The following is a 70,451-nucleotide window of genomic DNA, read 5'->3' as shown; positions in this document are numbered from 1 at the left end:
AATGGTGTGTTAGTTTCTGCTGTATAACAAAGTGAATCAGTTATACATATACTTATGTTCCCATATCTCTTCCCTCTTGCGTCTCCCTCCCTCCCACCCTCCCTATCCCACCCCTCTAGGTGGTCACAAAGCACCGAGCTGATCTCCCTGTGCTATGCAGCTGCTTCCCACTAGCTATCTATTTCACGTTTGGTAGTGTATATATGTCCATGCCACTCTCTCACTTTGTCACAGCTTACCCTTCCCCCTCCCCATATCCTCAAGTCCATTCTCTAGTAGGTCTGCATCTTTATTCCCATCTTGCCCCTACGTTCTTCATGACCTTTTTTTTTCTTCTTAGATTCCATATACATGTGTTAGCATACAGTATTTCTGTCCATCAACAGATGAATGGATAAAGAAGATGTGGCACATATATACAATGGAATATTACTCAGCCATAAAAAGGAACGAAACTGAGTTATTTGTAGTGAGGTGGATGGACCTAGAGACTGTCATAGAGAGTGAAGTAAGTCAGAAAGAGAAAAACAAATACCGTGTGGAGTGGTTTTTTGTGGCTCCAACTATCACTTAAGAGCTGCAGGCAGAAGAAAAGAGGACAAGATGCAAAAGAAAGGATAACCCTTATGCTAAGAAAATAAAACATTCCTGGGAATTCCATAGCCAAGGGATTGAAATCCATAGATATATCTACTTGAGATGCATTGGCTGGAGCTCAGGGCTACCCATAGAGAGGCTGGGACACAAAGTTTCGAGCTGGGCTTATTGCTGCCACACACACACACACACACACACACACACGCACGCACACCTATTAGTTTTCTGTAAGTAAGGAAGAGGGGAATCAATATTGAGCAGCGATAGAGAAAATTTTTGCTGGGCCTTGGGCGTGTGCATATGGATGTGTCCTTGTGAGACCTGGAGTCTAGAGAGTGTGAGAAATCACTAGACAGATAGATAACAAGGGGTCAGGCCACAGAAAAAGAAATCAGAGCAACTGCTTCTCAGAAAACTGATCAGAATCAGCAGAGAAACAGCCTTGATGGTGAATCTGTGATTGTTTTCTGTCTGTGTGGGACCCAGATGTCTGATTTATGTCCAACCTAATGAACTGATGAGTTAGCCCAGTTCCTAAAATGCTAAAAATGGACTTACAGGTTTAATAATTGGCCTGGGCTGAGCTCCACTACTGGTCGGTCCTGAACTGACAAGACTGTGAATTGCTTAAATCAGACAATCTTCTTTCCTGTGAACTTTGTGACTTTTGCCTTTACGCATCTTGCTGCTGCCTTTGGTTGGCAAGACTGTCTTCACGAGGTTCCTATATCCCAAGCATATCCAGGACTCTCTACGTGATTTGTGGGGCCCAGGCAAGATGAAAATGCGGGGCCTCTTGTTTTTGGGTTTCAAGATGATGACCGTGGAATTTTAAACCAAGCATGGGGTGCTCTGAGCACGGGGTCCTGTCTTATCAGTGCAGAATGTGGTAGCACGTGCTCATGAAGCTGGTTTGCTGGATACTTACATATGATGAAACCCTCAAGGCTTAGGCCAGTCGTCTCTGAGTTATTTTTGACGGTGAATCAGAAGACTCCATCCCACAGGGTCGAATGCCTCTGGGTTGGATCAGATTTTCCCTGCTTTGCCTGGCAGTGAGCTCAGACTCACGCACACTCACAATAAATCAGAAATTGTTATTTTTTATTTTATCAGCAGTAGTTTTGGAGTGGTTGCCACAAAGGAATTATTCTAATTAAAAATGGGGGATTGAGAATACAATTTTATGTATGTTTCCTTCCATGACTCCATTAAAATGTCAGCAAAAGAAAAATAAACGGTATGAATCCATAAGGATAAAGAGAGCACGGGAGGTGAGCAGAGCAGTTGAGAGATAAAGAAAGCTAATTCTTTTTTTTGTTTGTTTTTTTCTGGTACGCGGGCCTCTCACTGTTGTGGCCTCTCCCGTTGTGGAGCACAGGCTCCGGACGCGCAGGCTCAGCGGCCGTGGCTCACGGGCCCAGCTGCTCGGCGGCATGCGGGATCTTCCTGGACCGGGGCAGGAACCCGTGTCCCCTGCATCGGCAGGCGGACTCTCAACCACCGCGCCACCAGGGAAGCCCAAAGAAGCTAATTCTTAAGCCCCTACAAAGGGTCAGGGAGAAGCTAACAAGACATTAGTTGAGTCTCACTGCAGAAGTCCTTAAAGACCCAGGAGCTGGGGGCCTAGGTATTTCTAGAGGCAGGGGTAGGCTGGGACTAAAAACTGGAAGACAATGGAAAGTCTGAAAGAAGAGGGGTTGCACCCCAGATTCCTTACCTTGCCGCCAAAAGATTGGGAGCAAGTTTTTTCTCTGTAGATGTTGAACCCCAGAGCTTTTGGATTGGGGGGAAACTATGTAGAATTGAGGGCAGTAGTCGAGTACCAGATTGCAAACGGGGATTAATGAAAGTCTACAAGAGGGTTTCCTAGCTTGCTCATACCCATTTGGCTCCCAGAATGCTGGAGGCCAGGCTCAGCAGGGACATAGGGAAGTCCTCTCTGGGGAGACCACCAACTAGGGGAAGAGGGCTACCTCGATCCCCCAACCCCAAAGGCCAGCACCCCTCTAAACTGCCCTTTGCCTATAAGCCAGGAAGCCCAAGGATGCCGAGCTGTGCCTCACTGTCAAATGTGAGTGGACAGCCAAAGACTTTGGGAAAAAGACACTAGAGTAAAAGACAAAAGTCAACAAACAGAAAAGGAACCTGGGGGAAACAGAATACAGAGGTTAGACGTCAGTTTCAAAACATTATAATTAATATCATATGAGAGATGCAAGAGGATGCTACTCGCCACCACTTTCTATTTCCATTTCTTGTTTAAATCTCTTTAAAAAATAGCTCCAGTACCTCCTGATATCATATATCTGTTAGTCATTTACTCTCTGTTACTCCTAGTTGAATAGTCAGCTCTATGAGAGCAGGAACTCTGTCTTGTTCTATCATCAGTGCTCATGACCGGCACAAGGTTGGTGCTCAACCAATACCGTTGATCGAATGGATAAAAACTGTATTCATAAACAAGAACAGGATACTGTAAGAAAAGGAGCAGTGAAGAGCGAAAAAGATACTGGAATATTAATAGCATGATAAGAAAATTTAAAAGTTCAATAGGAGATTTGAAAAATAAAATGGAGAACATATTCTCCAATATAGAATAAACCAATGAAAAATAATTAAAAAACCAGAGTAAAATTGGAAGATGAGGCAAAGAGTTTTAACATCTGACTGATAGACATTCCAAAAAGAAAGAACAGAAAGATTGGAAGGGTAAAGGTTGGCACAAAAATGATATAGAAAAATTTGCCAGAACCAGAAGATGTTTTTAGAAGTCAAGTTCACTGAGTCCAGGAAAGTAAATGCAGCAGGGTAGTCTCAAGGCACACAATCATGAAATTTCATATTGCAGGGATAATAATAAGATCTTAGAAAGTTTCCAGAGAGTAAAAGAAGCCACAAATAAAAAACGAGTATCAGAATGGCACTGGACTTCTCAACAGCAAAACTGGAAACCAGAAGACAGTGGGGTAACACGTTCAAAGACTAAGAGAAGGTGATCTCCAACCTCCACTTCTACACTTAGACAAGTATTAAACTAAAGTGGTGGTAAAGTAAAGAATTGCTCAGATATGCCAGGTCATAAAAATATACCTCTCATGCAACCTGTCTCAGGAAGCTACAGAGAAAGTGGGACAATTAAGAAATAAACCAAGAGAGAAGAAGATCCCAGATATAGCAAACAGAGCATCCAGAGGGAGGGGGAGAAACGGCCATGCCGAAGGTAATCTTAGGATGACAGCTATTCATCAGATCGAAAGGACAACCAGTCCAGAGAGGAGCAGGAGTGTGCAGGGCCCCAACCGATGTGTCTCTGAGAAATACACTGAACTCATGGTTTGCCTTATGTATTTGCATGGAGATAGATTTTTAGTTTGGTTTGGAAATAGTTTGGGGATAGTTTGTGTCAACTGTAGGTATATAAAAAACTAAACAAATGAAAAATTAAGGCAATATGAGCTCAGGAAAAACAAAAAGTCATATAAGAAAGGGTATGTGATCATAACACGTCAAATGACTCAGCTAAGAGTTACATTTTTATAATCAACAATGTAAGCCTTCAATGTTAATTTAACAAAAAATCTTGACATAACTTTATTGAGAGAATAATGTAGAAGGGATATAGGGATATGGGTGCGGTGTGTGCTTTAAAAGAACGAAATCCTTGTATTCCATCTTATGAAGTCAAAAGTTAAGTCTTGAAATGAAAATATTAAAAAAAACCCCATAGGCATGTGATCTAGAAATATGACAGTAAACAGGATAAGAAACAAAGGGAGTTGAAAGCGATTGCTTTGGGGTGTGGAGACTGGTCATAGGGAGGATTTAGAGCAGGGAAGCTTTTTCTGTTATAAGCGTCATGGTACTGATTGACGCTTTAAACTGCACAATGAAGTCCTTTGATAACAAAAAATAATTGAAAGCAGTATGCTAACGGGGTGATGTGCTGCACACCACCTCGTCTGTAATCTATTGGTCTCTTGGTGTGGTGTTCATAGTGAGGGCTGGGAGGCAGCGGCATCCTTGCAGCTTAGTCATGTGGAGTGGTATCTTCTTTGAAGCCATCATGAACTTATCATGTTCTTTTCCTCTCTGAGGGAATAGAAGGTCTGGGAACCAAGGGTTGGAAATGGACATCGAGGTTTTCACTATAGATTTAAGGATAAACAAACATGCAAATAGCATACAAATATTTGGTTATTCCTTCTAACTGAAAAAAACCCCAACCCTCTTTTTTTCAAGAGTTCTGCATTATGTTGCTCACTTTATTAGTAGCGTTGGAAAATTTTAAATCCCATTTTGATGGGAACTTATGAGTTACTTATAAACTGAGTCTTTTTTTTTTTTTTTTTTTTTTGCGGTACGCGGGCCTCTCACTGCTGTGGCCTCTCGTGTTGCGGAGCACAGGCTCCGGACGCGCAGGCTCAGTGACCATGGCTCACGGGCCCAGCCGCTCCACGGCATGTGGGATCTTCCCGCACCGGGGCACGAACCTGCGTCCCCTGCATCGGCAGGCGGACTCTCAACCAGTGCGCCACCAGGGAAGCCCTAAACCAACTCGTTTAAGGGGTGGAAGGAATCATGTTCACTGCCTTTGTTTCTCTTTTGAACATGTTCTCTGCTTAGTGTCCTATTTTTAATTAATTAATTAATTTATTTTTACATCTTTATTGGAGTATAATTGCTTTACAATGCTTTGTTAATTTCTGCTGTATAACAAAGTGAATCAGCTATATGTATACATATATCCCCATATCCCCTACCTCTTGAGCCTCCCTCCCACCCTCCCTATCCCACCCCTCTGGGTCGTCACAAAGCACCGAGCTGATCTCCCTGTTCTATGCGGCTGCTTCCCACTAGCTATCTATTTTACATTTGGTAGTGTATATACGTCAGCGCCACTCTCTCACTTCGTCCCAGCCTCCCCTTCCCCCACTGTGTCCTCAAGTCCATTCTCTAGGTCTGTGTCTTTATTCCCGCCTTGCCACTAGGTTCATCAGTATCATTTTTCTAGATTCCATATATATGCATTAGGTGACGCCCAATTCTCTTTTGACCTTACTTCCCCCTCCAGCTATTTCCCTGTTTTTTATATCAGTTTACAGTCACATTTCTCTAGATAGTTATCCTTACTCATTGTCTTTAATTTTTCTCCCATTCTCCCTTGAACCCATTCCAGTCAGCGTTCACTAAAAACAGCTCATTTCAGGCTCTTTAATGGCCCCCATGTTACTAAATCCAATGGTGAATTCAGTTTTTATCTTACTGTTGGCAGTGTTTGACACAGTTGACAGTATTGGGTTCCCCGAGACACTTTTTCACTCAGAAGGAGGGCTGAGGCTAATTGATGTTTCTGGTTCCGTGGCAGAAGAGGAGAAAAGCTGGAGGGTCGCTTAAGGGCTTTGCACTGTTTCAGCCTGGGAGTGACAGACGTCTCTTTTCCTCACATATTATTGGCCAGAACTAATCTTCCATGTGCCCGAGGAAGGAGGAAAACAGATGGGATTTGGTGAACAAAAAGCATGACCCTGACTCAGTCACTTTTCAGGATGCATGTGTGTGAGGGTCAAAGGGAGTATATGTACCATCATGGAATTGTATTTATAAGTGGTTACGACATACGCTTTATTATTAAAAGGTTTTAAAATGTAGTTCCCAAAGTGAGGTCTCTTCTTGTGTCCTGCTTCTGATTTAGGGTGTGTGTGGTCTCCACTTTGGCCCTGAGACAACTCTACTGTAGAATTCAGCAACTCTTCCAATTCTTTTAATCTTGACAACAGCCTGAACCCTTAATTATCCTCATTTTAGAGACTGGGAAGTGAAGACTGGAGAGGTTATGTGCCTTGTCTAAGGTCACACAGCAGGTAAGTGGCTGAACCAGGATGCCAGCGCGAGGGTCCTGATTCCTGGCTTTGTTTCGGACCTCATCCTGTGTTCCTGGGGGGTAGACCTTATCAGAGATGAAGGGTCATCTTCCCATGATGTGTGGGTTCCTTCTAGTTCTATAGCTCTTTGCTGCCCTCTCCTGACTTCCACAGTCATGTTGAAGTGAGAAGTTGCTGCTGCGGAGAGGGCCCATGATCTGGCAGTCTCTAAGGTTACAACCTGTATCCCCTCTTCTTCATATTTCACACCCCCGTCCCCCCTGATTCCCAGACGCTGAGTATATAGTAGGCACTAGGAAATATTCTTCTTCTTTTTTTTTTTTTGGTGGTATGCGGGCCTTTCACTGTTGTGGCCTCTCCTGTTGTGGAGCACAGGCTCTGGACATGCAGGCTCAGCGGCCATGGCTCATGGGCCCAGCCGCTCCGCAGCACATGGGATCTTCCTGGACCGGGGCACGAACCTGCGTCCCCTGCATCGGCAGGTGGACTCTCAACCACTGGGCCACCAGGGAAGCCCGGAAATATTCTTCTTGATTAATGTCTTAGAGCAGCAACTCTGATGGAGGTGTTAGTGTACCTTAATGAGTTTCCACTATATGCTGATCACTGTACATACATAATCCCATGGACTCCACATAACAACTCTATAAGGAAGTGCTATTAAGTCTCTTACACATAAGAAAACTGAAGAGCGGAAAAGGTGTAGTAATATGCTCAGGATTATCCACTTACTAATATTTATTCTACATACAGTTAATGAGCATTAAAGTCCTGCAAGTCTCTCGGGTTATAAAAGCTCAGCTGGTGTCCTGTCTTCCGGTCCTGGGAATGAAGGTCTGGATGGCCTCTTCTAGGGATGGCAAATGTATGTTACTTGTGAATCACTGCCTGGGCTTGAGCTCTTTAGCGGGCATTGCTATTCAATTACAACAACTTTTCTAAGACGCAGCCTGGGAATTCTCTCTGCTTCCCCTCTGATCTATCACAGATTTCTGTTAGAAGCTTTTGAACCCCAGGGCTTTGCTCTAACACATAATGCCATGTGGGATTATGGGTGGGACAGTTTGGTAGCATCTTGGTGGGGAGAGCTGGGGTGAGCAGGCATGTTCAGATGAGGGCAATAAGAATATCACATCTCTCTGGCCACGGTGGTGACCTGAACCCTTTGGAGTCAGTGAGGTGCTATTTCATGACTTCCACTTAGATTGTGGGAGAGGTGAGCTCTCTTTTCCACTGGACTTGTACGTGAGGTGAGAAATCTGGAGCTGCTGGCAATCCCTCTGCCACCAAGTGGGGAGGGCTTGTTGAGAGTGAAGCCAGCGCAGAAGTGGATAGAACACGGAGACGGAGAAAGTTGACCCTGGGGACTCTTCAGTTATACAAGCCCATAAATTGTTATTCTTTTTTCTAAATTGAAGTGTAGTTGCTGTACAATATTATATAAGTTATAGGTGTACAATATAGTAATTCACAATTTTTAAAAGTTATACTCCATTTATATAGTTATTATAAAATATTGACTGTAGTTCCTGTGTTGTACAATGTATCCTTGTACTTATTTTATACACGATAGTTTGTACCTCTTAATCCCTCACTCCCATATTGCCCCTCCCCCCTTCCCTCTCCCCACTGGTAATCACTAGTTTGTTCTCTATATCCGTGAGTCTGCTTCTTTTTTTTGGGTATATTCACTAGTTTGTTGTATTTTTTAGATTCCATATATAAGTGATATCATACAGTATTTGTCTTTCTCTGTCTGATTTATAAATTGGAATTCTTGATTAAGAGAGTTTGAGTTGGTTTTTTTGTTATTTGCAACCAACATATTCCTGATAGACAAGGTCTCATTTTATAGATGAAGAAACTGAGGACCAGAGAAGGGGAAGTGATGTCACCAATGACACATGTGTGGTAAGTGGCATTCATCCTCTCAGCCACTCACCTCTAAAGAACCTTGGAACTGGGACACCAGCTATATCCTGAGTACATGGGGATTATACAAATAACCCTGTAATCTATGCAATTTATTTTTGAATCCCTTCATAATTGTTATTAAAGGCTATTCCGGGTCATATTCTCCTTTCCTAGGACTTCTAGGAATACCTGAAATTCAGGTCAAACATTCTTCCCATACAACTGAGTTTATATGTTTATTTGACAGAGACTATTATATCACACACACACCTACACACACACGAACACCCCAAATACTTAATCAGTGATACTTTATTCACGTGTGAATTCCTGTGGGGTGGGCTACTTTGTGACTGAGACTTCACCATTTTCCTGCTGGGAAGGGATGTCTTTGAATGCTCCTACTCTGATCCTCTCCATGGCCAATGTTGGACACACATTTATCTGGTTTGATTCTCCATTTGCACTCAAGTTGCACTGAATCTTGGAGGCTGAGAGAATTATACCCTGGACTGATCTGCTCCCTCTCTGTCTCCATAATATAAATTCGTTCTCACACATACTTGCATTGGGACCTGTTACAGCACACCATTTCTGAGCACCTTTCATCTGTTCATTCATTCCACAATTATTAAACACTCACTATGTCCTAGGTGGAAAGCTATGAACAACAGATAAATTCCAGCCCTCACAGAATGTACTAGTACATTCCAGAGGTCCTAGGAGCTACGTTGTCTTCCTGTGGTTCCTCTGGATTGATAAAACCTGTGTATTTATGTTAATAATTTCTTATTTATTGTGTACAGGGTAAGGGTTACTAGAAGGGAGGAAAACTTCATTTCATGGGTGATAATCATCTTTTTCTGTTTTTAATCCTTTCCCCTGTTGGCTGGAGAGTTATTTCCTGTTCCCTTTTGTTTCTCTCTTCCTGTTGATACTGTAAAGACCTCTATACCCACTGGATCCTCTGGTGCCTTTGCAGTGCATTCTAACACCAGGTGTATCCTAGTGGACTTAAGACATGCTAGACGGTGTACTAAGTGCCCTACACAGACCACTCATTTCATCCTCCCTACAACCCTGTGGGGCTCTATAGTTGTGTATCATAGGAATAGATTTTTAAAAAATGAGTGACTCCAAATCTTTACTTCAATTTCATTTAACTTTATAACTGTTTGAATTCTGAACATTCAGAATAGATTCAGTTCATATTTAGTCTTGACAGCCTCTTACATGTCTGGTGCCTCAGTAAATGCCACAGATGGAGACAAAATTAAACCTGGCTAAGGTGTCATTCAGTACCACAACTGACCTGGTCTGGCCATGTTGGGCATCAGAAGTTTGACCACACTAAAGATTTATACAATCCAAATATCTAACTTTTTTTTTTTAATGGTTTCTCTCCTTTTTTTCTTTTAAATTAATTAATTTATGTATTATTCACTTTTGGTTGCATTGGGTCTTCGTTGCTGTGCGTGGGCTTTCTCTAGTTGCGGCGAGTGGGGGCTACTTTTCGCTGCGTTGCACGGGCTTCTCACTGCAGTGGCCTCTCCCATTGTGGAGCATTGGCTCTAGGTGCGTGGGCCTCCGTAGCCATGGCACACAGGCCCAGCAGCCGTGGCTCGCAGACTGTAGAGCGCAGGCTCAGCAGCTGTGGTGCACAGGCTTAGTTGCTCCGTGGCATGTGGGATCTTCCCCGACCAGGGCTCGAACCCTTGTCCCCTGCACTGGCAGGCGGGTTCCCAACCACTGCGCCACCAGGGAAGCCCCAGATATCTAACTTTAAGCATATCTACTGACAGCTAGATCAAGATGGAGTTCAGGCTTTAAGAATCCCCTCTGCTCCACAAACATAGCAAGTGCTGGATAAAACAAACAAACAAAAAAGGAAAACTGAAGAAGGCCTTAAATAGCAGACAAGCATTTTTGAAGATCCAAGCTGTCACAGAAGCACAAACTGTGATCAGGACTGAAGGGGTGGGTGGACTTGCGGGTTTTGAATGCAGAGGCAGTTAGGGTGGTAAATGAGTCAAGAGCATTCCCCGTGAGAAGGGGAAGCAGAGGCAGGCTCACTGACTAATGCCCAGGGCTAGGGTGGCATTCATTTCTCATCCTCCACCCTCATGGGAGGAAGCCAGAAATAAACCTGCAGCCAAATACTGAAGGAGCAGTGGCTCGTTTCCAGCTCCAGGCTGGAAGAGGAGAAGGATGAGACATAGCCTTGTGACCAGGAGCTGAATCAGGCTTCCCCCTGACCTAGGCTGGATCAGCCACGGCCCAGGGGCTCTGCAGGACAGTCCCCTCTGACTGTCCGTACTGGATTGAAGACCCCTGAAGCTGCTAAACAGGACAATTGAATATTCAGGTAAAGGAGAAGGGAAGAGAGAGAGGGAGAGAAAGAGAGAGGGAGAGAGAGCAAGAGAGAGCATGCGAGAGAGAATTGAAGCAAACATACCACCTCATATTCCAAATGAGACTATAAACCAAATAAAAAAAATTGATGAATAAACACGAATACTAAGAAAAGCAGCCAACAAGCCAACAGTCAGAACGTGGGTTCACTTCTGATGAAGTTGATTTTACAGAATGATCAGACAAGGCTTTAAAGTAAATATATTGATTATTTCAAAGAAATAAATGAAATAAAAACTTCCATTAAAATAATAAAAAAATAGAGGCTGAAAAAAAGAATGGGGAGATATGGAAAAGAACCAGTTAGAATATTTGAACGTGAAAAAATAGTCATGTGGGGCTTTGAGTTATGATGGCTGTTTGGTTATATGTATCTAATTTCACTACCTTTCTAAAGCACACTAAAATTACAGTAAAGCGATTAAGGAAAGAAAAATGAAACAAACCAACAGGAATAGGGAGAATAGGTGAAGAGACAATGGCAAAAGTATTTTGGAACCTGGAGGGGAGATGAATTAGTGGTGACTGGTTAGTAAGCCAGCCAGACCTGTAAGTCATTATGGTCTCAGAAAGTTGACAAAATCCCCAATTCACCCTGAGAACCCTCTAAGTCTCAAAAACTAGCAATTCCAGAAACCTCTGGGCCTGACCAAAAGTAGAGGTTAAACCAAAAGGACCGAGTGAAAGTTGTTTGAGAAACAGTTATACCTCGATCTTCTCTCCCACCCACAGTGCTAGACAACTGCTCCTCTCTCATCCAAAGAATATTGTGAAATGAAGAAACAGAGCCTGTGTGTCCATGTATATCAGGCATTGTTGAGAGGGGGGCTACCATACTGAAAGCAGGGGTATTAAGTGACCATATGGGTAAAGACTATGGAATGCTGAGACTACCAGGCCCTTTCTTCTTGGCTCTCAAAATGCTGGTGGACAGAACTGCACCTGCTGGAAGGAGTTTGGAAGATTCTTCTATGAGGAATAGAATCAGTCTAAGAGGAAAGTCCTAAAGACATAGACATGGGGTGGGGGTGTTCCTCCAAGAAGTGGCTTACTCAGATCACCATAGAGCAGGGGTCCCCAACTCCCGGGCCACAGAGCGGTAGTGGTCCCGAGGCCTGTTAGGAACCGGGCCACACGGCAGGAGGTGAGTGGCGGGAGAGCAAGAGAAGCTTCATCTGCCACTGCCCATCACTCCCCATCGCTCACATTACCGCCTGAACCATCCCCCCATCCCAGTCCGTGGACAAATTATCTTCCATGAAACCGGTCCCTGGTGCCAAAAAGGTTGGGAACTGCTGCCATAGAGAAAAGCTCCTAAGTCATACTCATCTGCTCAGAACTTCCAAACTGCTCTTTGATCCTGTTTACCCTTAATCCTCAGGAGATAATCTAAGATTACTTGAAACTTGAGGGAAGCCTCTAACATGGAACATAGAAAACACAATGAACAGACAGAAAAAAGCAACTTGGAGGAAGTGGAGACTACGTAGAGGAATGGGGAAGCAAACAAACAAAAAAATGCAACATTTATATTGCTAGAGAGAGAAAAAGATATTGTATTTATGAAACAGAATGTGTAAAAAATTCAGAAAAAAATATTAAAGAACGTTTGGAAATTAGAAACATGATGGCAGAAATGAAAAACGCTCAATGAAAGTGCTGGAAGGTAAATAAGAATTGCCTAGAAATTAGAACAAAAATCCATGGAGAGGAAAATAAGAGAGAAAAGATAAAAATTGAAGGACAAGACAGGAAATTTAATGTATGAGCGATATTAGTTCTAGAGGAAGAGAGCAAAAGAAATGGATGGGGAGCAATGAATACAATAATTCAGCAAAATTTCCCAGATTAAAGGACATGAATTTGGATATTGGAAGGGCTCACCAAATGCCCAGTAGAATGGCGTATCACGGGTTTTCAGAAACTCAAAAAAGGAAAGACACCCAAATATCAAAAAATATACTTTCATGTACCATTTTTACATTTTTATTTCTTTATTTTTTAAACATTTTTATTGGAGTATGATTGCTTTACAATGGTGTGTTAGTTTCTGCTTTATAACAAAGTGAATCAGTTATGCATATACATATGTTCCCATATCTCTTCCCTCTTGTGTCTCCCTCCCTCCCACCCTCCCTATCCCACTCTTCTAGCTGGTCACAAAGCACTGAGATGATCTCCCTGTGCTATGTGACTGCTTCCCACTAACTATCTATTTTACATTTGGTAGTGTATATATGTCCATATATACACTACCACTCTCTCACTTTGTCCCAGTTTACCCTTCCCCCTCCCTGTGTCCTCAAGTCCATTCTCTAGTAGGTCTGTGTCTTTATTCCCATTTTGCCCTTAGGTTCTTCAAGACCATTTTTTTTTTTTTAGATTCCATATATATGTGTTAGCATACAGTATTTGTTTTTCTCTTTCTAACTTACTTCATTCTGTATGACAGACTCTAGATCCATCCACCTCACTACAAATAACTCAATTTCATTTCTTTTTATGGCTGAGTAATATTCCATTGTATATATGTGCCACATCTTCTTTATCCATTCATCTGTCAATGGACACTTAGTGTACCATTTTTTTTAGAAAGCTATGGAAAGACATACTCCACAAAATGAAGGATGTAAACCAAGAAAGGGAACTAAATGAGACATGGGAAACCAACTGAGAGGAGAAGTGAAGGCAACTCTTAAAGTCATAGTGATGGGGAACCCAACGGTAGATCTGAGAGAGATTACTAGGTACCAGGCACAGTGAGAAAAGCGGACTGGATTGGAGCTGGCCTGAAAATTTGTGACCAAGCACGATGCCTATCTCAAAGCCAAAGGAACCTTCACTTTTACTGATAATATCCACAGTGATGAGTCTATATAGCTGAGACTGAATGATAAGACAAAAAAGAAGTATGCCCTAATGGGAATGATTACACTAAAGTCTAGTGTGTCTTTTGATCAACAGTATGGCAAGAGCCTTCTGATCTCCATGGACTTCAATGCAGAAGACAATATTAATTGGCCTGAATAAGAGAAATCTTCCTATACATACATATAGGCCTACACATGCATGCAATGACTGTAGAAGGATGTATAATAACCTGGTATTTACTATTTTGTTATTTTTGAATTTTGTATTATGTACATGTGTTATCTATTCAAACTTTAATGAAATAAAACATTCCCTAAAAATTTAATTCAAATGCACAGAATTATAAATGCACATATCTAGAAGCAATAATTTTACCTGTGGGCGTATAGCGTAAAGATAAAACCTCACATGTTCAAAATGATGTACACAAATAATTCAATAAATAAACAATTAAATATTTAAACAGTTTAAATAAATTTAATAAATAAACAATTAATTAATTAAGTATTTATTTATTCCAGCTTTGTTGAGATTTAGTTGACATGTAACATTGTTTAAGGTGTACAACGTGTTGATTTTACAGGATTATTTTAATGGCAAAAGAGTGGAAACAACCTTTACAGGGGGCTTGTGAATTAATCATGTTCATCCATAAAATGAAACACTATGAAGCCCTTTAGTAGGTAATGAAGCTCATTAGGTACTGATATGAAACAATCCTCACAATATTGTCTCAAGTGAACAAAGGCAAAATAGAGAAAAGGATGCATAATATGCCAATATGTATGTATAAAAGAGAGAAAAATAACTCTCTCTCTCTGTGTGCATGTGTGTGTGTGCATTTCCATATATATGAATAGAGTATATCAGAAACAATAAAAGTAATGGAAAACATTGGTTGCTTCCAAGAAGAGGAACTGAGTGGTGGGAAGGAGGAAGAAGTAGGAGGGTAACTTCTCATTGTTTACCCTTGTGTAACCTTTGGTTTTGAACCATATAAATGTATTACTTATTTAAAAGCAAATTTTAAAAATGTAATGAATGAGATGCACTCTGCACCAGACAGAGGAAAAGAAAGAATTAGAGAATTGGAAGATAGAATATAGGAACCTGCTCAGAATGCAATACAGAGAGCAGAGAGATAAAAACATCAAGAAGGATTTTATATATATAGAAGAATGACAGACTGACAGCAAACTTCTTATTGTTAATAATAGATGTTGGAAGATAATGGAATAATAACTTTAAAGTGCTGAAGGAAAAAACTGTCAATTGAGAATTTCACAACCAGCTAAATTTTATTCAAGAAGGAGGGTTAAAAAAAACATTTTTAGACATACAAATACTAAATACGTTACTACACATAGATCCTTACTAAAAGACTATTAAACTTTGCTTCAGAAATAGAAAAGTGGGAACAGAAGGAAATGTGGATTGCAAGAAGCTAGTATCCTCTAAATAGCTCTTCTTCCCACCCACCCCTAAATCAAATAAGTTGTTCTAGACATCACAGAGATTGATGAAATGTGTTGAAAATTTTAATTAATGATTAGAGTCTAAGATTATTTTTTTGTTTCATAAAACAGTAATAACAAGGTGAGGGAGATAGTCAAAGCAGGAGATACTTAAAGTACATTAAGGATTTATTGACATTGGGAGTAATTAAATAATTGTAGACTTTATCAGAACATTTATAGTTAAGAATGTAGGTTACAAAATTCAGAGTAGTCATTAAAATAAGACATATTGATATCTTCCAAATCAGAAGAGAATAAACATTATCAAACAAAAGAAGATAGGGAAGAAGAAAAAGAAGCAAAGAATGGTAATAGAAAACACAAAATAAGATAATATAGTTGTCTAAACTACCAAATTACAAAAAATGAAAATGGGTTAAATTCATCTATTAAAAGACAGAAGCAATCAAATAGATAAAAACAAAATGCAACTCTATGCTTCCTACAAGAGAAGAGTGATACACACACCCCCCACCCCACACAGGCTGCAAATAAAAAAGTGGAAAAAGATGTGTAACATAAATACTAACAAAGAAGTTAGTGTAGCAAAATTAACATAAGACAAAATAGATCTAAAGTCAAAAAACATTCATAGGGATAAAGAGAGAAAACACAAAATAATAAATGTAACCACACACCAGGAAGATAAAACAATTATGGTGCTTCCCTGGTGGCGCAGTGGTTGAGAGTCTGCCTGCCGATGCAGGGGACACGGGTTCGTGCCCCAGTCCGGGAAGATCCCACATGCCACAGAGCGGCTGGGCCTGTGAGCCATGGCTGCTGAGGCTGCGCGTCTGGAGCCTGCACTCCGCAATGGGAGAGGCCACAACAGTGAGAGGCCCACGTACCACAAAAAACAAAAACAAAAACAAAACAAAAACAATTATGAACTTTTATGTCCCTAATAAAATTTCATATAATGTAACATAATAAATAAAGCAAACATTGAAAAATTCTAAGGAGAAAGTCAGAAAACAACAGTAGGGGATTGACACAACTCATAAAGCAAGCAGACAAAGATTAGAAATGATATAGCAGCTTTGAATAACAAAATTAGCAAGTGTGATCTAAAATGTATGCATATGTATCTAAAAACTTTGCACACAACAAGTGTACATGTATTTTTTTCAAGTATAGATAGAATCTTTGTAAAATTTGACCATGAAGCCAAAAAGGAAATCTCAATAACTTTTAAATAATTGATATCATAATGACCACAATATCTTAACACATAATTAAATTAGAAATAATTTGAATGATAAAAAGTAGTTTAACACACCCCTACTTTCTTTTTTTCCACTTATTGGGAAACTTAAGAATGCGACTCTGAATAACTCTGAGTAAAGATGAAATAAATGCCATAATAAAAAAAATATTTATAGCTGAGCAATAATAAATTACTAACATAAAAAAATTGTTTGATATAGCTAAAGTGGTGTCTAGAGGGAAATATGTAGCTTAATTGCATTTATTATAAATGATAAAAATGAAAATAAATGTGTTGTATTCAACTAAAAAATAAAGACCAATGAAGTAACTTATGAAGGTAGAAGAAGGGAAATAATAAATACAAGAGAAGAAATTAATGAAATAGAAAATTAGAGAGTACACAAAACCAAAAGCTTGTTCTTTGAAAAAAGAAAAAAGGAATATAATGTAATAGGTAAATCGCTAGCAAGACTCATCAAAAAAAAAGGGAAGATACATAAATAAGTAATATTAAGAAAAAACCTTGGTTGTCACCCACGAGGTTGTTAAATATTTTGAATATCCCTCTGAATATATGACAGAAGTGGTATTATCAATTAATGAGGAAGGATGTTATCAACATGAGAAAAAAATTAGATCTCTGCTTTGCAGCATGACAAAGATTAAATCCAGTTGTGTTAAAGACCTCAGTGTAGAAAGCAAAACCTAGACATTTTTAGAATACATTTTAGTCAAGGTACAATAGCACAAACTGTACAGGGGAAGATAAGTATATTTTACTACATAAAACTTAAAGATGCTGCACAAAGTTAAAACGCTGGGAAAATACTGACTGTATAACAAAGTATGGATGTTTAGAAAATACACAGAATTTCTACAAATTATTAAACTACTCAACAGAAAAATGAAGGAATGCAATGCACAGGAGAGGAAAAACATGTTGTCAATAAGCATTTGATGTGATGTCTAACCCTCTGTTGGTCAAAACTGTAAGAGGCTGTATCACCCAGTGTTGGCTTTGTATTAGAAATATTGTTAAGTAAGTCTCAAACACTGCTGGTGGGAATAGAGCTGGGGCAATCCCTTCAGAGAGCAATTTGGCATTATTCAGTGAAGTGGGAGGTGCTCATTTAGGTATACACCCTAGAGCAGCACCTCTCAAACTTCAGCTTGTCTCAGAATCACCTGGTGGGCTTGTTAAAGCACCCATCACTGGGCCCCACTTCCAGAGTTTCCAATCAGTGCATCTGGGGAAGAGACTGAGGATTTGCATCTAACATGTTCTCAGGTGCTGCTGCTGCTGGTGGGACCACACTTTGAGAACCACTCCCTCAGACAGCCTTTTGATGTGCACAAGATGTACACAAGAATGTTTATTGTTAGGAAGAGCAAAAAATCGGAAACAAATGCCCACCACCAAGAGAATGAAGAGTAAATTATGCTTTTTTAGTCAAACAGAATACACATAGAAATTAAGATGAATGAAACTAGAGATGTAAATATAACATAAAAAATGAAAAAACACATTCTATGAAAAAAGCAAATTACAAAGTGATCTATGGAGTTTGATACCATCTATATACATTTTAAAGAAATGCAAAACAAACTAATATAATATTTATGGATAACAAATGGTATAAATTATGCATGAGCAGGATAATGCTGAATTTATGATATTGGTTAATTCTAAGGAGGGAGTGAGAGTGATGGGATTGAAAATGGATAAACAGAGGGCCTCAACTGCATCTGCATTTTATTTATTTATTTATTTAATTTTATTTTTTGGCTGCATCAGATCTTAGTTGTGGCATGCAGGCTCTTCGTTGTGGTACACAGGCTTCTCTCTAGTTGTGGCCCATGGGGTCCAGAGTGTGTGGGCTCTGTAGTTGTGGCACATGGGCTCTCTAGTTGAGGCGTGAGGGCTCAGTAGTTGCGGCGTGTGGGCTTAGTTGCCCCGCTGCATGTGGGATATTAGTTCCCTGACCAGGGTTCGAACCCGCATCCCTACATAGTTATAGCAGCCTGAACTATAACTATGAAGTTCAGGCTGCTATAACTATGCAGCCTGAAGGTGCATTCTTATTGATTGATTGATTGATTGATTGATTGATTTTGGCTGCATTGGGTCTTTGTTGCTGAGCGTAGGCTTTCTGTAGTTGCGGTGAGTGGGGGCTACTCTTTTGTGGTGCGCAGACTTCTCATTGCAGCGGCTTCTCTTGTTGCGGAGCATGGGCTCTAGGTGCGCAGGCTTCAGTAGTTGTAGCACGTGGGCTCACTAGTTGTGGCTCATGGGCTCTAGAGCACAGGTTCAGTAGTTGTGGCGTATGGGCTTAGCTACTCCACGGCATGTGGGATCTTCCCTGACCAGGGCTCGAACCCATGTCCCCTGCATTGGCAGGCGGATTCTTAACCACTGCGCCACCAGGGAAGTCCCTGTATCTGCTTTTTAAATCTATCTATCTATCTATCTATCTATCTATCTATCTATCTATCTACCTATCTATCATCTATCAATTGTATTTTTACAAAAAAATGATCTTAATTTAATATTGCTCTCTTAGTTCAGGCTGCTATAACAGAATACTATTGACTAGGTGACATACAAACAACAGAAATTTATTTCTCACAGTTCTGGAGGCTGGAAGTCTGAGATCAGGGAGACAGCATAGTTGGGTTCTGGTAAAGAACATCTTACAGGCTGCAGACTGCCAAATTTTTTTTGTATCCTCAAATGGCAGAAAGAGGGCAAGAGAACTCTCTGGAGCCCATTTTATAAGGGCACTAATCCCATTCAATAGGGCTCCATCCTCCTGACCAAATCACCTCCCAAAGATCCCACCTTCTAGTACCATCACATTGGGCATTAGGATTTAACATGAATTTTGGAGAGACACAAACATTCAGTCTGTAACTACTGCCAAAGGTTAATATTTGATAAATCTGGGGAGCAGGTATAAAGTCATCATTGTATTATGTTCCTTCTTGAGTGTACATTTGAACACATTTGAATTATTTCATGATAAAAAGTCATTAAAAAGAATACCTGGAAAAATACCAGGCCAGACTTTGCTTCTGGATGTTGTTAAAGACGAAAAACGTGATTTTGAGAAGACTGAGTCTCTATTGTGAAATAAGAACTATATACAATGCCACATAATTCATCATAATGATATACAACAATTATGACTACAAGTAGTGATTTCAAATTTCTTCTTAGAGGAATGGCAAAGGCCCTCAGCTTTTCACTCTAGACTGGGTTCCTCTTCCTTTGTCAGAGAGTTGGTTCTGCTGACCCTCCTCTATGTGTCCTGGTTTTTGAGCTGGGATATTTGATTCTTTAGGCAAGAGGAGAAGAAAAGGAATATGATAATTCAAAGCCTCTTTTATTACCCTCACAGAGGAGAATGCTGCCTTTAATTGCTCAAGTTTGGACTTTTGTGGTATAAAACTGGGACAACAGATAGAGTGATAGAATTTAAGAAAACCAGCACGGCTGGGTTGGTTTACATTGTCAGGGCAGAGTATTACCGGCATAAGTGAAATAAAGTGTTCTGAAAGGTGAGAGGAGAGGAGGAGAAAGACAGGAACTGGTGGGGCCTGGGTTTGAGAGCAGAATTTGACATTTGCCTGTTTCCTTGGTTCTCTAGGCTGTTTCCTCCTGAATGCCCTCGGCCTGCTGGCATGCTGGTCTTCCTAACTTCTTTTGGTCAGCCTTGTATGTCAGTGCAGAAGAGGATGTTTTGCTCTGTATTCTTGGAGTCTCTGTCAGATTGGGTCAACTTGGGTCAGAGCTGAAAAGGGGTTTTTCCATTGAGCAGAGATACAGGTATGATACTCTTAAACGTCCTCCCTTTGGCAGCCCAAAGTTTTATGTGTAACCATCTCATGTCCACTGTTAGATAAGTGAACCCTTTTACTTTATTGCCTCATTCATCTCTAACCACATCCCTGTCAGGTAGCCTTATTTTCCTAACTTTAGAGATGAGGAAACTGGCTCAGAGAGATTGACTTCCCCAACGTAGCACATCCATTTAGAGGCTTATGTGGGATTCAAATCCAAGTCTATGATGTTTTACGCTGAGCTACACTGTGCTAGGTTTGTGAGATCCAGTAAAAATATAGGACTTGGCCCTGTTATCAAGGAGTTTTATTGATTAGTTGGGAAGGTAGCTTTACTGTTTAGTTGGCACCTGAAACATTAAGGCTGGACCCAAGTCATGTGAAATAAAGGGGAATGATCCCACGTGTATGTTAAAGAAATAGTCATCTCCAGCGCCCTGTTAATTTTGGTTCAGCTGCCTCCTATGATCCAACAGAGTGGATACTCACCACCCCTGATGTTCCTTTTGCTTTATAGTGAAATGATGCCATATTTCCTTTATGCAGAAAAAGATTTCTCAGCCGTAGATAATCATCAAATCCTCTGGAGGAAGTTCTTTTTTTTTTGGAGGAAGTTCTTTGGAAGAAAGGCAAATGAGCATAGGTACATTCAGGATAAAAGTGACCCTTAGTCACAGCCTCTGTGAGACTCTGAACTCCTTGCAGATTAAAAATATATATATATATATTTATTTATTTGGCTGTGCCTGGTCTTAGCTGCGGCATGCAGGATCTAGTTCCCTGACCAGGGATCGAACCCAGGCCTGCGTTGGGAGCACGGGGCCTTAACCACTGGACCACCAGGGAAGTCTCACTCTTTGTGGATTGAGGTTGGGTATTTCACATCTGAATTGTATATAGCCTGAACCAAATGGGCTACTCAGTTATATCCATTGTTATCATTGTAGCTTTTCCCCACCTGGGGATAAAGGGCAGGTAGGTGGGTGGGGGATATCCGACCCACCCTAGTAGAGGAAGACCTCGTTGCAGCCTTGGTAAATCTGGAGCTCTCGAATTTTCATTTCACCCTATTCCAGAGTAGTTAGAGCCAGAAACTTTGACAAAGAATCTAGCTGGCATGGAACCTTCCTTGGCTGGCCCCTCGTCCTCCATCGGCGTTTGTCCAGCTAGTCTACCAACTGGGATTCCCATGTAGCTTTTGCACACCCCGTGGGGCAGAGTTTTCCATGATTTATTATCTTCTTTCCTTTGTTGACTGACTGCATCAACCCTCCGTGGAGACCTGATCCCATGGGTCACCCCTAGGGTGTTAGAGGTACCTACGTGGGATATGAGTCATTTTATGGCCAGTGACAACCCCTGTTTCTTTCCTTTCCAGTTCAGCTCATGGTGGATCTCTGCCCTCTGCCTTTTGTTCAGAGAAGCTGTGATCCTTGAATTTGGGGTCCCTGTTACACAATGAGATCCAATAGCTTGCATTTGCCACCAGTCCCAAGGTTCTGAGCGCTTGGGACCTTTGTGTTCTACCCAGAGAAAAAGCAGAGAAGTAGCAGGGACAGGTGAGTAGCTCTTCTAGAGATTTCTGACACCTGATTATGGGTTAGTTAGCTTCTGGTTTATACCAACGCTGGAAACTAACAAGCACACATCCTAAGAGCGTGCAGAAGGTGGTGAATGGAAAAAGCATCATCAACCAAAGAGATACGAAATCTAGAGTCAGGAACCCTGACCTCAGTATAACCCAATCCTTTCTTCAGTTTTCCCAATATGTTATCTCATTTTTTTTCTTTCAAAAACTCTCTTACCAAGTCATTGTGGTTTTAAATATCAATCCATTTCTCAAGTGAGGAAACTGAGGCACACGGAATTCAACTGATTTTCTTAAGCTCACATAGAGTAGGGCTATCAAGGGATGTTTGGGGTTTTAGTTCCCCTTCATCTCCATCTGCCCCCTCAAGACACTTAAAATAAACCTACAATATAAACAAAATCAATTTTCTTGTTATTCAAGTGCAACTTCAAGGCCATCCCCAGGGCCCCCCTGAGATTGCCATCCCCTAGGCTTTCCCTTTATTGAAATTCTGCAGTAATCACTAGACCATCAGTAACGGAAGCAAGATAATAAGAAGGTCTTCCTGGAGTGTACCTTTAAAGTTTTCAGAGCCTTCCTATCTACTATTCACTGATTCACATAATATCCGGGAGACAGGAAGAGCAGGCATTATTCCTATTGAGAGATTAGGAGCTCAGATAGATAGTTTGATCCACCTCGGATCTTTTCTGCTATAGTGGGCTCTCTCTGGCTTGCCTTGGGACTGGGGTCTCTGCTGCACATATGACTGGAGACCCTTCCCATTTCTTTTCTATGTCTCCACTTCCCATTTTTCCATTCATGAAGAGACCGTCTGTGAGTGGCTTTGAGGAACAGGTCATGGTACTGAGTATTGAAGCTGCTGGAATAATGAGAGAAGCTCTCAGTTAATTCATCAGGTTTAGTTTTAGGAAAGCCAACCCCCAGGGAGGCGGTATGGTGGAAAGATGGTGGGCTCTGGGGTCAGACTGGGCTGTATTCTCATCTGGACTCTGCCGCTTCCTAGTGGTTGAAGCAGGGTTTGTGGGAGCCCACATGCTAGGTGCCTCTCTCCCCCTCTGCAGCCACCTGGCAACTGGGGAAACTTAGGGCTTGGTGGAGCAGAGTTTGAGAAGAGCTGATATAATACAGTTTTTCAGGAAATTTAAAATTAAATTCAGTAGCTAAGAAAAAGAATTATATGCAAAAATCAATTCAACTTGTTTCTCACCCAAGGCCAGTGAGCGTGGGCTGCTCCAGGCACACAGGCATCATTCTTGCGGGCACCTTCGGTCTTGGAGCTGATTGGCAGGAGGGTTGCTTGGACTTCAACATCCAAATTGGACAGCTCTTCTGTAAGTATTGGTGGCCTTCCTTTCCTTCCCGTTTCCTTCAAACAGATAACTGGATGTGGAAAGAAAATAGCATTCTGGGTCAGCATAATCCTCAGAGCATATATCCAACTATTTTTATTATATCAACATATTCATTGCATGCAGACTTCATCCAGTGACTCTTTTTGGCACTGGCAACACAGTGATGAACAGACAAAGGCACTATCTTCAAGGAGCTTACGTGTGTGTGTGTATGTATGTGCGTGTGTATGATGTTATAGACAAACAAATAAATGTCTAACAGATGACAATGAAGCTGTGACCGAAAATCAAGGCGAGAAGGGGGTCAGAGAGTGACGGGAGTTGTATTTTCAGAGAGGTGGTCAGAAAGGGTCTCTACGTGAGGGAGAATTGAAGGAAGTACAGGAGGAAGTCACCCAGAAAGGCAGAAGGAACAATGAGAGCAAAGGCCCTGAATTGTCGCTTAATGCTTTGACCTTCCATTTTTAGACCAGCCCTGCAAATGTACATATTACGCCCTCCGTTTGAAGATGAAAAGAAATGAGGCTCAGCGAGATTAAGAACCTTTCCTAAAATACAGCTGGTACCTGATGGAGCCAGGGTCAAGCTCAGCTCCTGTGATTTTAGAGATGGTGCTGTGAACTCGGGGGGTTGTCTGTGTGCCTGAAAGTGGGAGTAACTATTGCTGTCATGATGCAGGAAGTAAGAGCAGAGAGGAGGCAGAGAGCAGGACCCCGGGCTTCAGCTCCTACGCCTCCTGTATCCCCTTCTGCCTGCCTTGTGGTCCCGCGCCACCATCGTCTGCTCACCTTGGTTTGGTGGTTGGGTTCTGAAATCATTGTCTGGGTCTTAGTATGTTCATTTTCCAACGCCTTTCACCTTTGAGGACAAGTCTCCCAGAGGCTGGGTAGAGAGAACTGAAACAGGGAGAAATCTAGCCTCTCCCACCAGGCTTATCACATAGCTGCACCAGCAAATAGCTGCAGGAACCCAATTTTAATTTCCCTGCATGGGCCTCAAACTGTTTTCCACATTTGTTAGGGAAAGTCTTAGCCAAGGGAACACCATCCTTTGAGGACACTAAACTAGGCCAGGTTCCTGGGTGGCTTCCTCTCCTCATTCAGTGATTGTCCCACATGACCCTATCCTCTCCCCACAACCCCACCGTGGCCTTCCTACTTGACACTTGGTTGATAATGTTCTCTTAATCTTGGAGAGGAAGCCAATGTGGTTAACAGGCCTGGGAGTGTCGCTGTGCCCCTGCAGGTCGCCAGAGCCCGCCGGGGGACTCCTCCAGTCCAGCGGGGCCCCGAGCTGCAGAGAAATGAACCTCACAGGCAGGGCTGGCAGCCAGGGTTGCAGGTTTGCCATTTGGTGACATGAAGTAACAGAGGGAGGTGGCACAGTGTGTGTGCGTGGGAAGCACAGATATCTAGGTCAGATGCGCTGGGGTTTGAATCCCATCTCTCCCATTTACTATCTGGCTCTTTACAGAAGAGGTTTGATGGCCCCTGATCTCGGAGGCATGACTGGTTTTCCTTAGGGATCTAGGCTCTTTTGATGGTGTGGTTCTGCCGTCCACTGAAGTCTCCAAATATTCTGAATTTAGTCTGTGACTAGAGAGGGAGAGAGTCTGAAGATAGTGGGAAAGCTCACCTGCTTCTTCAAAATCCCAGCCCACAAGTGAGATGCATCCCGGGCTGGAGGCAAGAGGCTGGGAACGAGCCCCTGGCCCGGCTGCCTCGTAACAGCGCTCCACACTGGGGGGGCGGGGGGGTCTTTGCGGTGTGTGTGTGTTCAAAATATCCTACTTCTTTACCCCTTGTCCAGCAGTTGAGTAATAAAAGCCGTTCTTTCAAGGTAACATCTGGATTTGATACAAACCCCCTCAGGTTCTGGCATCCTATCTCTAAGTTATGGATCAGAGAACTGAAACTATCATAAGGTAACACCTGTCCCAGGCCCTGTGGTAGATGCTCGGGCACCTGCTCTGTGCCAGGTTGCCCCTCTGGTACATCTGCTATGGTGCCTGGCACAGAGCGGGTGCCCTGTGCATATTTTGGTCTGACCTGCATACAAGTTTGGAGGAATAAGGGAAGGAAAAGTCTTCCTACTGAAGATGAGACTATCGAACTTGAGTCGCAGCTGGAAGGCCAGGTAAGATTTAGTAACAATACTAACAACTAATGGATGAGGCAACCAAGCTAGTGAATAGCAGGGCCAGGGCTTGATTTCAGATCTGTTTGACTCTAAATCTTGTGCTTTTAATGACTATGAAAAAGAATGAACATTTCAGAAAACTTTACCGTGAAACCTGTAAGGCAGGTTTCTACAGCATCTGTGCGCAGTGAGGAAGGGTATCTGGAAAGGGTGAGCACTGTTCCTAAGATGCTACACGATAAGCCAAATTGCAAAGGGGAGAAACGTGCAGGAACTGTGCTCTGAAATTTCCTGGAGCCAACAGAAGCGTGAAGCATCTGGGGCTGCAGTGCAATTATTTGTTCAGGAAACCAGTGTTTATAGACCCCCACTATGGGGATGTTGGAGCCTGGATTTAGGTGTGGTGAAGATACCTGCAGGAATCTGAAGACTCTGACCTTGTTTATTTCTGATTTTGTATCTCTACGTGCTTTCACTGCCAGCAAATCATGAAATGTTGACACCCGAGGGAACCTGTTGAATTATTTTTAGGGGAAAGAGCAAGGGTTTTAGACCTTGGCAAACCTGGATTCAAATTCCAGTTCAGGCATTTGTGTGACCAGAGGCAAAACACGATTTGTTTTCCTCCAAAGGGTCAGAGACATTCAATAATTTGTCCAAGGTTACAGAACAAGTATGTAATGGTTTCAGTTATCTACAGCTGTTTAACAAACCACTCCAAAGCTTAGTGGCTTACAGAAATGACAATCAGCTATTTAGTTCACAAATCTGCAATTTGGGGAAGGCCCAGCAGGGAAGACTGGTGTCAGCGGGGTCAGCTTGACCAGGGCTGGAGGGTCGATTCTTCAGATGACTCATTCACCTGGCTGGCATGTTGGTGCTGGCTGTCAGTGGAAGATCAGCCAGGGCTGAGGACCAGGGACCTTAATTCCTCTCCACCTGGGCCTTTCTGCAGGCTGCTTGGGCTTCCTCACACCATGGTGGCTGGGTTCCAAGAAGCAGGGAGAGGAATCAGTTTCTTAAGGCCTGGAAACTGGCACAGCAACTCTTCTGTCTTCTTATGTTGTCAAGCAGCCACAAAGCTCAGATTCCAGGGGAGTGGCCATTGGCCCCACTTTTTAATGGGAAGAGTGTCAAAGAATTTAAAAATGACCACAGTAATGGGGACATTATATTCTCTTACTTACTCTCTTTTTTTTTTTAACACCTTTATTGGAGTATAATTGCTTTACAATGGTGTGTTCACTTACTCTTAAAATTAGATAAGGGTTGATCTTTTTGGACCCCGTTTTTATTATCTGTTTTACAAGATGGAATTATTATTAATTTTTTGTTTTGTTTTGTTTTGTTTTCTTTCGGCGGTATGCCGGCCTCTCACTGTTGTGGCCTCTCCCATTGCGGAGCACAGGCTCCGGACGTGCAGGCTCAGCGGCCATGGCTCACGGGCCCAGCCGCTCAGGGGCATGTGGGATCTTCCCGGACTGGGGCACGAACCCGTGTTTCGGCAGGCAGACTCCCAACCACTGTGCCACCAGGGAAGCCCTGACACTCAGCTTTGACCTTCATTAACTTGGTTACTAGCTCTTCATGATGTTGGCCTAGACTGTTCCTCAAGCTCAGTGAAAGTCACTTCCCCTCTATGATCTATTCCAGGAGAAGTCAACACCTAAGAATGTCCTCTAGTATGTATGTACGTGTGTATGCATGCATGCATTTTTATTGAGGTGCAGTTGATGTACAGTATTATGTAAGTTTTGAGTGGACAACATAGCGACTCACAATATAAAGGTTATACTCCATTTATAGTTATTATAAAATCTTGGCCATATTCCCTGTGCTGTACAATATATCCTTGTAGCTTATTTATTTTATACGTAGTAGTTTATACCTCTTACTCCCCTACCCCTAAGGTGTCCCTCCCTACTTCTCTCTCCCCATTGGTAACCACTAGTTTGATCTCTATATCAGTGAGTCTGTTTTGTTATACTCATTCATTTGTTTTATTTTTAGATTCCACATATAAGTCATATCATAGAGCATTTGTCTTTCTCTGTCTGACTTATTTCACTAAGCATAATACCCTAAGCATCCATCACAGGTGAATGATAAGGAAGATGTACACACACACACACACACACACACACACACACACACACAACGGAATACTCCTCAGCCATAAAAAAGGATGAAAATTTGCCATTTGCCACAACATGAATGGACTTGGAGGGTATTATTCCCTAGTATTTTTAACCCAATCATGATAAATACTTTAGAGGGATTATCTAATTAAAATTTTCCCAACAACTCTGTTAGTTAGCTTCTTTTGTATTTGGAGCCAGGAATGCTTGATCAGGAAGCCAAGCTCTTAACCTTCATGGTACTTGAGGTTTCCAAAATACATGATGTTCTCTCTGATGTCTGAGATTTTATACTTGTTATGTGCTCTCTATTTCTCTATCTTTTATGTCACTAACTTATACTTATTTTTCAGGTTCCAATTTAGACAGCTCTTCCTCCAGGAAGATTTCCCTGATTCCTCAGGACTGGTTGAGCTTCCCCTCTACTGCCTCCCATTAATATCCTGTCTTATTTCTATCTAGCACTTTCCATCTTGTACTTTAATCGTCTGTTTTCTCGTGCCCCTCATGGACTATACATTTTTTTGAGAGTTAAGGATAGCGTCTTGACTTTATTTTCCTCTCCTGAAGTGAAAGATACTTCAGTCCAGCATCTCGTAGGTTCTCCTTGAGTTGTCATTATCTGTGAGGCTGAGACTACTCACATATGCAGCCCTGTGACCAAAACTGGACCCACATAACAGAGTTTGTTATGGTGGGCTCTGCTGAGGTGCATGAAATGCGCCTCCTCTTCTTTACTCTCTTCTTCACTATGTACCTGTTCACCTTGGCGGAGAATTTGGCCATCATCCTGGTTGTGGGTTTGGACCACCAGCTATGTAGACCAATGTATGTCTTCCTGACACACTTGTCCTGCCTTGAAATCTGGTACACTTCAGTCACAGTGCCCAAGATGCTGGCTGGTTTTATTGGGGAACACAGGGGCAAGAATATCTCCTATGCTGGATGCCTGTCCCAGCTCTTCATCTTTACCTTCCTTGGGGCAACGGAGTGTTTCCTACTGGCCGCCATGGCCCATGACCGCTACGTGGCCATTTGTATGCCTCTCCGATATGGGGCCTTGGTGTCCTGGGGCAGCTGCTTCCGTCTGTCAGCTGCTTGTTTGCTGGTTGGCTTCCTCACCCCCACTGTGCCCATCTACCTCATGTCCCGACTGACATTTTGTGGCCCCAATGTCATTGATCACTTCTTCTATGATGCTTCACCCCTGCTAGCCTTGTCCTGCTCAGATGTCACCCTGAGGGAGACCACAGACTTCCTGGTCTCTCTGGCTGTGCTCCTGACCTCCTCCACAGTCATCGCTGTGTCCTATGGCAACATTGTCTGGACGCTGCTGCATATCCGCTTGGCTGCCGCGTGCTGGAAGGCCTTCTCCTCCTGTGCAGCCCACCTGACTGTGGTGAGCCTCTTCTATGACACACTCTTCTTCATGTATGTCTGGGCCAAAGTGGCCCCTTCCATCAACTTCAACAAGGTGGTTTCTGTCTTCTACTCCATCGTCACTCCAACGCTCGACCTTCTCATCTACAGTCTTCGAAACAAAGAGGTGAAGGGAGCTCTGGGCAGAGCCTTTTCCTTCAGGTCTTGGAAAGGTCAGTGAGGGGGAGGTGGGGATCCAATGTCCTTGCCTTGGCTTTTTAGAAGGAGGGTGGTGAGGACGCTGGAATGGAACAGAGGCCTAGGAGTCAGGAGTTATGGACTATGTATTAGTTCAAGTAAAACGCTAGTCTGCTATAACTATAATGTAGCTTAAAGAATGAAGGATACTTTCTCTTTCCTGAAGAGTCCAAGGTGAGTGATCCAGGTTGGTAGATGTGCTCAACAGGCATTCAAGGATCCAGGTTCCTTGCATCTTTTTTTTTCTGGAAGCTCCCTGTCTCCAGTTACCACCACATGCTTCTCTTCCTCTTTGCCATCACTTCTCCGCTTTCTTTCCTTCTTTTTTAGCAATCCAATTATTTTCATTTTTATTAAAAAATTTTTTTTATTGGAGTATAGTTGATTTCAAAGCTGTGTTACTTTCAGGTGTACATCATAGTGAATCTGTTATACATATACATATATCCACTATTTTTTATTTTAAAATTTTATTTATTTATTTTTGGCTGCTTTGGGTCTTTTTTGCCGTGCGTGGGCTTTCTCTAGTTGTGGCGAGCAGGGGCTACTCTTCGTTGTGTTGCACATGCTTCTCTTGTTGCTTCTCTTGTTGCAGAGCACGGGCTCTAGGCACGGGCTTCTGTAGTTGTGGCACATGGGCTTAGTTGCTCCACAGCATGTGGGATCTTCCTGGACCAGGGCTCAAACCCGTGTCACCTGCAGTGGCAGGCACATTCTTTACCACTGTGCCACCAGGGAAGCCCTCCACTCTTTTTTAGATTCTTTTCCCATATAGACCATTACAGAGTATTGAGTAGAGTTCCCTGTGCTATAGGGTAGGTCCTATTTGTTACCTATTTTATATATAGTAGTGTGTGTATGTCAATCCCAACCTTCCAATTTATCCCTCCCCCCTTGCCCCTGGTAACCATAAGTTTATTTTCTAAACTGTACCTGTAACAGTTTACAGTTTCTGTAACTGTAAACTCAGTTTCTGTTTCCTTCCATCTTCAGGGTCAGCATCCGCTCGGATGTTGGCAAACTAAGGCCTCTGGGCCAAATCCAGCTCCGCACTTATTTATAACAACCTGTGAGCTAAGAAGAGTCTTTAAATAGTTGAAAACAAATCCAACCTAGAATAATATTTCATGGCACAGAAACATTTTATAAAATTAAAAATGTCAGTGTCTGTACGTCAAGTTTTACTAGAACACATAGCAGTCTACGGCTGCTTTTATGCTGCAGTGACAGACGTGAGTCGTTGTAACAGAGACCGTTTGCCAGCCCCCAATCTGGGGCCTTCTTATTACTTCCATCATGAACATAGGGTCCCAGTGGACGAGAAGAGTGAGCATAGAGCATGGAGAAGACACAGCCTGTATTTTAAAGTTTCTTCACTAGATAGAGCCATCAACATTTCTACTCACCTTTGCTGGTGAGAAGTTAGCCCCAGGTCACATCTAATTGCAAGGAGGGTAAAAAGAATTGTGTGAACCACACTGACTCCATTTCGTCAGCTCCCTCTTGGGCCTGCAGTCCTGCCCCGCCCCCATCTCTGTGTGACTGAGCTTTGGCCCACTCACAAGGAATGCACCCAAGCCAGCTAAGCTCCCTGTTAACATTTACCCTTGCCTTCATCTGATATGAAACTAAAAGAATGCCTTTTGCTGACGCAGATGGTTAACGGCCATGGAAATGTAGGGGAAACTCCTGTTCCTGGTGGTGCAGACGTGCTTCTCCCTAGTAGTCGGATTCTATTTTTAGCTTTGGCCGCTTTCAATGTACCCCCGTACCCCTTTTGGTGATGTGCGCTGTAGTTGCGAGTGCCTCTGGGTCATCATCCACCCGATCCTGACTGTATGTAAGTTACCAGCAATACATTTTATAATTGCCCTTTATGGAGTTCCCTGCTTCCTTTTTTGGTCTCAAAGTTCCATCTCAGTTCGGAGGTTATTATTCAAGATCTCTGCCTCCCAACAAGAGTCCATAGCTAGGCAGACAAATACCTGCCAAAATTTGATTATTGTGGAAAAAGGGACGAACAAATTTTGGTAGACAACCGGCGGTTTCCACCACAAAGTCCCTAGAATCACAGCTGATTCTTCATGTGACCCATGTACTTATCTTCTTTGTATCTACGTTCTTTTATTTGAAATATAGACCAAGCTTCCTGCTATACCAAATGGTGCTTTGAAAATTGATTTAGGAAGATCTCATGGCAATGTCAGCTCACTTGAAGTAAGGCTTAAAAAGACAGTTATAATTCAGTTCCCTGTATGGAGATAGTTGCATTCCTAAAGACATTAACGATCATCCTTCGAATGTGGATTTTAGAAACTACAATATGTGGAAGAGGAAAATGCTGAGCTTGGGATAAGGTAGAGGAAGGACAGAATTACTGTAATGGTGTTTCTTAAGGGGCCAGTAATGAGATGGCATAATGGTGCCCACAGCCCCAGTCTCTACCTTCCCCCGCCCCAACCCAGTATCTTCACTGTTGCATTTTTTTTTTTTTTTAAAGTAAAGTGCCTAGGCAACTCCATCTTCTCCCATCTTCCGAGGAGACGGAGTCCGCAGTCAGGTTCCCAGCAGTGCCAGGCTGTCTTGGAGAACTGTCCAGCCAGCAACCCCCTACACCAGTGCATGGAAAACTTCCAGCTTCTCCTGGTACAGGTGGTGAAACTGCTTGGCCAGACAGTGGAAGCGGGCTTTGCAGTTTCCCATCTCCCTCTTGGCTCGTGCTGGTTCTGATATGGGTGTTTCCGGGCCGCCCCTGCAGGCTCGAGTGTTCACTCGACTCCCTTCCGCTGTCTCACAGGAGCACGTCTGATTGGTGCAGCCTGGGTCACATGCCTGCCGCTGTTGCAGTTTTAATAGTTAACAGAGAGAGCACAAATTACATGTTTTGAAAACCATTTCATTTTTTTTTAAAATTTATTTTTGGCTGTGTTGGGTCTTGGTTGCTCCCCGCGGGCTTTCTCTAGTTGCGTTGAGCGGGGGCTGCTCTTCATTGCGGTGCGCAGGCTTCTCACTGCGGTGGCTTCTCTTGTTGCGGAGCACGGGCTCTAGGCGAGCGGGCTTCAGTAGTTGTGGCTCTCGGGCTCTAGAGCGCAGGCTCAGTAGTTGTGGCTCTCGGGCTCTAAAGCACAGGCTCAGTAGTTGTGGTGCACGTGCTTAGTTGCTCCGCAGCATGTGGGAACTTCCCGGACCAGGGCTCGAACCTGCGTTCTGTGCATTGGCAGGCGGATTCTTAACCACTGCGCCACCAGGGAAGCCCCATTTCATTTATTGAATATTATATCAGTGATGTGCTTTATATTCTTTTGGATGAGGGCAAGATGCAAAAACAGTATAAAGATGATAATCTTTCAGGAACAAATATAAGAATTCATCCGAATAAGACAGAAGCAGTAGTTACTTTCAGGCACCTGACCTGAGTAGATTTGACACAAAATGAATTTGACTTTTAGGTTTCTGCATGATGGGGAAAAAAACAAAATATACTGGATGTATTAGAGTCTTCCAGAGAAACAAAACCAATAGGATATCTATATCTATCTATCTATCTATATGTGTGTGTGTATTTATAGGAATTGATTAATGTGATTGATTATGGGGGCCAAGAAGTCCCATGGTTTGGCAACTGCAAAGCTGGAGAACCAAGAAAACCTTCAGTACGAGCCTGAAGGTCTCAGAACCAGGAGTGCTAATGTCCAAGGGCAGGAGGAGATGAATGTCTCAGCTCAAGCAAAGAGCAGATTTGACCTTATTTTGCCTTATTGTTCAATTCAGGTCCTCAGTGGATTGGGTAATGCCCACCTGTGTTGGTGAGGGCCATCTTCTTTACTCAGTCTACTTATTCAACTGTATTCTTTCAGAAACATTCCTTATCCCAGCCAACTGACACATAAAATTAACCATCGCTCTGGGTTATGTAGTTCTCATTTACGGTAGCAGAAAGAATTCAAATTCAAACACAGGGGATATTTTCTGGATTTTGAGAACTATTCTAAGAATAACTGTGGGAAACATCAGCAAAGCTTACGATTTTCAGCTTCTTGAAGAAGAAATCTGTATTTTGAGGTAAATTACATAAAATGGTAAAAACTCTGAGGCATACTCTTAGAAAGGTTTCCATACATGTAAAAGTGAATCTTGCTTTAATAAAATCTGATGTAAGAAAGTAAACTGAAAAAAAAAAGGCCTTTGTGAGTGTGGTTATTTACATTATAAAACATTCCCTCCCTTAAAAAACAGACCTACAGGGACTTCTCTGGTGGTCCAGTGGTTAAAACTCCACGCTCCAATGCAGAGGGCGCCAGCTCCATCCCTGGTTGGGGAGCTAAGATCGTGTATTCTGCATGGCGTGGCCAAAAGCAAAAAAACCCCAAAAAACCCAGACCTACCTTCCAGGATCTGGATTGCTGGCGAGGTGTATGATATGTGTAGGTATTGACAATTAAAGTTTTAAAAGACACGGCTAGGGCTTCCCTGGTGGCGCAGTGGTTGAGAGTCCGCCTGCCGATGCAGGGGATACGGGTTCGTGACCCGGTCCGGGAAGATCCCGCATGCCGCGGAGCGGCTGTGCCCGTGAGCCATGGCCGCTGAGTCTGCGCGTCCGGAGCCTGTGCTCCGCCACGGGAGAGGCCACAACAGTGAGAGGCCCTCGTACCGCAAAAAAGACACTGCTAAAAAAAAGAAAAGACACTGCTAATGATAGATCAGTCTGCAATGAGATAAATTATGAAATCATGTCAGGGAAAATGCATATTTTTGTAAATATGGGATTTCTGAGAATATAATTCCTTTTCTGGGGGTATATTTATTCATAGTGTAAAGTCGAGTTATGTGAAGTGCTAGCTTAACATAGACGCTACTTCACTGATACCCAGAGAAAGTCGCAGGGAGTAATCCCAGAGAGAAACAAGATTTATTAAGATAACTTCTGTAATAAGTGCTGTTTAATCTTGTTTTGCCCACTCTGGGTATGAGAATCTTGGCTTAAGCGTTAGCTGGGGACTACCTGGTAACTATCTTGGAGAAAGTCCTTTGACTTGGGACATAGCGAGAATGACCAAACCTACGCTCTGAAATCAGAACTCTACAGTTTTCTGCGTACCGTTATGTAACACCATCAAAGGCTTTGATATGTGTGTACTTCACTGAGGCCCATCTGGATCTCCTTCCATATTTTTTTTATCCCTTGCACCTGTGCTGGGATTCCCACTTCTTTTTTTCAGGGTTCTTAGTCTTTGGTTAGTCTCTTATTTTTCACTTTTCACATTCCAAGCCCTGAGCAGCTGATTTCTATGGAATATTTGGCAAAATGCTCGTTCTGACTGTGGTATGATACAGCTCTCTCTCTCTAATTTGAGTCTTCTTTATCTTTATCCCTGTTTCCTTTGTGGCTTCATTTGCATTGGTCGAAATAAAATTCTCAGCAGGCCATGGCAAGATAGGAGCATGTTAAAGCCCTTTTGGCAGGAACTTAAGATGAATCTCATTGCTCAGAAAAATGGATTCCTTGATACCTTGAGACATTTTGTGTAACACCATTCAGCAACATTCCTCCCAGGGGACAGTCCAGCAGCGCTGTCATTGAATTAATATATGCCCAGTTATTGTGGGATTAATCATTATCCCCACACTCTCATGGAAGTGGAGGGGCTTCATTTAGAGCAGACCTTGCTCTAGCGCATGGGAGACAGTCACCTGTCCTCATTTACCCAAAGACAAGCAGCTAACCAGAGCAGGTTCAGGTTATTTACTTCTTTTTTTTGTCTTCTTCTAGCTTTATTGAGATATAATTTAAATCTAGCACTGTATAAATTGAAGGTGTACTGCACAAAATTGACTTCTATACATCATGAAATGCTTATCACGATAAATTTAGTGAATGCCCATCATCTCGTACAGATACAAAATGAAAGAAATAGAGAAACATTTTTTTACCTTGTGATGAGAACTCTTAGGGTTTACTCTCTTAATAGCTTTCATATATAACATACAGCAGTGTTAATTATATTTATTATGTTGTACATTATATCCCTAGCACTTATTTATCTTATAGCTGGAAGTTTGTACCTTTTGACTGACTTCAGCAGATTCCCCCTCCCCCTCCCCCACGCCTCTGGTAACCACACATATGATCTCCTCTTCTATGAGTTTGTTCATTTGTTTGCCTTTGAAGTATAACTGACCTGCAACACTATGTTGGTTCCTGGTACACAACATAATGATTCGATATTTCTATTCATTTCAAAATTATCACCATGACAAGTCTAGTTACCATCTTTCACCATACAAAGACATTACATACTTATTGACTATATTCCCCACACTGTACATTTCATACATGTTACTCATTTATTTTGTACCTGAAAGTTTGTACCTCTTAATCTCCCTCATCTATTTCTCTCCTCCTTCCACCCCTCTTTCTTCTAGAAACTACCTGTTTGTTCTCTGTATCTATGGTTCTGTTTCTGTTTTGTTATGTTTGTTCATTGGTTTTGTTTTTTAGATTCCACATATAAGTGAAATCATACAGTATTTGTCTCTGTCTGACTTATTTCACTTAGCACAATACCCTCTAGGTCCATCCATGTTGTTGCAAATGGCAAAATTTTATTCTTTTTTTATGGCTGAGTAATATTCTTGTGTGTGTGTGTCTTTATTCTTTATCCATTCATCTACTGATGGGCACTTAGGCTGCTTCCATATTGTGGCTATTGTAGATAATGCTGCAATGAACATAGGGGTGGATATATCTTTTCGACTTAGTGTTCTTATTTTCTTCAGAAAAATACCCAGGAGTGGAATTCCTGGATCATATGACAGTTCTATTTTTAATTTTTTGAGGAATCTCCATATTGTTTTTCATAGTGGTTGTACTAATTTAAATTCCCACTGACAGTGCACAAGGGTTCCCTTTTCTCCACATCTTCTCAACACTTGTTGCCTTTTTGACAATAGCCACTCTGACAGGTGTGAGATGATTTCTCACCGTGGTGTTGATTTGCATTTCCCTGATATTAGTGACGTTGAGCATCTTTTTCTGTGCCTATAGGCCATCCGTATGTGTTCTTTAGGAAAGTGTTCTCTGAGGTATGTTCCCGCTATACCCATTTGTTGAGAGTTTTTTATCATAAATTCAACATAGATGTTTAATTTCGTCAGAAGCTTTTTCTGCACCTATTGAGACAATCTTGTTTTTATTCTTCAGTTTATTAACGTGGTGGATCACAGTGATGGATTTGTAGATATTGAACCATCCTTTCATCCATGGGATACATCTTACTTGATCATGGTGTATGATCCTTTAATGTATTGTTGAATTCAGTTTGCTAAGATTTTATTGAGGATTTTTCATCCATGTTCATTAGTGATATTGGCCTGTAATTTCCTTTTTTTGTGATACTTCTGTCTTGTTTTGGTGTGAGGGCGACACTGGCCTTGTAGAATGAACTTGGAAGCATTCCTTCCTCTACAATTTTTTGGAATAGTTCGAGAAGGATAGGTGTTAACTTTTCTTTAAATGTTGGGTAGAATTCATCTGTGAAGCTATCTAGTCCTGGACTTTTATTTGTGGGAGTTGTTTTATTATTGATTCAATTTCATTACTGGTAATTGGTCTGTTCATATTTTCTATTTCTTCCTGGTTCTATCTTAGGAGATTGTACATTTCTAGGGATTTTTCCATGTCTTCTACATTGTCCATTTTATTGGTGTATAATTGCTTTTAGTAATCTCTTATGATCCTTTATATTTCTGTAGCATCGGTTGTAACTTCTTTTTCATTTCTGATTTATTTATTTGAACCCTCTCTCTTTTTTTTTCTTGGGGAGTCTGTCTAACGGTTTGTCAGTTTTGTTTATTTTTTCAAAGAACCAGCTCTTAGTTTCATTGATCATTTCTATTGTTTGTTTTAGTCTCTATTTCACTTATTTCTGCTCTGATCTTTATGATTTCTTTCCTTCTACAGACTTGGGTTTTGTTTGTTCTTTTTCTGATTCTTTTAGGTATAATGTTAGGTTGTTTATTTGGACTGGGTCCAAAGGCTGCCTATGGGGCCCCAGGGGTCCCAGGGCTAGTGCTGGCCCACTGGTGGGTGGGGCTGGGTCCCAGTGCAGCTGGGGTGTTAGAGGGTCCTATGGCATCTGACTTGCCGGTAGAGGGGGCTGTGTCCCTGCCCAGCTATCTGCTTGGCCCGGGGTGTCCCAGGACTGGTGCTTCCTGGCTCGTGGGTGGGGCAGCATCCCGGCACTAATAAGCTGGAGGAAGGATTCCAAAATGGCACACTTGCTAGCACCAGTGTTTTCATGGTTGGATGAGCTTCCGAAATGGCTGCTGCCAGTGTCTATGTCCCCAGAGTGAGACCCAATTGCCTCCTACCTGTCTCAGAGACTCTCCAAGACAGCTGGTAGGTCTGACCAGACTCCTTTCAAATTACTGCTTCTGTCCTGGGTCGCAGAGGATGTGAGATTTTGTGTGCATCCTTTAAGAGTGGTGTCTCTATTTCCTACAGCCCTCTGGCTCTCCTGAAAGTTAAGTACTGTTGGCCTTCAAAGCTAAATGTTCCGGGAGCTTATCTTCCTGGTGCAGGACCCCTGTGGAGCTTGGACCCCTCACTCCTTGGGGAGAATTTCTGCAGTTGTAATTATTCTCCCATTTGTGGGTCAGCTACGTGGGAGTATGGGTCTTCCCTTCCTAGTTGTCTCTGCCCTTCCTAGTTGTGTTGCCATGGTTCCTTCCCTGTAGCTTTAGTTGTAGAAGATCTTTTCTGCTAGTCTTCATGTCTTTCTCATCAATAGTTGCTCTGTAAATAGTGGTAATTTTGGTGTGCCCATGGGAGGAGGTGAGCTCAGGATCTTCCTACCCTGCATCCTTGGCCACTGTCTATTTACTTCTTATAAACAGTTTCACAATAGATACATTTAAGTACACTCTGATCAGGTTAGGTTGGAAATGTTAGCTCACAAGCTCTTCGCGTGTAAAGACCATACTTTAGCCATTTTGAAGTTCCCTCCCCATGACCTAGCTTCTAGCAACAGTCTCATAAAAGTTTCAGCTATTCATCAATCCATCAAGAGATTCAGGTTTGCCATTATGTATAATTTAATTGAATTATTTAATAAATACTCTTACTATTTGCTGAGTAATATTCTACATGCCTTATAAATATTAATTCATTTACTCCTCAGTGATAACCCCACAAAGTAAGGGCTATGGTTATCTTCCTTTACACACGAGGGAACTGCGGTACAGAGAAGTTAAGTAACTTGCCCAAAGTCACATAGCTAAGTAAATGGAAGTGCTACGGCTTGAAACTTACTCATCTGACTCCTAACATCTGCACAATGATGCCTTGGATTAACTGGTCCCCACTTTTGGCATCAGTTCCTTATCTGTAAAAGGACAGGATGGACTTGATGACTTTATATACTTACCTTTTGAGTGTTTAATAAGTGCTGAGAACCTTCAAGCATTTTTTTTGGGTTTCATTTCATTATCACAACAACCTAGAGAGAAAGGCGTAGTCTCACCTTACACTGGAGGAAACTGAAGCTTAGAGAGCTTAAGCAACATGCTCAGGTCCCTATAAGTACAACATGGAGGAGCCCAGAGGATTTGAGCCAGGTCTATTTGACTTCTTTTGACCATTCTACTGGGTTGGCCAAAAAGATCGTTCGGGTTTTTCTGTAACATCTTACCTTGCTGCCTCCCCTCAAAGATCTCTTCCAAGGCTAACTTTGCAGAAGTTGATTTATTCATTCATCAAACAACTACTCTGTCTCCTCTTTGCACCAGGCACTGGCTGGCTGCTGAAGGGTCACAGGATGAATTAGACCAGATGTTTCCATCTAGGACGGTATTAGTTGCAAACATGTCTCATCTCTCTCTAATGGAATGAAATACAAAATAGAAGCAACTAAGTGAAGAGGAGGGGTCCAGATGAGTGTGACAGGGCTCAGAGGAAGGAGCATTTTCCTGTTGATGAGCTTAGGGAAGGCATTCTTGAGAAGGTGGAACCCCTTACTGTTCACTACTGATTTTCTCACTTGAGATGATGCCTGCCAAGCATTTGTTCTTTTGTGATTTTTTCAGGATGGAGAAGGATGATGTAGCATTTGGGAAAGAAGAGGCAGCATATGAGCCTTGCTCCTGATGCCAAGATGGCAAAGACCTGCATGGCTATTATGTCTTTGCTTCAGGCACTCATGCACGCAGGGATGAAGGACACTTAGGTGGGCTGGGAAGGCCACCGGCAAGCTAACCAGACCTAGCAAACCCAAGTAACCCAGCATGGCATAAAACAGTTCCAAGGAGCCCTCATCACACTTTACAGCCACTGTGGACCCAGGCTCTGTAGAGTTCACAGGTTGTGGGGGCCATCTGGTCACCCAGAGTGTACATAAGGTTGCCTGGACCAGGGAACAGGCCATGGGGATGGTTCTAGGGAGAACTGGCCCTACCCACTTCCTAATCCGGGTGTGAGGCCAGGTGGCATGGAAGGCTGCCACCACCACAATGGTCTTGGCCAGCACAGTGGACACGCAGATTGTGAAGGTGACCCCCAAAGCTGCCTGGTGTATGGCACAGGTGAGGGGCTCTGGATGACCAATGAACATGAAGGGGCAGAGGAAACAGAGGGCCAAGGAGGACACAGCAGAAGGTAGCTGAGCTGGTGATTATTGGCTTGGACGACGGGGGTGTGGTGATGCCAGACAAAGATGCCTAAGATGTGTCCAGAGCAAGGAGGAAGAGCAGGGCTGTGTAGACGGCCAACACTGCGATGAGGGGCTCGTGGTAGGGCAAGTAGTCGAGGGTTTTGGGGATGCACTGACAACTCCCTGTTGGGCCACTGGTCCTCAGGGCACTTCTCACATGTAGCACTGTCTAAAGGAAGAGAGAGAAACTGGGTCAGAGAACAGAGTGGGGAAGCTTCTGGAAACTTTACCATGGTCAAGCGGTCATACGACTTCTGATGGCTTTTCCAGTAGAATCAGAATATTTCAGCCTCATTACGATGGGCCTTCCAGATTGCCTGATGTCCTCAGACTTAGGGCCAAAAACACACATGGCCGAAATCCTGATAGTCGCTCCTTATCATGCAACAGACTATAGTGAAATAACGTTGACATGGCAACCTACGGAAGCTCTAACTCCTGGTTAGGCTTTGGCCTTTTGAATTGCACAACCATCGTGGCAATGTTGTAATTCATAGTCACAGCTAATTTATTTGTGCATTTATTCATCCGTCAGCCTAGTTTATATGAGGAACGTTTACGGGGCTGCTTAATATGTGCACAGACTCTCTCCTTTTTCATGGAGCCACCCTTTTCTAAGTCACTCCTTTGATAGAACTTTTCAGAGCCTTGCTTTCTTTCTTTTTTTTTTTTTTTTTGTGGTACGTGGGCCTCTCACCGTTGTGGCCTCTCCTGTTGCGGAGCACAGGCTCCGGACGCGCAGGCTCAGCGGCCATGGCTCACGGGCCCAGCCGCTCCATGGCATGTGGGATCTTCCCGGACTGGGGCACAAACCCGTGTCCCCTGCATCGGCAGGCGGACTCTCAACCACTGAGCCACCAGGGAAGCCCCAGAGCCTTGCTTTCTGTAGTGATTTTAAGGAAAGGCTTTGTGGCTAGAGTTCTGGAGCAGTAATATATTCTCATTTAAGCTCTTTCTTTGATTTGGATTCTGAACCTGGTCTTCCTGAAACAATCTCTTTCTTTTTCAGTACATCTACCACCTATTACTCTCCCCCAAACGCATATTGAAACACATGCGGCTTCTCTACTTGAGTAATTCAGTGGTTCCCCATGTCCTACAGAATACGGTTCATGTTCCTGAGTCTGGCAAGTAAGGTCTTCTGTGATGTGACCACCTGCTTCCTACATCTCCCATCCCAGTCTAGACTCAAGTCACACTAGGCTCCTTGTTGCTTTCATGCCTTGAGGCTTCATTAACTTACTCCTTGGCCTGGACTGTCCTTATCATGCTTCATTGCCTTTGAGACCCTACTTGTTGTTCAAGGCCCATATCACATGCCACCCCCTCCAGTGAAAAGTCTGCCTACATATTCTTCATTAGAATTAATCGTTTCTCTCTGCTTTCATACTCAATGCTTGAGCTTTTAGTAAAGCAACTGACTTTAAGCCTAGTTTCTCTATTATACAATGACCATTCTCCTTTAGCAAATCATGAGCTCTGTGGGGCCAGGGGCTGTGCCTTATTTGTTGTTACCACCCTGGCACCCATCACAGTAGCTGCATACAGTAGGTGCCAGTTGCCATCTGTTGAATGAATGACATCTTAGTAAAACATAGATTCAATCATTAGGAGGCTTTTCCTCAATATTTATGGAACGCCCACCATGTGCCAGACATTAAAATAGGCACAAAATTTGGGCAAACTCATGGTTGATGAAAGAAAGAATGAATAGATAGCCGTACATGGCTATAAGGTAGCATGTGGGAAGGGCATATTGACACCATCTTTTTGATCTCCTTTTCCCTGGATCTTTTTCCCCATTAAATGAATCTTCCCTTGATGTAAATATCAGCTCTCATCTGAAACCTTCCTTGGGTGCTGACTGGCCACCTGCTGACCAAGGGCCAGCTTCCCTCTTTACCAGGTGGCATGGACATCTCTTTTCCAGGGCAGGGAAGGCAGCTGTAGCAGCAGTTTGACTTCTCAGATAGGGTTGGCTTCCTAGCTCCTGCAGGACGTTTTTCATTGCAGATGGAGGTAGGGACCTGCACAAGGGAGGAGAGAGAGCACTGGGGAGACTGCAGGGGAGACTGAATAGCACCCGTGCCATCAGGTCTTAGAAGAATTGGCAGCCTCATTCTCACTTACCGGTCCCTCCCTCTTTTCTTTCTTTCTCCCTCTCCTCCCCCACCTTAAAAAATTAAAAACCCTATTTATCTCCTTTTTCCTTTCTTTACCCCTTTCCTCTTTCCTTCCCTCCCTTTCTTGTTCAAATTGTTATCGATGTATTCCATGCATCAAGTACTGTGTAGGGTATTAGGGAGACAACAACAGGTAAAGATGAGTTCTTAAGATGTCACAGTCTGGGGGGAACCAAGAAATCTCAAGGAGAAGAAAGATATGCGCATCATTGCTCCACAGACAAAGGGCTGGCCCCTGGGTGTTGGGCTGGAATTCTGGTTCTGCCATTTATAGGCAGGGTGGCCTGGGGCTTAACCTCTCTAACCGTTAGTTTTCTCTTCGATAAAATGGGGGTAGCAGTTATATCTATTTTGAAGATTGTGTGAGGATTAAATGAGGTGATGCAGTGAAGCCCTTACTACAGTGCCCAGAACACTGTGAATGTATAACAAATGCTAGTGAATAGGATAATATTCTGAATGTTCTGGGAAGTTTGTCCTCCATTCTGGGCTCATCAAATCCCTTAGCTTTTATCTCAAGGGACTTATTTTCCCCCTGAGCCCAAACAGAATTGGGAGACCAATCAATAATGAATCAGATACAAAGACTACAAACACTAGTCAGGCAACTAATTTGCAGTTTCTCAACCCTCAGCATTACCGACATTAGGTGCTAGATACTTGTTGTGAAGCGCTGCCCTGTGCATCATAGGAGGGTTAGCAGCAACCCTGGCCTCTATCCACTGAATGCCAGTAACATTCCCCCCAATCTGTGACAACCAGAAATGTCTCCAGACATTGCTAATGTCCCCTGGGAAGCAAAGTCACTCTGAATTAAGAACAACTGAGATGCAAATCATGCGTGCAGAATGAATTTTCTTGGAAAGATCTGATAAAAGGATTCTTTAGTCTGGGGAAGGAGAAGTGAGGGGAAGATTCCTGAAATAGTCCTCAATGATGACCCCAAAGCAATGGGAAGCAATGCTCATTTCTCCCCTGGAGCTCTACTCTGCTCCCTTGTTTTATTTTTATGAAGTATAGTTGATTTACAATGCTGTACCAATCTCTGCTGTACAGCAAAGTGACTCAGTTATACACATATAGACATTCTTTTTTTTAATATTCTTTTCCATTATGGTTTATCCCAGGAGATTGGATATAGTTCCCTGTGCTATACAGTAGGACCTTGTTGTTTATCCATTCTAAATGTAATAGTTTGCATCTACCAGCCCCAATACTCTGCTCCCTTGCTCATTGGCTCCCTTGTTTCTTTCTCCCAGGATGGGGGAATTTGGCCATTGAGGTGTGACAGTCATGGGAACAGAAAAAAGACAAGCAAGACTAAGGTGAGACCAGAGGGAACTAGGTTGAAATCATTGAGGATGGGGACAAAACATCTATACTTGTTACAGTAATTTTCTTACTCTTTCTGATTACACAACCATGTGGAAAATGCTATGGATGTTTAGAGAAGGGAATGATAAACCCTGCCTGGATGAGTTGGAAGAAACTGCAAGAAGCATGGCATGATACTTGAGATGCAACTGCACTGAAATTAGAAGTCCCCCACCTGGAGACCTTCAATACTTAGGGGTCTGGGAAAGGACAAATGGGGCTCTATGGGCTGTTTTCTATTGTGTAAAAAAGATTGGCATCAATTGTCTATTTCCTGACATAAGGCTACAAGGCTACAACCGAGCAACTCCAGGTAGACACACTAGCTACCTCAGGATAAACTTGAACTGGCAATTATATATAATTTTTTGCTAAGTTATTTTAATATTAATTCTATTTCATTCTTATAAGGTAGTGATTGTTTTTATTTCCCACATTAAATCAAGAAACAAAAGAATTTGCCTGTGATCATACAGCTAATAAGTGGCAATTTGAGATTCAAGCCTGTGTTTTCTAAGTCCAACTTTTAATGTTTCCTCTGATAAGGAGCCATGGAATTCAGCAATAAGTACCGTATAAGACTCTTAAAAATATCATATTCTTTGATCCCAAATTCTACTTCTAAGTACTTATTATACTTATAGGAAATCAGAGGTAATCTTAAATATGTATGCACAAGTTATAACACAACAGAGGTATTTAAATTGCAAAAATTAGAAAACATTGTAATGTCTAATAACAAAAATATTTAAATATCTTCTTAATCTGTATTGTTTAATATTATGCAATCATGCTTCTGAAGATATATAACCCGGCATTTATTGGGATTATATATATATATATATATATATATATATATATATATATATATATAATTTATTTTGCTATTTGTTCATTAATCACCTTTGCCTTTAGCAAACTCCTTTGCTTTTGCAGCCAGAGAATGGTTGTGGAAGGTTTTGTTTGCTGAACAGCCTCAGAGTTGTGTAGGTCAATGGTCTACCCTACCAAGTACTCTGTCAGTTCAGCATAACAAACTCTGCTGGGTGCTTGGGGGTGAGAGGCGCTTGTGGGCTTGGTCCTTAGGGAGGTCTCTGCTCTCACCTTTAAGCGCCCTTCAGATAATAGCACTGTCATTTATCAGCAGCTCTTTTCCAGGAGGTAACCTCAAGTCAGAATGTCCAACAGTCAGGGTCTGTTCTCTCTGGTCTGGGAGGATGTAGATGTTTTGAATGTCAAACGTTGCCAGCATCTCCCCCTCTTTAGTGAAGCAAACCTCTTCCTGTGCTTTGGTGGTGAAGCGAACCTTTTGGGTGTAATGGAGCATCTGAGACAGAGACAGAAGGTAGAAGGAGGGAAGCTGGTTAGGAGCAGAAGAGGCACAGGGCTTCCTTCACATCATGGACTGTCCTCCCACATCTGTGCTTGCCAGCCCTTGGAGGAAGGCACCTTATCTCTGTACATTTTATGAAAAATGAACTCTGCTTTCTCATCTCCCAAGTTTGTGCTAACCTGTGATAAGCAGGGGATTGAAAGTTGAGTCAATGGAAAGCTGGCAGTATTGGGTCTTGCCTAAGCTAAATTCACTCATAGGATGGTCTTATGAACATGGGTCTCTGTTCATCCAATTTTGCACCATCTGTCCATACAAATTACTAAGCTTCCTTCTTCGTGCCAGACATGACTGGTAGCTAGGACACAAAAGCTCAGTCCTGCCTTCAAAGCGTCACCACGTTCATCTCTGCAGTGTGGCTAATTAGGGAATGCTTCTGATTAAAAGGTGTTATAGACCAAGGATTGTGAATGTTTCAATGCATCCCAAACACTCCATAGCTGGGAGAATCTCAGCTTCTGTGACTATCAAAGCCCCATTATCATTCCCTTCTGGGAATAGCTTAAGTAGTAAAAAGGGCAGGTCAGGCCAAGTGCCTTTAGGAGCCCACCAGGGTCTTCAGAGTGGGTGCTTTGGGATCTTTCAACACCTCTGGAGAAGATGGAATTAACTTTGATTCTGTGATTAGGTTGTGATCTTTTCCAGAAACCTGGAACTCTTTAAGAAAACCTTTGAGGTTCTTTATAATAGAGCTCCCTCTTGCCTTTCCGACCTTTTCTTTTCACTGTTTTTTTTCTTTTTCCTTAGTCTGTTCCATGCTTTGAACCAGCTAGATCACTTTCCCACCCCTGCACATGCCATACCCTCCAATATCTGGTATCTGTGATTGTTTATGACTCTTTACAACTAGAGTGTAAACACTTTGAAGGCAAGCACGCATTTTGCACATTTCTGTACCCCCATTGCTCCAAGGTGAATGAAGGTTGCTTTGTAAATGCTTGTGGCATGAACACATATATATATATTTTTAATTAATTTATTTATTTGCTCTTATTTTTGGCTGTGTTGGGTCTTGGTTGCTGTACATGGGCTTTCTCTATTTGCAGCTAGCGGGGGCTACTCTTCGTTGCGGTGCACAGGCTTCTCATTGTCGTGACTTCTCTTGTTGCAGAGCCTGAGCTCTAGGCGCGCGGGCTTCAGTAGTTGTGGCGCACAGGCTTAGTTGCTCCGCGGCATGTGAGATCTTCCCGGACCAGGGCTCGAACCCGTGTCCCCTGCATTGGCAGGTGGATTCTTAACCACTGTGCCACCGGGGAAGCCCCTGAACACATATGTGTTGAATTAAGCTATGGAAGCCCTGTAAGACTACAGGAGGGAGTTTGAACAAATCACTTTGCTGGGGGCAGAGTTGGGTCTAGAATCGTGAAAGATTCCTGGAGTTCTTCAGCTTTGAGAGGCAGTGCCCAGACTCTGGAGCCAGGTTGCCTGGTGTGATTTCCAACTCTACCTGAACCAGCTGTGTGGACTTTGGATATGTTATTCTACCTCTCAGTATTCTCATCTGTAAAAAGGGGACCTACCTCATAGGGTCATGAAATGTATTAATACGTATAAAGTGCTTGGAACTTTACTTGGATAGAATAGCACTCAAAAAGTGTTAATTAACTATTATTACTCTTATAGCCTTAGAAGAACTCACATGATATAAATACTGATAAAATTGCCTAAAACCTATCTTAAAGAAGCTGTGCCTGGTTTGAAGACATTCTTTTAAAATTAAGAGGAGTTTTCTTCTATTCTGAATTTGTTTCTATAACTTTGCTTGGATATTTGCAGTGGTGTGTTGTTAAATGTTTAACAACTGGCTCTCTGGGGAGAAAAGCCAGGATTTTAGTGTTTGCTGATTTCCATGGTTTAACAAACAATTTGCATAATTCCTGAATATTTTACAAAGACTCTCATTGCCAGTAGGAGCCAGCTCTCTCTTCTTCATCTAAACCCCTGATGTCTTTAATAATAAGGGATCTGATCCATAGTCACTTTGGTCCTAAATTCAGTTCACCTTTCATTAGACCATACCATCCGTCTGCTAGTCTCTGGGATGAACAGGGACTGGGCGAGGGTCTTGGCTGCCCACCTATCAAGGCCTGGCGTTCTGTGAATTAGCACAAGTGCCTCCCAGGAAGGGTCCTTATCTCTTGGGAGCAGTCCATCAGTTTCTGATAGGCAGCCAGCAGGGCTTTGGCGGCCAGGTAGGCTTGGTAAGTGGCCGTTAGATCAGGAAGTTTGAAGGCAGACAGATGGACAGCTGTCACGTTCTCAAGCCCCGTGCAGTTCTGAGCCCCTTCTCTGGCACTTGGGGTGGAAGCCCCTCATCCAGGCCACCTGCATCCCTGCAGCTGCTCCCACAGCTTCCTCACCAGACTGTTGCTTGCGTAGGCGGCTGGGCGCAGCGCCAACAGTAAATCCTCAAAGCCGGGCATCAGTCCTGAGTGTACGGTCATGCTCAAGCTGCCGTTCAGCAAGCCCAGAGCCGTGGGGCCCGGCACCGAGGGACTGTGGGAGAAGGAGGTGAAGAGCCACGTCCTCCCGGTCACATTCTTCCAAATGGCTTCGGCCAGGAGCCTGAGGTGGAAGTGCTAACAGTCACAGACGATGACGTGGCAGCTGCTCTGGCCTTTGATATATGTTATACATTATGTCCAGGTCGTTCCAAAGCCTATAGGCTCAGGCCCGAGAAGCCAATTCACCTCACTGCAATAGACTAAAGAACATATCTTAGGGTGCTGGTGAAAGAAAGATATGCTAAGTGTTTTGTCATTCTATATTGTATATTTCTTTACACTATTTGAGAAATGAAGGTTCAAGTGACTTAAAAACTTGAGTTATCATTAGAAGAGTTGAAACAGGATATAGAACTTCCAAAGCACTGTAAAGAAAATAGATTTCAAAAATCAGGAAATTTCGAGAAAGGAGAAAACAAGAAAGAAGTATAATAAATAGAAAACTATAATAATAGCAATCATAAATGAAAGCATAGACATCCCTTCTAACTAAATAACAAATGAAAGTGCCTTCTACTTATTATTTCTATCATTATGGTTTATTAGTTATTAATAAAAAGTTATGACAAAGCATATGAAAGGGAAAATTTTATAAGATGGTGGAATAACATCAGACACGTTAGAGTAAATGTGAAGGGTTAAATTACTCTAGTTAAGAGAGCTGTGTCACAGTACTATACATAAAATAGATAACTAGTAAGAGTAAATGTGAATCAGTAAATGTGAAGGGTTAAATTACTCTAGTTAAGAAGAGTGCTGTGTCACACTACTATATATAGGATAGATAACTAATAAGGACCTACTGTATAGCGCAGGCAACTATTCAATACTCTGTAATGGAAAAAAAATCTAAAACAGAGTGGATATATGTATATGTATAACTGATTCACTTTGCTGTATGCCTGAAACTAACACAACATTGTAAATCAACTATACGCCAATAAAAATTAAAAGAAAAAAAAAAGGAGAGTGTGCTGGGTTCGCTACTTCCTGTCTGGATGAACTCTCCAGCCATCTATATCCTTTGGGTGCCAGTATTCTGATGTCTATGGACCTTGTCTAGGGGCTGCCCTGCCCTCTCTCTTCCGGTCGGAGGCTTAACGTGAGACTGGGGGTGGGAGGAGAGTGAGGTTCGAGTATTCATGCACCCAGATGCCTCTCTGCTCAACCATGGGTTGTCAGTGGCTGCCTTCATCTGAGAAAGGCCACACCTCTAGTGGGCAGGACCCCTCCTACTACTTCCTCCCCTCCGTGCATGGGGAGGAGGGGCTTCTTACTGAGGCTGTGCCCTGGATGTTTTACCCTTAAGCCTGCCTACTCCTTTGGAAAGAACTCCTTCATCACATTCCCATGGGAGTGTGCCGTCTGTGTTTTGCCTTTCCAAGGTCAAAGCGGGGAGGATTGAGCAGTTCTGACACAGGTAGCTGGAGTAAACATTTTGACTAGTATAGACACTTCCGGGCTTCCCTGGTGGCGCAGTGGTTGAGAGTCCGCCTGCCGATGCAGGGGACACGAGTTCGTGCCCCGGTCCGGGAAGATCCCACATGTCACGGAACGGCTGGGCCCGTGAGCCATGGCCGCTGAGCCTGCGCGTCCGGAGCCTGTGCTCCGCAGCGGGAGAGGCCACAACAGTGAGAGGCCCGCGTACCGCAAAAAATAAAAAAATAAAATAAAATAAAGCAATAATAGGAATGGGTAACATTAAAGGCTTAAATGAGTCCACTTGCCCTGGAGGTTCTCCAGTCCTCGGGACCTAGGGAAGAATGAGAGGCTTTTGGAACAAAGGGGTGAGGGGTTAAGTCAGTGCAGAGTGTGATTTCTGGTGGGCAGACAGACCATGTGAGTGTCCATAAGTCCTGCTAAGCTTTCTTCAAACCCAATGATTAGCAAAAACTTCTCAGGACGATGACAGGATAGCTCTCTGGTTAAGTGAATATTAAAGCTAAGAAATGGTCATAGAATTAAAAGACTTTCTTTTTTTCATAGAGAACCATAAAGACTAAACAAAATATGGCTTGTCTATTGAGTTCCACCCTATAAAGCCTTCCCTGACAAGAGTCTTGCTCCTAAGGCTGGGCTCCAGTTCTTGCTTCTCTGTCCCTGCCAGTCCTAGGACCCTCCCCATCATCACATCATCACTGAGTTCTTTCTACTGCAGATTGTTTGAGCTCATGTCTTTTCCCCTCCAATTAGATTTTCAGCATTTAATGGGTCTTAGCTGTTGAGTGCATGAATGAATGCATGCTCTTCTCTCTCTTCCTTTTCATCTTCCGCCCTCTCCCCTCCTCCTGCAGGTTCCCCAAGTTAGTGCAGGGGTTTGCTGTCCCAGACTTTCTCCAGCCTGTTAGGGAAGCTGTACCACCAGGGATATGCAGACAAGTTCCTTTACTTCAAAGTCCTTGGTGACTCTCTCATCCTAGACTGGGCAAAATGATACTGAGGACTTGGGTATCTCTTTCTCAAAAGATAACTGCTCCTTCCAGGTTTACATTGTTATCCTTATTGTCAACAGCCATAACAGCTAACAGTTATGCGCATTTGTTATATACCAGGAACCGATTATTCCATTGTTAACACCCACAATGACTCTAAGAAGTAGATGCATCGCCGTTCATCTTTGTGACCTTCGTTTTGTAGGTGAGGAATGTGAAGCTCACAAGGGATGCCTTAATTTGTCAGGATCACATAATTAATGAGAAGTGTTAAGAGTCGAATCCAGGTTTCACTTTCCAGCCGGTGTCCTTCATCATTCCTACTGCTTCTGCTTCCCAGCCCATCTCTGTCCGGTTCCCTCTGCTGATGGTGCATTCTGGGATTTATGTGAAACAAGGAGAGTTTCTACTGGGTCCTTTGATTTTATGAACTATGGGGTTTTGCAAAACCAGAGTCGGCACAAGCAAGGAAGGTGTAGTCAATTTGGAGCTCCTTGAATTTTAGCAAAATAAAGATACCACCCGACAGGAGTGGGGTGCCTAGTGTTACAGAGGCTATGCAGACACTCCGAGTTCAGTGGACCTGGCAGTACGTGGCCTCCAAGGCTGATCCTGATGAAAACTAACTTAAATCGACAGAGGTTAACCTCATCACAAGTGACCCATTGGGCTGTGATGCTGGGGAGACCTAGGCGGTGGGCCACGTGTATCCTCAGGGCTGGAATGTAACTAACCAGACAGGTGACAGTACAATCAACTGAGGAGAGACTCAACCTGCCTGAGTGAAACACAGGAAGAGGATGTCCCAGCCAAGCTGAGCATTCTGGTTGCCGGGGCAGCTCTAATTTCATAGAGACAATAGTCTGGTTTCTTCCTTACGCTCCAATTCTTGGCTCATGGATTATCCTTCCGAGAAGAAGTTGGCTTCAGATAGAGGCTTTTCTGCAGGGAGAGAGTACGCTGAGCAGACAGTTCGAGGCTGTTGGTCGTGTTGGAAATCACATTTCTCACCCTAAGTTAATAAGTGGTGTCTGACTTTGACAATGATTTTGGGCAGCTTGAGCCGGCCCCACCAATACCAGGCATTTCTGGGTGAGTCCTTCTTTCCTGGAACTATGATATCATCCCATTGTCTGTGCTCCATGCACCTATGAGCTCTTTGAGGCTGGCAGCTGGAGCTTACTCATTAGTGTCTGGGGGGATTATGGTCTGGCCTGTAGCTGTTGTTCAGAGAACATCTATTGAATGGGTGTGAACCGTGCTAGTTTTAGAGCTCCAAAGCTGAGAAGGTAGTAATCAGCACCTCAATGCTGAATGTATCAGGAAGTTATTTTTTCCCTGTCACTGGGACACCTGACCCAAGAGTGATGGTTGCTATCCCAGTCTCGTGTGGACCATGGGGCTGGAGATAGAGGCCCAGGTGGGGAGGGGGGTGGCACTGTGGGGAGGATGGTCCTAATAGCACCCACCGTGCTGGAGTGGGACCTCAAAGCAGCCTGTAACCATGATGACTGGACTGATATCGTGCACTTTAACTATTTTCAATTAAAGCAATGAAGGCCTAGTAAAGTCATTTTTAAACTACTTTTTAAGACTTTTCTCATAAATAAAAAACTAGGAAAAGCAAGTCTCTGTCAGCCAAGTGTCCTGATGTCTGACTCAGAAGCTAAGGTCACTCTAACCCAACATTCCAGCTTGGAACCTTGAGGCTGTTCTCCCATGGTTGACCCTTCGAAAGCCACGTGGGTACCATGGTGTTATCGCTGTCTGGGTTCATGCTTGCCTTCTTGCCCAGAGGGTGAGTGCTTCTGAGGATAAGGCCATGGCCTCACATGTGCCTCACGGTACAAGTGGTTATAGCACAGTGCTCTACACCCTGAGTAGTGTGCACAATAAAAATTTGGAAAGAATAACCAGCTCCACAATAGGCAGCATTTTTATTTAGCTGAGGTTCCCTCCTCCTTGCTTCTTCTACCCTGGAGTCGAATTGCCTGATTTTGAATCCCAAATTACTACTTACTAGCTGTGTGATTTTGGGCAAGTGACATTTCCTCTTTGAGCCTCAATTTCATCCTCTGTAAAATGGGAATAATGATAATATCTACCTCATGAGTTGTGAGAATTAAATGAGATAATAAAATGAATATTATAATAATAGGAAATATGGACATAACACCGTAACTCAGGCATTTTTCTAAGTGTTTTACATGTATTAACTCATTTAATCTTCATAAGAATTTTGATACACGCAAAGTATCTAAAAAGCAGTTTCCACTAATGGTTACTATCCAATAAATGATAGATATAGTCATTATTAAGTCACTGTCAGCCAATATTGTAGAAGAAAGCATATGATAAGATAGGACGTGAATTTATATTAGGATGTGAATAACTGACAATAGCTGTACGTTACTCAAGAATAGCTATTGAGAATTAAATATTTGCATCTAATTAGATAATTTTTTTTTTTTGCGGTACGCGGGCCTCTCCCTGTTGTGGCCTCTCCCGTTGCGGAGCACAGGTTCTGGACGCGCAGGCTTAGCGGCCACGGCTCACGGGCCCAGCCGCTCTGCGGCATGTGGGATCTTCCCAGACCGGGGCATGAACCCGTGTCCCCTGCATCGGCAGGCGGACTCTCAAACACTGCACCACCAGGGAAGCCCCTCAAAGTTCTCTTACAAGTCTCATCAGGTTGTTGGTAGAATTCATTGCTTTGTGATTGTAGGTGTCCATTTCCTTAGTAGCTGCAGGCCAGGGGCTGGTCTTAGGCCACCCTCAGGTCCTTGCCACTTGGCCTCTCCTCTCACCACATGATAACTTACTTCTTCACGGTATGTAAGAGGATGTCTCTGCTGTTTTGAATTTCTCTTTTCGGCTTACTCCATAAGGTCAGACCCACCCAGGATAACTTCCCTTTTAATGAACTCAGAGCCAACTAATTAGAGACCCTACTTATATTCTCAAAAATCTGGTACCCTAATAATGGAAGCGCTATCCTCATCATATTCATCCTAGGGGAGGGGATCATACAAAGCGTGTGTCAATGGAAGCCGTCTCCGAATTCTGCCTATCCCAGCCAATCAGACAGATCTAGAATGCTGAATATTTAGAGCACAGCTATGTGTCTTGAAATAAATGAAAAGGAAGGAGGACTGTATGAGATTAAAAGAATGTAAAAAATGTAACAGTCAAATGCAGTGCTTCAATGTAGATCGGATCTGGATTAAAACTAATAAAAATTTAAAAAACCATTCTTGGGTAAATAAGGAAAATATGAATGAGGATTAAATATTAAGTTATGTGATGGGGTAACTGTCCACTTTCTTACGTCTGGTAGTGGCATTATAATATTATAGTCATGTAGAAGATATCCTTAATAGTCATAATATTTTTAAAAGTCATTGAAGTATAACACACATTCAGAAAAATTAATATCGTCCATGAATTTTCAGTCTTAGAAGACCTGAATTATTAGCACCAGATCAATACATCACCAATCCCTGAAACCCTTCTGTGTACCGTTCCGATCACCGCCCCCCCCCAATTCTAATAGCATTGATTAGTGTGCTTGTCTTTGTTCTTTTGTTGATGAAATCCCAGCCTCTGTCCTCTGGTGCCAAATAGAAATGCAGAGACAGAGTTTGGGGTGAAGTAGCAAAGAGTAGCTTTCATTGCTTTGCCAGGCAAAGGAGGCCACAGTAGGCTAGCACCCTCAAGACTGTGCCCTCCCTTGGGAGAAAATAGGAAGGGGTCTTATAGCTCAGGAGGGGAAGGGAGTACTGCAGATAAGGAGCAGGGCAGATGCAAGCTTGCATTCTTCTTTCCTCTTGGAAAACTTCTACATTGTCAAAGTTGATGTCAGGCAGTGTTGGGAGGGTTCCGGTGGTTCTTGAGGTTATCACACTGTGACTTTCTTTCTGGAATAAAGAAGGCTCACAGAGGGAATGTTAGGGAGTGCTTCCTCAGAGAAGCAAACACCAGGTGCATGGTACAGTTCTGATTAGAAAGTAATCATTTTCAAAATGTGATTAAGGAAAAAAGAGAAACATTTCTGTGAAAATGGTAGAGTGGGCTAAAGGAAGAAGGCCTAGCATATTGGAAGCAGCCTTAACCAATTTCTGCTATAACAAATCATATATCTGGAATCACACAGCATATTGTCATTTGTGTCTCATTCTTTCTATTCAACATTATGTTAGTGAGATTCATCCAGACTGTTGCAGTAAACTATAATATTTTTGATGGAATCACTGCCTTTTCTTCATAGAGGTATCTAATACACTTTAAGAGAATTTTGCTAAATGAAGGATGTTCTTAATTATATTTTTTTCACTTTGAACTGAACATTTCAATGAAAATAAGTATTTCCACTTGTGCATATTTGCCTCCAGTTAGAATATCTTTCTTTGACAATTTTTATGTCAAAAATCATAAAATTATGATACCTTGAATGTTTCATCAAATTTAAATGCTGAATGAAAAATGATTGACTTTATTATTTCACTCCAGTTCAGAATAGAAATTTATCCAATTGAAATCAGGGACTCCACCAAAAAGAGTCTTGTCACAAGTCAATATACTCCAAGCCACAATTATGTAATTTCAGAATTACATCTTGTACACAGATTTGCTTGTTTATTTTGTTTAGTTTTTCCTTTCCAATGGAATGGATAAATTTCAATGCCTTCCAGTTTGCAAGATTTGTTTTCAGTACTTGGAACTTGCTAACACCTTCAAAAGTTGAAGTTTCTTGTGCTCCATTCATTACATGCTTTGATTGAAGACACAAGACTTCTAACTGATTTTAAATAAATACAATACAAATTTTGGGAACATTTAAACAAATGAGCTCAATATTATTGTAGATCAGGTTGATTAAAAAGGAGCATTTCAGGACTTTCCTGGTGGCACAGAGGTTAAGAATCTGCCTGCCAATGCAGGAGACATGGGTTCGAGCCCTGGTCTGGGAAGATTCCACATGCCGTGGAGCAACTAAGCTCGTGTGCCACAACTACTGAGCCCGTGTGCCACAACTCCTGAAACGCACACGCCTAGAGCCCGTGCTCTGCAACAAGAGAAGCCACCACAATGAGAGGCCCACTCACCACAATGAAGAGTAGCCCCCACTCGCCGCAGCTAAAGAAAGCCCGCGGGCAGCAATGAAGACCGAATGCAGCCAAAAATAAATAAATAAATTTATTTAAAAAAATAAGCATTTCAAAGGCTTACCTACTTCTACGATGCTGTGGATAAGAAGCAGGAAAGAATTGTTGGTGCCATGCAGGAGAGTTTTTGTTTGTTTTGTTTTTTACTGTTCAATCCCATCTTGATCAAAACATTTTGTACTCCATTTCCCTAATTGCGTCTCTGTGAAAATGCTTGTAAATGTTAACAACTATAGCTTCTATTTTGATGGAAAAACCATCGTAACTTGTTTGGATGTGATTCTAAATTATGTGTTCCGCAACGGACTCCAAATATATTTCTGTGCCATAGTTTTTGTAATTCAATATGAACATTCTTTTTTTCATGATTTTGTGCTTTGGTAAAATTTGTATTTGTTTTATCACCACGCAAACAAGGAGTGTTGTCTTCAAGATTGATGTTTTATGTGGAATTTATAACAGCATTCATAATAATGTTGGATATTTCATATTTGACAGAATGAACTTTCAACAGCTTTACTATGAAGAATTGGATGAAAAAATGAAATTATTGGAGTAGGTTTTCTGTTTGAAGCATTTAATGACACTGACATAAAACTGTCATCATTTCACTCTGTGTAAAATGGTTCTTTTCTGTTGGAGACAATACATTACCAAGTACTGCTTTACTTTTTCTTTGTGTACAAAAAATTGGAATTAAAGAAATGAGCTAAATTACCTTTGATGAGAATGAAAAGTCACGCTTTGCAGAATGAAATGTAAACACACCTGCTGTTTTAAATTGTTCTCATCAGGCACAGTCTTTGAAAGCAAGGGTTAATGCATTTTCAGCTGATTTGTATCTTCTACTTTTCAAATCCTCATGGACACTACTAAGACTCCCACGTGGACGATAAATGATGACAAACATTTTGTACAAAATATATGTTCATCATCAACTGTTTTGAGTAACATGCACTTCTGTTTTTTGAGGGTTTTTGCTACCAAAAGGGCTTGTTGCAAAATATGAAAATGATACCAAAGAATAAAATATATTGGTCTGGCTTCGTACTGTACAAAAATGGACCAAATTACTGCAGCAGAAGCTTTTAGACTACTCTCTGTACGCTCTACAGCAGCGCTTCATTTATACCTAGGAGCCTGCCCAATGGACAACCTGTTGGCTTCTTGTGCTGTGGCATGGACCACAATACAACTGGCTAGTACACCAGTAGCTGCCAGGGGCAGCAGAGTTGAACATTTCTCTCTCCACCACCCTAGACCTGAGAAATGAGCTGTCTCCAGATTCTTGTGTCTAGGTGATTATTTTATTTTATTTTTTTAAAGCAGGGGGCACCTTGTTTGTTGTCCTTGGACAAGAGATTTCATTCTGGAAAAAATCAGGAAAAGAGAGAGAAGATGTGGCTGAGTAGTCTTTCAGATTTAAATACATGTCAAAGTGACAGCCCTGCTCACTCTATACATGTCCCAAACACTGTTAGATTGACCATGGTAGAAGGTGGAAGTACAAAAATGGAAGTTTATCAAACTAATAAAAAAGTGAAAAATCTGGGACAAATGCTACACTGACCAGGATGCCAGGACGACAGGTGTAAATAGAGACTGTCCTGGGAAAACCTTTAAGTTGTAAATGTGCTTTTCTTTTCCTCCCTCCCTCCCTCCCACCCTCCCACCCTTCCTTCCCTCTTTTTTTCTTTCCTCCTTTTTTCTTTCTCTTTTTCTTTTTGAAGCATTGAAGCCTTTCTTTCCTTTAAGATAACTGATTATTAAATATAGGTTTTTGGTTTTATGCTAGCAACACTTTATTGAAGTATAATTTAAATACAGTAAAATACACTAATCTTTGCAACTTACATGTGCAGATTAATGAATTTTAACAATATACAAGTACACATATAACCATCACACAGATCAAGGTATAGATTTCCATACCCCAGAAAATCCCTCCTGTCCCTTTCCAGACCATCCTTCTTCCCCCATCCTTCAGAAGCAACCACTATCTAGTTTCTATTACCACAGGGTTAGTTTGTCTATTTGAACTTCATAGAAATGAAATCATTCTGTCTGGCTTCTTTCATTCATCATAATCTTTTTTTTTGAGATTTGTCCATGCTGTTGTATGTATCAATAGTTCATTTCTTTAAAAAACTGCTGAGTTTGAATATACTACAATTTATTTATCCATTCCTCTGTCTTCACACATTTTGGGTTGTTTTCAGTGTTGAGTTGCTGTGAATGAAGCTGCAGTGGACATTGTTGTAAAAGTTGTTTTGGGTGAACACAGGCATTCATTCTCATGAGTACCTACTAGGAGAAGCTATTACTGGGACATGGGGTAGGTGTACCTTTAACTTTATAAGAAACTGGAAAATGATTTTCCAAAGTCATATAATTTTATACTGACCATGCCAAGTGTCAGAAAGCATATGGAGAAACTGGAGTTCTCATACATTGCAGGTGGAAATGTCTTGGAAGTTGTTTAAAACTTTAAACATATACCTACCATAAACCCCAGCCAATCTACTCCCAGAGATTTGCTCAAGAGAAATGAAATGAATACGTTCACACAAAGACGTGTGCACAAATGTTCAGAGCAGCTTTATTTGTATCAGGCAAAACTGGAAACAAGTTAATGTTTAGCAACAGGTGAATGGAAACAAAATTCTCGTGTATCCATTTAATAGAATGCTGCTCAGCAATAAAAAGGAACTAATAGTAAATGCAACAACATGGATGAATCTCAAAATAATTATGGTGAATAAAGCCAGACAAAAAAGAGTACATGCTTTTGATCCAATTTATGGAAAGTTCTAGCAAATGCAAGCCAATCTATAATAACACAAAGCAAATAAATGTTTGTGTGGGAATGGAGGTTTGGAGACATGGATTACAAATATGCACGAAGAAACTTTTTGTGGTAATGGATATGTTCTTTGTATTGATTGTGGTAATAGTTTATACATATGGCAAAACTCATCACATCGTACACGTTAAATATGTACAGTTTATTTTACATCACTTAAACCTCAATAAAGCTAACTTTAAAAAGTTGGAAATTGTTCATTTCTCTTACATTTCCTGGAGAAGTATGTGTAGAAGTGGTATTTTTTCCTTAAATGTTTGAGAGAAATCATTAGCATCTGGAGGTTGTTTTTAATTTTTCCCTTTTTTGGGGGGGGAGGATGGTTCTTAATTACACATTCAATTCCTCCAACAAATATAGGATGATTCAAATTTTATTTATTATTATTTTAGTTTGTGAACTTATGTTTATTAAGGAATTTGTCTATTTTCTCTAAGTTATAACATTTATTGGCATAATGCTGGTTATAATATCTCCTTATTCTATTTTATGATAGCCATAGAATCTGTAGTAATGCTCTTTTTAATTTATTTTATTGTTATTTATGACTTCTGTTAATCTTTTCAAGGAAGCAAAATTTGACTCTGTTGAATTTTTAAAAATCTATTTTTATTAACAGCTTTGTTGAGGTATAATTGACATTCATCTATTTCTATTTCATTGATTTTTTCCCTCATCTTTACTACTTCTTTTGTTCTGTTTTTTTGAGGGGGCTGTTTAATTCAATCTTCTTTTTCTAGGTTCTTGAGGTGGAAGCTTAGGTCATTGATTCTAGACCTTTGCCCCCTAGTATAGTCATTTAGAACTCTATGCACTGTTTTAACATCATCCCCAAGTTTTTACATGTTTATTTCATTAGTGTTCAGTTGAAGATATTTTCTTATTCCCATTTTAATTTATGTTTCCTGCACATGTTATTTAGGAGTGTATTCTTTCATTTCTTCTAGTTATTAATTACTAGTGTTACTAGTTTAAATCCATTGTGGTAAGAGAACTTGTTTCGTTTCATTTCAATCCTTTGTGATTTACTGAGACCTGACTAACATAAGATCCATTTTGGTGAATATTCCACGTAAACTTGAATGGAATTTGGATTCTGTGGGCTTTGGGTGTGTAGCATTCACATATATCAATTAGATCAAGTTGGTTAGTGGCATTCAAATATCTATTCTTACTGATATTTTTGCCTACTTTTTCTTCATATTACTGAAGAGAAGTGTTAACATATCCAACTATGTATTTTCTTCATGTATTTTGAAGCTATGTTATTGGGTGCATAGTGGTGTAAGATTGCTATGTCCTCCTGATAAATTCATGTTTTTCTTTATCTCTGGTTGTATTCCTTGTCTTGAAATCTCTTGTTCAATAATAACATAGACATCCTAGCTTTATTATGCTTAGTGTTTCTATGGCATATCATTTTTCATTCTTTTACTTTCAACCTATCTATGCCCTTATCTTTAAAGAGTGTCCTCTGTAAATGGCATATGGGTGTATTTTATTATTATTTGAATTTTAATAGTGTGGCAATCTCTGTCTTTTGATGAGAGTGCTTTGCCCATTTACATCTAAGACAATCACTGATACGTTTTGGTTTAAGTTTTTTATTTTATAACTTTTCTATTTCTCACGTCTGCTTTTTGTTTCCTGTTTTTCTTTTCCTGACTTGTTTTGCACTCATTTTTTTTTTTTAGTATTCTATTTTATTTCTGTTTTTGGCTTTTGCCATACCTGTTGGTATAATTTTTTTAAAGCAGTTGCCCTAAAGTTACAATAAGCATCATTTTGGTGAGTAATCAACTACCTCAACACTTAGTGGCTTAAAACAACATGCATTTATTTACTTATACTAATTTTTGAGTCATATCAGGTGTGGTTGTGATGCCAGTGGGCTGCTAGGCTTTTTCCGGTATTTCTCTACACTGTATTGCAGTGCATTGTGTTGCAGGATTGAGTAAGGCATCTGTGCTGGTAGCACTTGCTTTGATTGAATGTGGAATGAAGTACAAAGATGCAGTTCAGTTTATAAGACAAAAAAGAAGGGGAACATTCAATTCCAAAAAACTGCTTTACCTGGAGAAATACGGACCTAAGGTGCAATTATACTTCAAAGATACCAATGGGCATTGTGTGTTCAGTAGAAAGAAATGTATATGAAAGCTGACTTGTTCGTGGTATTTAGAGGGAACTCTTGGTACCTGAAAATGTGAATCTGGAAGCCTAACTGTGTCATCAAAGTAGTGATGGATTCAGTGCTCCTCAACCACTCTCCTAGTGATTGAAAAAAAGCAAACAAAAAAGAAATCCCTCTATAATATGAATAAAATGTTTAAGAAAAGAAAAAGAAAAAAAAAACCTTCTCAGTTCTGGGCAAGGGGCAGTAATCCAACTGGCATTATAAGTTGGCATACCACAGTTCAAAAGTTGGACTTCTTTTTTTCATCATCTCAGCACTAATCATGAAAAAGTTAAGACATTTTTAGTTTATTTTTATTTTGTATTTTTTAAAATTTTTATTGGGATATAGTTGATTTACAATTTTTTATTAGTTTCAGGTGTACAGCAAAGTGAATCAGTTATACATATACATATATCCACTCTTTTTTAGAGTCTTTCCCGTATAGGCCATTACAGAGTATTGAGTAGAGTTCCCTGTGCTATATAGTAGGTCCTTATTAGTTATCTATTTTATACATAGTAGTGTGTATGTGTCAAAAGATATTTTTTAAAGCATAATAATTTATAGTTCCTGTTTTTTTTTGGCGGTACGCAGGCCTCTCACTGCTGTGGCCTCTCCCGTTGCGGAGCACAGGCTCCGGACGCGCAGGCTCAGCAGCCATGGCTCACGGGCCCAGCCGCTCCGCGGCATGTGGGATCTTCCCGGACCGGGGCACGAACCCGTGTACCCTGCATTGGCAGGTGGACTCTCACCACTGCACCACCAGGGAAGCCCTAGTCCCTGGTTTTTATTCTGTGTTTTGACCAATACTTTAGGAAATCTCATGCCACTGAATTTCTTTAAACTATCCAGCGGCTATAGAAGCAACCACCCACAACGCAGTCTTGAATTACTCATGACTTACGTATCACTCACCATGTTAGAGAGAGATTATAGTTCCCACAGCTTTGCCTTTACCAGAGATCACATTTCAGGAGGCCACTGTTCATACTCTATTGGTTGTTTCATTATTGTGAGCTATGGGATGCAAGAGTACCAGTCTGCATCCTATTTCATAACACTAGATATATTCTCACTGTTTCAGTCTCATTCAGGCAAGATAGCCAATCCTGTGATGACTAATTTTATTTTTCAATTTGACTGGGCCATGGGGTATTCAGATACTTGTTAAATATTATTCCGGGTGTGTCTGGGTGAGAGTGTTTCTGGATAAGATAACATGTGAATTGGTAGATGAGTGAAACAGATTGCCCTCCTCGGTGTGGGTGGGCCTCATCCAATCTGTTGAAGGCCTAAATAAAACAAAAGTCTCAGTGAGGGAGAATTTGCTCTCTCTGCCTGACTGTTTTCGAGGTTTTCTCCTGTCTTCAGATTTGGATTCAAACTGGAATGTACACCATTGGCCCTCTGGGTCTCCAGCATGCTGACTGCAGATCATGAGATTTCTCAGCCCCCATAATTATATGAGCCAATTTTTTACAATAAATCTCTGTCTCTCTGTCTGTCTGTCTCTGTCTGTCTGTCTGTCTCTCTCTCTCTATATTTTTATATGCATACAATATCTATATTTAATATATCTATATCTAATATACCTTGATTTCTTCAATTTCTCTGATAGTTTATTGCCTGCAACAATCTTAGGGGTGGGGAATCAAGGCTCCTCTTTTGTGTGTGATATGTTTGAAAAATCTATTAGCCAACTGGGATTAGGCCTTTCTCTTCCTCTCTCATCCTTCCTCCTCTTTACACATGGGCTTCTTTCTTCTCTCTCTCCTACTCCTCCTGTTAATATGGCTGGAGTTATGGCTTCCTACAAAATATTTTTGGCTTCAGTTAGAGTATTTTAGGGTACTTCTCATTTTATGAGTATAGTTCCCAGAGGACTCTGATTAACTGAGTTTTGTTGAGAAGCCCATGTGCGTTCCAACGAAATTGGACCAGGTAGAATGTGCTATTTTGTACAAAACAACTACTCTTGCAGTAACCATATGAAGGAGGGGACCATTTTTCCAAGTATGAGAGGGGTGATTTGTAGAAAATAATCTGAACAATGAAAAAGTAATCTAATTATTCAGGATTTTGTAGGATGCTGGTAGTTGCAACGGAGGCAGGAGATAGATAAGCCTTCAGGGCAAACAGTTTGAGTTCATTCCCTGTGGACCGATACTCCTACTCCGAGACAGGAATAACAGGACAATTGAGAGAGGAGGCTGGTCCCCGCCCAGATAGAAGATAAGAGACCACATATTCCTTATTCTTGAAGTCAGGAGACCTTCCTGACTACACAAGCGCAGAAAGGTTCCTTGGAGGTCAAAAGGGGAGTGATGCCAGCTACCCATAGGCCTCTTTGGTAGAATCCATCTTGGCTAAGAGATGCCTGTGCCCACATGGGAAAATCCTGAGCTACACCAAATATGGACTCTGAACCAGGCAAATCAAAATGATTGGTCAAAGGAAACACGGAAGTAATGCCCCATAAAAGTGACTCAAACTGCCCACGAGGTGCGACTCTATCTCTGAGCCTGCCTGTGTTATCTATCCACATGTACTGTACTTAAATACTTTACTTGTCTCACTACTTTCCGTCTTAGTGGGAATTCTTTTTCTGCAAAGCTGTAGGGCCAGGGCCTTGTCACCGACCACTGGTCTAGTGGCTAGGATTCGGTGCTCTCACTGCCGTGACCTGACCTCAATCACTGGCTGGGAACCGAAACCCTGTTTCAAGTCGCTGCGGGCCAAGGTCACCTGAGATCACAACGACAGATAATCCCTGTTGCAGAGTCAATATTGCTTAGCAAATATTCCATTTGCTCTTTCACTTTTAATGGTCCCCATCTAGTGAGGCAGGACTGTGTGACTAGTTCTAACCAGTGGGCTGAAGCATACTGTCCATGTACAATTCTGTAGTCTTTTATCCCCTGCTCTTGTGACTAGGAGTTTTCATGTTCTAGATGGTGCAACTACAAAGTGGTGGAGCCACTTTAAGCCTGGGTCTCTGAATGACTACATGGAGCAGAGCCCCCTGCCAATTTGCACAAGAAAAGAATTGTTAACTAGAATAAAACCTTTGCATTGGAGCTGACGATTGCCACAGCAAACCCAGCCTATTCTGACTATAATCCAAACCACCAAATTGATTTTCATCATCTTCTTTAATCCTTACAACAAGTCTTTCAAATAGGAAATAGTAATTTTTTTTTGATTTGAGGAAACTGATATTCTAAGATGATAAGGTTTTACCTTAGAAGGTAATACCGTATATGAATGTTGGCTATAGATCTCTCATTGCTGACTTTGCAGACCCCAAGAATGAGTTTATTGAGAGCAGTAATTGTTGTGAGTCAGCCACTGATTTTAGGAGGAGAAACCAAGGAATTGGAGATCCAGGATGTAGAGAATTGCCACTCGAAAGGTAGATATTAGCATCCCGGAGATATTAGGAACCACTTGGGAAGACGTAAGTGGAAGAGTAGCTAAAAGGAAGCACCTCTCCCTCTACAACTCTAATCTGTACCAATTGGAAATTCCACTGGGTTCACAGTTCTTTTCATTACCTTCCTCATAATGAGTTGGCAGGTTATCCATACCATAAGAACACCCCTTATTCTTTCATTAGTATGATTCCCAGCTATGATCTTCCATAAAGAGTAAAAGTCAATATTAATGAGCACAGAGACAAAAAGGATAAAAAAGGAGAAACTGGAAAACTCAAGCATGGTTGAGTTGGGGAATGGGAGGTTGGATATGGTGGCTGGTTTACTATGATTATGCTATCTTTTGGCTCTGTGATATCAGAGAGTAGCACTCTGGCCCTGAGAGTTTGGCGGATGGACTAAAGAGGAGGAGGGGAAGAAAAGAGAGGCAGAGGGAGCCATCCAAAAAATGTCACCAAACAGTTTTCCTTGCAGAGCTGGTAGCTCTTGCTCACTTCTCAGGTGACAGCGAAAGGCACCTACCGTTCATTCTGGAGGGCAAGCACCATATGGTATTGATGCTTATCAGAGCCTGACGATCTGGGGAGAATATGGGTCAGGATGAAGGACGCTCATCTAAGCTACCTCCCTCAGGAACTGGATTTTACAGATGACTTTTCTTATTGCAGCTTTTACGTCTTTGTTCCTCAAACTGTAGATCAAAAAGTTCAGCATGGGGATGACCACAGTGTAAAAGACAGACACAGTCTTGTCCTTCTCTGGGGATTTGTCTGAGTTACTTCTCTGGTACATGAAGGCAAGTGTCCCGAAGAAGAGAACAACAGAGGTGCAGGTGGAGAAGGTCTTGGCTCTCCCACCAGCAGACTTCACTCTCAGGATTGTTCTGATGATGAGCATGTAGGAGACCAGAGTGATCACGACATTGGCCAGGAACATGAGTTTGGCAAAAAAGAGGATGACAATCTCACTTTGTGTCACGTTGCTGCAGGCAAGCTTCAGCAGTGGTGGGAGATCGCAGAAGAAGAAGTTGATCTGACTGTCATCACAGGAGGAGAGGATAAAGATGCACATGGTATGCAGGATGGCCCCCGATACCCCACAGACATAGGCCCGGCCAAAAAGCCCCTACAGATGCCCCGAGTAATTGCTACGTTATAGAGCAATGGGTTGCTAATGGCAACAAAGCGGTCATAGGCCATTACTGCCAGCAGGTAACACTCTGTGCCTGCACAGATGGTGAAGAAAAAGAACGGAGCCACAGGAGATGACCGTTTTGCTCGTGGTCAGTGTGGCTGGGACCTGAAGGGTGATGACCGAGGTAGAGCAGGCATCTGGCAGGGCAAGATGGCTCGGGCAGAAGTACACTGGGGTGTGGAGTTGAGTGTCCATTTGGATTAAAATAAACATTCCCACATTTCCCAGATGGGTGACTAGATAGAAGATGAGAAACATCAGGAAGAGTGGAACGGCCGGTTCAGGGTGATATGTGAAACCCACACGAATGAACTCTGTCACAGTGGTGAGATTTCTTTTGGCCGTTGGCTCCACATGGCTGGGTGGCCTGAGGAGAAAGGAAGTAGAGATTCCAGAGCTGAAGGCCTTTGTCTTCTTCAGTGTCAGACCTTAGGTGAAAACCTCAGATATTTTTCTGCTCAGAGAGAGAAGAGAATGTTATCACTTTAAGAATCTACAACTGGCAGTGACTATGGAGAGAGTTTGCCTATCTCTGCATCCCTCCTGAAAATGGACCTTGGGGAGGTATTTCTTCAGGTTCACTTGCTTATTGTCTGTGACTTTCTTTCAGAACAGAGAACTGTAGACTATCAAGACTGGAAGGGACCAATCTGGAGTCTCTCTCTTCTAGAATATTCCCAACAAATTGTCATGTAGCCCAGGTGTACACCAGGGCTGACACATATGGATTCTAAGGCTGTGTCCTGTTACCTCCCGGCAGGGCCATTTGTATAGACTGTGATGTGAATGATGCCTCCAGAGTGGTCAGATGCAGAATCCTGTGTTACGTGATGGGGTCTTTCTGGGCACTCTGCCTTTGGAACATTCTCCCTGTTGGGAAAGCCACAGTGCTCTTTCTGCATCTTCTTTTTTATTTTTATTTTTTTTACATCTTTTTTGGAGTATAATTGCTTTACAATGGTGTGTTAGTTTCTGCTTTATAGCAAAGTGAATCAGTTACACATATACATATGTTCCCATATCTCTTCCCTCTTGCGTCCCCCTCCCCCCGCACCCTCCCTATCCCACCCCTCTAGGTGGTCACAAAGCATCGAGCTGATCTCCTTGTGCTATGCGGCTGCTTCCCACTAGCTATCTACCTTACGTTTGGTAGTGTATATATGTCCATGCCTCTCTCTCGCTTTGTCACGGCTTACCCCTCCCCCTCCCCATATCCTCAAGTCCATTCTCTAGTAGGTCTGTGTCTTTATTCCTGTCTTACCCCTAGGTTCTTCATGACATTTTTTTTTTCTTTCTGTATCTTCTACACATTAGTATTATGCTCGATTCTGCACATTGAGTAAAATCCCTCTCTCCCAAGACAGTTATTATACCTACTTGTATCTAGTCTCCTATTCTGCAAGTCAAACATTTCCAGTCATTTCAGCAACTCCTGGTGAGCCCTTTCACAATCCATTTCTGCTCTCCTGTGAACAAGGTTATCGTCTGTCTTGGATCTCTTTCTTGAGGGTCCTTGAGAGAAAGTGATTCTGTGAAAACCATTAGATTTATGGAGCCCTTATTCTGTGTTGGACATTTCCACATTAATTGGCTGATTTCTGTCAATAATCCTGAAATAGCCGTTATGAATGTCATGCTTGAAATGTGTAAGCTGAGGGTGAGGAACTTAAAGTGGCTTTTGTCAAAGAATAAATTGCAAGTGCAGAAGCCAGGATTTAAGCTATGGTGTCACAACCCTAGGGCACTGCTTGTTTCATTAATTTTTAGCCTTTGTAGTCTAGAAGTAGCTCACAGAGAGGGGGTTCATAGAATTTGGTAGAACCAGTTTCCTGTAGAAATCAGGTTGATTCTTCACTTTCTGGTGGTGGAATGAGTTCTTTTGTAGCTGTTGATGGCTCTGGGCTCTGTTCTCCAGGACGATGCCTCTAGGGGTTGAGGGTGGAGGCTGCTCCATCAGGGATTCTGAGATTCATGGGGAGGCTGGTTGGAGTCAGGGTTAAAGACTTGTTTGTGAACTATGGGGTTCTCACTAGCCATAGAACTTCCACAGAACATTTCAGTTTTGATCCTGAGAATTCCATGGCTCATAGGCAAAATCAAAGTCCTGGTGTTTCAGACACAGAATACCAGGTCCACCAAGTTTCTAACAATTAACTTATCAAAGTAAGGTATGGAAACGGATGCCTATCAAACGTACTGATTAGCGGTAGCTTGAGTATGGACCACCCTGGTTTATTCCATTGCTCCCATCTTCTTTGATCTTAAACATCTTTCTTCCAGAACTGCTGTTACTGTGATATTTCTGTGCTCCAACCACCTGCTTCTTTCTGTCCCTCTGTTAAATGTTTCCCATCATTTTTCTCTTCTCTGCTTCCTCATAACTTTGACTTATACATAGTTGTGGCTATTCACCCCATGGAAGTTCATCATCTTTACCTCTATTGAAAAACTGAAAAATTATTTCAGTTTTTTTTTAGTTCAAATACTTTAAAAAGGGAATTTGATTTATCCAGCTGCCTTTTTGAGAGCCAGTCCAAAAGTTAAAAAGTTGAAATTATATAGCCAGCCTACATATTAACTGTCTGCTGTGTCCAAAGGGTCAGTTATGTGATACAAAACATAGCTTCAAGCCTTCAGGTGGGTTGTGGAAAGCACCGGCACTGTGACATCTCTTTGAGACCCGAGTCTCGAAAACTCAGTTTGGAACCTACTGGTATAGGCATCCTGAATTTGCACTCACATCTATTATTCTGTTCCATGGCTCAATACATCCTTCTTTCAAAGCAGAATTCTTTATCCTTATTTAGCCACAGAATCTTCTCTTCCTTCTTTCCACAGAGATGGAAATTTAGAGACATGGAACCCATGCTTTAGGACACACTTAACTAGATGTCCTCTAACAATTTTTTTGCTATGCTTATATCTGAAGCTCAAGATTATAAATATAAGTTTCTTTGAAGCTTTTAAAAGATTACTCTGAATATTTCAATATTTGGACTAGATAGCCAGCACATTCAGATTGCTAAACAATCATATGCTTTAGAGACTTATAGCAACATCCCACTGCTTAGTAGGATTTGGACTGGCCAATCCCACCATCTTTTTTCAGAACAGTCATGACCTTTCAGTCCAGCCCTTGGACATGTTCCACAACATTTGCATAACTTGGTTCACATGGCCTGAGAATAGACACCATCATGCCCTCGTTGACCTAAAAAGAAATATTCATCTGGCAGCTTTCTTCTGCATGGTGGTAGCTAACACGTGTACCTATTCAAAACATTGTCTCAGTGGGTAAACCTCACAATGAGAACATTCCTTGGAACTGTGAGTCATTAGCTGTTGTCTGGTAGTTTCTGTGTCCATGTCTGTCCAATGTCTGACATTATGTTAGAAGAGCATCTGGGTGACTGGTTTCTCTTTCTCTCCAGGATTTGGGGGTCACTGTGCACATGACCCTCAGGATGGGCTCATATGCTCTTCTCCACACTGGTTGGAAATACCTATGACCCTCACACAGAACCCTGGAGTCGGAAAGGACCCCGTGGGGCAGTTCTGTGATTTTCCTGCTCTGCTTGTCAGAGACCTCAGCCTTTGTGGAGATGCCTCAAGGGACACAGCAGTGGGAAGTAAACGGGAGGCTGAGCAGGTGGGGAGCTGCCAACTCAGCCCCAGCTTCAAACAAAGCAGAGCTTCTTTTAACACTGGTAAACAAACAGGTGTTTCATTTCATTTTGTTTGAAAAGGGCGTTCCAGTGTTAAAAAAAGATTAACATCTGGTCCAACATGTTCTTTTCATTTAGCAGAAGAGAATATTGAACCTCGGAGAAGTTAACTTTTACCTGATGTGTCAGAAAACATTCCCTCCCAAATTTATCTTGATGGGTCCTCAATACGAGCATCTTATCTGGTGCCTCGGGAGAGGCCATGGAGTTGGGAAAGAACAAAGCAGTCCAGGATGGAGCCACAAGGATGGGAGGATTGCTACGACATAGTCAGGACACTCAGAGGCCAGGTCACCGAGGTTTCCATCTCGTCACCTTCCTCACTGCACATCCCCTCCTGTAACATCCATTTCTACATTATCTTTTCAAAAGCTTCTTTCAAGGGTCTTTCTCTCTGACCTCACCAGCTGAGACAACCTCCTCAGAGGGATGGGACTCATCCTTGGTACATGCTCTGAATACCTAGTTATTCAACCATGTGGGTGACAAGGGGAGTAATAATATCTCGATGCCAATTACTGTTCCCTGCACTTGACATATATGTTCCTAACTGCTGCAACCATCAGTAAGTACGTAGGTCTATGCTTGTTTCACAGAAGACAGAATTAAAGCCTTGGGAAAATAACCTGTGCAAAAGGTCACACAGATAAAATTTAAAATTTTTCTAACTTTTGGAAAGCACACTTAATAGTCTCTGGAAAATATATGATCTCCCAACATAGTTACAAAATTTACATTACCTCATAGGGAAAGAACTGGTCCTTTTGTTCCCGCGAGGGACTTCTATGAAGCACTGATGATATTTTTGTTTTCTGAGCAGATCCAAGGAGATTGCTGCTGTGGCGCTCTGAAAGCCATAGTAAATGCAATTACCTAATCTTCCTTGGGCTGATTTTGCCGATATGCGGAAACCCACTTTTGAATAAACTCGCAGCAGGTAGCAAGACCAGGCTGTGCACTCAGTTTTATCCAGAGTTCCTGGGCAACATTCAAAGCTTGCAACCTCTAGGTTCTCCAGGTGTCTAACTGTTTCGCCTTCCTGCCCAATTCAGATTGCCTTGTTTCTGAATCGTTGAGTTTTCTGATCCAATTGAATCCTTTGGTGTTTTTAACATCTTACAGCTGTCACCTAAGATGATGCTTCTGGTATGAAGATGGTAATGCTAAATGAAAGGGGGACTCTTTTTTCTCTATGATTCACTGTGATAATTCACCTGCCTGCAGTGGGGGTTACGTGAGTCCAGACTTGCCTGCAAATCGCAAAATGAGTGGGACAGGGCTTTATGTTTCTGGGAGAAGTCTTCTGCCATCAATTAGAGCTGACTCAGGGCTCTCAGTAGGTAAGAAAACAATGGGTCTGGGGATTAAAAAGCTCAGGAGGGTAAGTGGTAGATCCTAAATGACATAATTTCCCATGTTCCTCTCTGTGCTCATCAGGGACTGAACATCCTCACTTCCATGCCACTTCCTCCAGGGCTGGAAAGAAACGGAGAGACAATCCAGACCTACTTTGATACATTACAGGTGAAGGTACAGACCTGGGGGTGGTGGTGCATGTCTTATCCGAGGTCACATAGCTTCTCAGCTGCCAGCTGGAGGGCTGATCAGAAATGATGGTGGAGGATGGCTATGGTCAGGGCGAGGAGACTAGGACCGTGAAACCACAGTCTCACCCATTAGTCTGGTCTGCTCAAGGATTCTGCTTCCTTCCAGACCCAGTTCAAGTCTTACCACTTCTGGGAAAGCTGACTAAACCCAATATAGATGTTCCCGGTCCTCAGTGAACTGTACCTGGACTTGCTTTCCATTCTATATTGAGGCAGAGTCTGGAGTATCAGGTCTTCTTTAGTTTAAACATCCGCCTCACAAAATGTTCTGTGGGAGAAGGGTTCAGTCCTTTAGCCTATTTATTTTTTTTTAAAAAATTTTTATTTTATATTGGAGTATAGTTAATTTACAATGTTGTGTTAGTTTCAGGTATACAGCAAAGTGATTCAGTTATACATATATCCACTCTTTTTCAGATTCTTTTCCCATATGGGTTGTTATAAAATATTGAGTAGAGTTCCATGTGCTATACAGTAAGTCCTTATTAATTATTTATTTTATATATAATAGTGTGTATATGTTAATCCCAAACTCCTAATTTATCCATCCCCCCACCTTTCCCCTGTGCTAACCATAAGTTTGTTTTCTATGTCTGTGAGTCTCTTT

The 70,451-nt window shown here is 42.1% G+C and overlaps 2 protein-coding genes across 2 annotated transcripts; one reads left to right on the top strand and one right to left on the bottom strand.

The window, feature by feature from the left end:
* The first annotated feature begins 27,938 nt into the window (after positions 1-27,938).
* On the top strand, positions 27,939-29,068 carry OR6Q1 (olfactory receptor family 6 subfamily Q member 1). Its single transcript, XM_027115687.1, has one exon. It carries the CDS (start codon positions 28,115-28,117, stop codon positions 29,066-29,068), a length of 954 nt encoding a protein of 317 aa, XP_026971488.1. The 5' UTR covers positions 27,939-28,114.
* A 10,730-nt stretch (positions 29,069-39,798) lies between these two features.
* Positions 39,799-69,793, bottom strand: LOC113625137 (olfactory receptor 9I1-like). The gene is given in 9 exon segments (XM_027115654.1): positions 39,799-39,960; positions 41,695-41,818; positions 44,515-44,675; positions 47,102-47,237; positions 63,841-63,848; positions 63,943-64,427; positions 64,430-64,569; positions 64,571-64,879; positions 69,747-69,793. Coding segments are annotated over 9 exon segments (1,572 nt in total).
* Between the last annotated feature and the right edge of the window lie 658 nt (positions 69,794-70,451).

The sequence above is a fragment of the Aethalodelphis obliquidens genome, unplaced genomic scaffold (genome assembly GCF_003676395.1).
Source record: "Aethalodelphis obliquidens isolate GAN/ISIS:26980383/991018 unplaced genomic scaffold, ASM367639v1 scaffold14, whole genome shotgun sequence".
Lineage (NCBI taxonomy): Eukaryota > Metazoa > Chordata > Mammalia > Artiodactyla > Delphinidae > Aethalodelphis > Aethalodelphis obliquidens.
The sequence above is the reverse complement of the archived record's forward strand: the minus strand, read 5'-3'. Positions and strand labels throughout refer to the sequence as shown.

Coding starts and splice junctions, on each gene's coding strand:
- OR6Q1 (XM_027115687.1), top strand. CDS start 28,115: ATGCAGCCCTGTGACCAAAACTGGACCCACATAACAGAGTTTGTTATG.